General features: G+C 32.0%; 4 protein-coding genes across 4 annotated transcripts in view; 3 read left to right on the top strand and 1 right to left on the bottom strand.

The window, feature by feature from the left end:
* Positions 1-1,469, bottom strand: part of LOC111709479 (cytochrome c) — a 3,692-nt gene extending 2,223 nt beyond the window's left edge. The window contains exon 1 of the mRNA XM_023483146.1: positions 1,368-1,469. The gene's annotated coding sequence lies outside the window, so the exon portion shown is untranslated. The remainder of the gene's footprint in view (positions 1-1,367) is intronic.
* Positions 1,470-31,806: 30,337 nt separating this feature from the next.
* LOC111709471 (flocculation protein FLO11) lies at positions 31,807-54,522 on the top strand. The gene is made up of 13 exons (XM_023483133.1): positions 31,807-31,810; positions 33,291-33,511; positions 35,087-35,149; positions 38,895-38,980; positions 41,238-41,332; positions 45,094-45,199; positions 45,281-45,343; positions 45,782-45,871; positions 48,667-48,849; positions 49,351-49,519; positions 50,832-51,401; positions 51,826-52,100; positions 52,772-54,522. The coding sequence occupies exons 1-13, from the start codon at positions 31,807-31,809 to the stop codon at positions 54,282-54,284; spliced, it is 3,438 nt and encodes a 1,145-aa protein (XP_023338901.1). The 3' UTR covers positions 54,285-54,522.
* On the top strand, positions 54,484-55,530 carry LOC111709472 (saposin-like protein 11). Its single transcript, XM_023483134.1, has 2 exons — positions 54,484-54,504; positions 55,036-55,530. The coding sequence occupies exons 1-2, from the start codon at positions 54,484-54,486 to the stop codon at positions 55,528-55,530; spliced, it is 516 nt and encodes a 171-aa protein (XP_023338902.1).
* Positions 55,531-61,168: 5,638 nt separating this feature from the next.
* Positions 61,169-72,089, top strand: part of LOC111709473 (multidrug resistance-associated protein 1) — a 15,159-nt gene continuing 4,238 nt past the window's right edge. The window contains exons 1-15 of the mRNA XM_023483135.1: positions 61,169-61,291; positions 61,417-61,541; positions 61,740-61,846; positions 62,483-62,574; positions 63,010-63,050; positions 63,156-63,286; positions 64,264-64,350; positions 64,653-64,801; positions 66,231-66,345; positions 66,701-66,744; positions 66,900-66,975; positions 68,008-68,136; positions 68,436-68,473; positions 70,884-70,989; positions 72,009-72,089. The exon at positions 72,009-72,089 is cut by the window's right edge and continues 2,629 nt beyond it. Of these exons, the coding sequence (XP_023338903.1) occupies positions 61,226-61,291; positions 61,417-61,541; positions 61,740-61,846; positions 62,483-62,574; positions 63,010-63,050; positions 63,156-63,286; positions 64,264-64,350; positions 64,653-64,801; positions 66,231-66,345; positions 66,701-66,744; positions 66,900-66,975; positions 68,008-68,136; positions 68,436-68,473; positions 70,884-70,989; positions 72,009-72,089 (1,387 nt within the window). The 5' untranslated portion in view covers positions 61,169-61,225. The remainder of the gene's footprint in view (positions 61,292-61,416; positions 61,542-61,739; positions 61,847-62,482; positions 62,575-63,009; positions 63,051-63,155; positions 63,287-64,263; positions 64,351-64,652; positions 64,802-66,230; positions 66,346-66,700; positions 66,745-66,899; positions 66,976-68,007; positions 68,137-68,435; positions 68,474-70,883; positions 70,990-72,008) is intronic.

Raw genomic sequence — 72,089 nt, forward strand, 5'->3', positions numbered from 1 at the left:
ACTCAAAGTACGAATATTTGATATATCTACTATTTATTTAAAAATAAATGTATTAATATAATATTCTAGATAAAAAGTTAGTGAGTTCTATGTAATATCCTTACGTAAAATGTAACGTTTTATATTATGAAAATGTACGTAGATTTCAAGCGAAATTAAACACAAAGATTAAACTTAAAACATGCTTTAAAAAGTGTCAGAAAAGTAAGGGGAGGGTGTCGCGTTTTAAAAGCTAGCTGGGACGGTTTTGTATGTTAGGTTAGGACGGATCAAAGATATGAAGAGAACTGTCCTAGTTCTTCTCCTCTTCCATGCTTTCTCTAGTTCAGCTTTCTTTCTCTAATAGTCACGCTGCATTCAAACTTTCATCATATAATCTGTTTTATAATAAATAACCTTAATTTTTTGCCCTAAAGTTTTCTAAATTATAATTTTAGAGAAAAAAATGTTTTCTTTTTTATGAAAGAACAAAAAATTTACGCAATTTACACCTATATTTAACTTTTTAAACAAAATAATAAAAAAGTAATCGGGTTAAAAAAAAGAATAGATTGCTGAACTGATTACTACTGTCCGCCATTTTTGAAGAAGTCCTGAAGGTCGCCATATTGCAACAAAATATTTCGGAGGAAAGCTTTGACACTGTCAGGCGGACAGATGTTCGAGGGGAGGGGATTACATTTTATGAATAATTCTATCGTTTTTATAAAAAATGAATAAACAAATAAGGCGTTTTACATCAGAGTCCAAAGTCTTCGTAAATTTCCCCCCCCCCTCCCCCCTGTTTTAGTTAAACAGGCCTAGTCCGAATTTAATGAATTTGAGCTGTGTCTCAAATCCGCCAAAAACTGGTTTTAATTGAGCGCCGGCTGAAATCTTGAAAAATTGAATACAATTTTAAGTGGAACCAACCATATTTGAGCGGCGTCTCAGATTTAAGCCGCGGCTCTAATTCTTTAAATTTAGCCTCTGGTATAAAAAGATGTATTATGTAAAGCCATTACCCTTTTACTATTCTAGTACGACTAAGATATAGATATATATAAAGTCCAAGCTTAAATGCATCAATGTGTTTTAATCACTTTCTCTAACCCCAACTTACATAAATATATTTTAAGGAAACTCTATAACATCAAAACAGGAACGAGGAATTGAAACTTACAAATTTCTGTGTATTGGATAAATAAAAAAAGATGATAAAATATTTAAAACATTTCTGACTCTTTAAATAATAAATGTAGTCGAGGGAAAAAGAAGTAACAACACGTTTTCTGAAATTAAGCCTGTCGCGTACTTTCAAAAATGATACCTTTATATTAAACTGCCAAAATTTACCCATTTAAAATCTAATTTTGAATATATCTTACCTGAAAATTATAAGTGATGTAAGCAACTGAATCTTTTTCTGCTATAATTCAAGCCAATTTTCTGCTATAATTCAAGCCAATTTTGCGAATTTTGTCATGTGACATTCCCGCATTTCGCAATTTCTAAAATTCCAAACTATGCCTTTATGAAAATTTGAATTTTCAATATTCCATTTTCTATCTTTTTAATTGATTTTATAAAAAAGTGCCATTTTATAGAAGAAGACATTTCAAACAATAGCTAACTTAGCAAACGTTTTCTAAGATCCGTTTTTATACTTATATTATTACATAATTATACAATTCAGAATTCTAGTTGCATATCGGTCATTACAAAAAGTTTTACACGTAATATTTAACATGCAATCAATGCACATATGTTTGTTATATACAGGGTGTCCCACGAAACATGACAGTTGATAAATAGTTTTGAATGTCGTCTTCCATACACTGTATTAGATATTAAAGGCTGTTCAGTTTATTTCGTTTAAAAAATCTTTTGCTCTAGTATATTTTACTTTGAAATTAATATTACTATAATATGAATACTAAATAATATTTTTATTATTGTCTTTCGTATTAAAAAACTTATCAAATTATGGAAGAAGACATTCTAAAATATTTATACCAACTGTCATGTTTCGTGGGACACCCTGTATTTTGCATAATAATCAATAATTGTAGTTTTACACATCATATTAAACATTTGTTGTAAATTATTCGTTTGTACATTGACCCAATCTAAATATAAAATACATTTTGTAGCAGAACACTGCAAACTATAGACTGAATGAGATGGTAAAATCTATTCGACATCACTAGTATGACTTTGTGACCTAGTAGCTCCTCTAGTTTGTGAACTTGTACCTCTAGTTTTGGTTTTACACAGAAGTACGATAAAAGCAAATTTATCTGGCTACATACAGGGTGTCCCAATAAACATGGGAATTCAGTGACGAATTCGATATCGTCTTTTTAAATAATTCTTTGATTTAGTATAGCGATACCTACTAAGAAAGCTGTAATCTGTAAGAGTTTCGTCTGCTATGTTCACATTTTGTTTGTTTATGCTTTGACAAGAAAATTGCAGTACAGGGTGTCCCAAACAACATGGGAATTCAGGGAAGAATTCGATATCGTCTTTGTTATGAATTAGCATTGTGTTACCTAATTTTAAAAGCCATAATAGTATAATGTCTGCTAGAGTTTATTTTATGAAAAGGATAAAAGACTGTAAATATGTGTCTATAATGTCTCCGCATGTGAATACGGACAAGCTTACTCTGTTTGTATACTGCAATTTTCTGGTTTTACTAAGTACAACCGAATGCAGTCAAAACATAAACAAACAAAATGTGAACATAGGAGACGAAACTCTTACAGATTACAACTTTCAGTGTAGCTTTCACTATACTAAATCAAAGAATTAGTTAAAAAGACGATATCGAATTCGTCACTGAATTCCCATGTTTTTTGGGACACCCTGTATACAAACAGAGTAAACTTGTCGATCTTCACTGTTCATCTTGAGGAGACATTATACACATCTTTACAGCCATTTATCGCTTTTTTAAAATAAACTTTAGCTCCTCTAGCAAACATGATAATATTATGTTTTTTGAAATTAGGTATTACAATGCTAATTCATAACAAAGACGATATCGAATTCGTCACTGAATTCCCATGTTTTTAGGGACACCCTTTAAAATAAATTCAAAACATTATTATTCTTCTCAACAGCTCTTAAACAAGAGATGTTGTGATTAAAAATATAAAACATTTCAATCTTACACGAAATTTACAATAATGTGCACACATAAAGTTCTTAAACTTTTGCACCAACAAAAAAATACGCAATAGTAAATTATAAGGAACATTTATAAAAGAAAATTTTTTAAATAAACCAAAACTCGTTTATTTATTAACAATTTAAAAAAACAGAGATCGTAGGGGTAGGTCGATTTTTCAATGTTTTCAAAACATTTCAATTATTCCATCGAAAGATGCGTCTTTAACCGCCAAATATGTTTCAAGATATTTCAAAAAAACTTTAAAACTATAATTTGCTTAAGTTTTAAATGAATGAATACAAATATTTTGACGACATTTATTTTTTTCTGACTGACAGAATATAGTGATTAAAAAGACAAAAAAGAAAAATCTGAATGAGTTTGAAAGTTATGAAAAAAATTCAAATAATCTTTTTTAAATGTATCATAGAAAACTTTTGAACTGGTGCATGGTGGACTTGAGCAATTTTACCAATATCAATGCCAAAAAGTTTCATTCTTACTTAAATGATATACGTAGTGGGTGGCGATTATGTCAATACAATAAAGACGACTTGTTATTTGTATTTAATTTTTATTGTTAACAACCTTTTTTCGAATTACAAGTTTACAAGTAATTAAAGAGAAGCTTTTTTAATTGACAGTGTCTCTTGACTTGCATGTTTATGTATATTAATTCTAAATAACAGCTTGACATAAATTAAAATTGAAATTAAAAGGGTTCATCACTGTATTGACATAATCGCCTGCCAGTGTACTTAATGATTTAGCAAAGAAATACCCAAGTTTACAGTTGCAGGGAACCAGAAGTATAAGAAAAAAGACCAAAAAGATAATGATTTTTCAAAATAATTGTTTTTTAGAAAGCTGCTTAGAAGTCAAATTTAATTTTTCAATATCAAAATTTGTTTAGTTTATTTGGAAAACCATGGACCAAAATAAAACAATCAAATAAAAAATGTCCTATCAAATCTTGTTCAGATAAAAGTTTTGGCACTTTTTCTTTTTTATTTAGTACAAAATACTCGCATTTTTTTAATAACTTTTAAAACATTATATTTCAAAACATTATATTTCATATTCTATGTATAAAAAACAGAGGAATTATTGTCGTCTTCTTTTGTATATTTGTAATATAACATGTTGCATAAAAATTCTGTAATTTGTAACTAATTGAATTTATCTTTTTAAAACGTTTCCTTCAGAAAGAATTTCAAATTCTTAGTAAAATAAAAAAGTATAGAAAATAACGTTTAAAAGTAAAACATTATATTTCATCCTATGTATAAAAAACAGGGGAAGTATTGTCGTCTTCTTTTGTATATTTGTAATATATAATGTTTCATAAAGATTCTGTAATTTGTAACTGTTTAAACTGGTTTTTTTAACGTTTCCTTCAGAAAGAATTTCAAATTCTTAGTAAAATAAAAAAGTATAGAAAATAACGTTTAAAAGTAAAACATTATATTTTATCCTATGTATAAAAAACAGGGGAATTATTGTCGTCTTCTTTTGTATATTTGTAATATAACATGTTGCATAAAGATTCTGTAATTTGTAACTGTTTAAACTGGTTTTTTAACGTTTCCGTCAGAAAGAATTTCAAATTCTTAGTAAAATAAAAAAATATAGAAAGGAACGAATTTTGCACAGACTTTGGTTACACGTGCATGTTTTCTTCAGAACTCATACAGGGTTACCAACAAAGCATGAGACTTCAGAGACGACTGTACGCAATATATACTAACTGTTCATGATTTCCTGCAACTGATCGTTGTTCTTTCTTTTCCAAATCTTTTATTAAGCTTATACAAGATTTTATTCAAAACAAAAGAATAAATTTAAACTCTGGATCGTCATATTTCAGGAGTAACAGGTCGTCTTTACAGCCTCCTTCTTTGCGGGTTACACGGTATTGAAAGGTTTTGAGGTAATTACAGTAGTAGGTTGTATTATATAGTTATGTAGTTATGATTATACTTATTTGCAACATCAAAAAAATAAGAAAAAGCAATATTTTCATTTTCAAGTGGCTACCATATTTACTGTGTGTACATTGTACAGCTACTGGGGCACAGTACACAATGTATATTATTTACTATACAGTTTTGGATATACGTTAATAAATAAGAATGATCTCTCTAGTTCCAGGTATACCTAGAGTAAATATTCATCCCTGGTGCTAGGAATTGGTATTCATGAGATATATCTCAGGGGAAATCAGACCCGTGACAGGATACAGGGATACAAGGATATCAACACCTCCCCAGAATACAATTTTATTCCTGAGACAAGTATCTTTTAGAGCAAATTCGGATTGTCCAGGGTTTCCCATATAGGATTAGTCTTCAGAGACGACTGTACGGATTTTGTTTTGGCTGCAATTATGAACTTTTTTTAATATCATTTAATAAGCTATTTAAGGCAAAAGATTTAATTTAAACTTGAGATCATCATTTATTTTTGAAGTGTTTCAGGTCGTCTTTGCAGTCTCATTCTTTGTTGGTAACCCTTTATTGTGTATAATGATTCTTATTTTTTATTTTATTGACCCTTTAAAGGGACTAAGCGTTATTTCAAGTGACCCTCCATGCAAAGATTGCAATGCCCGACTTTTAACAGTAACCTTGAAACCATTATCGTTTTTATAGGTTTATAATAGGTTTAATTATTTATATTTCACATGTGTTTTCCTACAGTAGAAATGCGCAAGTCACTTTTGTAGAGAAACCCCAACTGAAAATAGTTGTTTTATATTGTAAAAATTGATATGAGAGGTTTACTTGGAATTACACTTACAGTCCCATTAAGGAAAGATTCTACATTTAGAATCCATGTAAGAAAGTGACAGGAAAAAAGTTTCGCTTAAAAGAAATGCCAATAAAGTCTCAGGAAATAAGATTACAGGAACTAAAGTCCTGACGAAAATAAAATCCGAAGTCCTAAGTCTCGGGAAAATGAGGTCAAGCCTGAGACGTTTTCAAAAAAGGACTTTTCTTCTGTGCATCTGCATATTAAATAAAGCTCGATGAGTTTTTAATATCAAGCCCCCTTTTTTCCACTATAAAAGAACTTTTTTTCGGGGTCTTTTTTGTATAAATCATACTGGAACCAGACAAAAAGTCCTAAAAAATAAAGTATCAAAATGTTAAGGCTTTATTTCCAGAGACTTTATGTCAAGGACTATTTTGGTGGTTACCTGCACATAATTTTTGCCAAACCAAACAAAATTTTATTTAATACAAAAATAATTAGAAGCATTTCTAGATATCATTTTATATAATTTTGCATAATTTATATTCATTATAAAGCCGGTTAACACTAATCAGCTGATCACTTAACGAAGGGAGGTATAGCAACCACACCAATTTGTAATCTCTACATCTGATATATCTCCAGTTCCCTCATTACCCAACAGTAAGTTGTAGTTTTAAAATTCAGTGATGGTGATGGACCAAACCTCTGTAGAGTAAAAAAGTAGATGTTAGTTCCACATTTATTGAAAATATATTTCGGTCTGGGTTGGCCCTCGTCAGTTCTAACGATATAATAACCATCAAAATCGATAAAAAAAAAATTAAAAGTGTAAAAATCACAAGAATATAAACAAACAAAAAGATTATTCAAAATAAAAATATGGGCTGTCAAATGGACATAAGGGAAAAGAACTCAGATTATGAGATGAAAAAAAACTCTTTTTTAAAAAAATACTGAATTACAGTTAACAATTAAATAAAACTATTTTTTTCTGTTCATTCCTCTGAGTTCAGTCATAAAATCTCTGATGTATTTAGATTCTCGTACTTCAAGTAAACTTCTTCCGTGGTCCCAAACCTTCTCTAGAACACTAACTTTTAGACGATCGTTTTTAAAAACGACCCACTCGTTTCGAACTTTTAGAAAACGAATAACGATCGTTTTAGAAAACGATCGTTTTTTAAAAACGATTTGTGACCGTTTTTTATACGATTGTTTTTTAAAAAACGATCGCTTTTGAAAAAACGTCGTTAACGATCGTTGAATAGTCGTCGTTAACGATCTTTAACGAAACGACAATTTTAATAAAAACGATCGTTTTGAAAGACGATCTTAATTAATAACGATCGTTTTTCAAAACGATCATTCTAAAGACGACCAGTTTTCAAAAACAAACTTTTTCGATTTTTCATCGTCGTTTTCATAACGAAATGATCGTTTTTCAAAAAAATGAAAACGTTAACATCCCTAGCAGTACCCCCCATTACCTTGCAGTACCCCCACTACTTCCCAGTAACCCCCGAATACCCTGCAGCAGCCAAAGTACCCCGCATTACCCTGTAGTACCCCGCGTTACCATGTAGTACCCCAGAGTACTCTGCAGTACCCCACAGTTACCTCCCCCCCCCCAAGTACACTGCAGTACTCCGTCAGAACCCACAGTACATTGCCTTACCTTGTGGTACCTCCAAGTACCCCGCAACTCCCTGAGTACCCTGCAATGCCCCACAGTTATCTGCAGTACCCAGCAGTACTCGCCATATCATACAGGGAAATTTATATCTTTCTAAATATCTCAGGAAAAGTTCTGTCACCTTCTTTTGCAATTAAAAATAGCGCCGTATTTGTTTCTTTTTCTAAAATAATTGAGGAACAAATGTATGCCAGCAAAATAAGCAAAGAGAATATAATTCTTTTCTCTTTGAATATAAGTTGTCTATGATTGTAAAGGAATTTAAATTGAAATATTTTATGCAGGGTTCATGAGGCCGAATTTAAAGAATTTGAGCCGTGTCTCAAATTTGAGTCGCGGCTCAAACATGGTTGGTTCCACTTAAAATTGTTTTCAATATTCAGATTTGAGCCAGCGCTCAATTGGAACCGGTTTTCGGCGATTCTGCGACGCGGTTAAAATCTTTAAATTCATCATCAGATGTTTTCCTTTGGACTATACATATAATAATTTATATATTTCTATATTTCTTAATATTTTTTATCCCATTAAATGTTTGAAACAATGTATATGTTGAATCTTTTATGGATATTGAAAATCTTAAATGTAAAACTTTTTAAATTTGTTCCCAGTTTGTTTTTAAATATTCTTTCCTCTATTTTTTATTACATCGAATATTTATGAAAAAAAAGGAAGTTATTCAGTTACTCAAAATACATATACTAATTAACGTTATTTTCATAAAAAAAAAAATTAAATCCTAACATAAAATAAAAAATGGATGTCCCCAATAGGTTTAATTATTTATANCCCCTTCTTCATAAAAGAGAATTAAGGAACGAGAATACTGAATCTCCACATTTTCTCTTGAATAAACCAAATTTATAAAACATAATAGAAAATAGAATCTTAATGATACGTTTCCCTTAACCCTCACAAAGGTTGAGAAACAAACCTAGGAGGAATGTGTACAATTTATATTTTCTAGAAGACAAACCCTCGCGAAGGTGTCCATTTTCAGAAAACATCAAAACCCGGATATCAATGTATATAGAAAACAAGACATTGTGTAAGAAAGCAATGGTTTAGAATAAAAAATGTACACTGTCAAATTTTGGCCATGAAAAAAAAAAGGCAAAAAACGACCAAAACACACCAACTGAAGGCGTATTTCCAAGTGATGCTTCATTTGACTAGCACGTTTATTTCACAACTATATGTAACAGCTAATTTTCAAATCAAGAAAGAATTAAATCCATGTTTTTTTCTTTGAATATTTATTATTTGAAAGTGAAGTTGTCCTTTATTTATGCTGCTATAGTAAATCAACAACTTTCATATTATTGATCAGATAAAAGTTTAAAGGGTGGGTACCTTAGTGAATCGAGAGTTTAGTTAATTTTTACATTTACATTTGGAGTTTGTTGTTTATGTACATCTACGCATGAAGATTGTTTTATTTGTACATCTACGCCAGGAGTTTGTCTTATGAGAATTTATGTTTGATTCAGACAATGATGTTAGGTGGGTGCTCTTTACCTATTGTTAGAGAAATCTTTTACACTCACTGCCTCTCACCCTTTTACAGGGGAAAGAGGGGTGGGGGAATGAATAGTGAGAAGGGGGGGGGGATTTTTTTAGCTTCGACAAAATATATTTTAGTGTGAAAATTTCAAAATTGCAGATATTACCCATTTTTGGAATGGTTTGTAGAAGAAATGTCAAAAAAAATTGATTTTGAAAATAATATAATGTTTTTTTCTTTTTATGTTTCAGACCTAAAATTAAAGGTATATTTGGCCCTGCCCCTTTAAGCTGAATGTAAAAGTTAAATGGAATTTATTTTAGTTCTGATTGCCGGAGGTTAAGTTAATGAATGATCATTCAAAGACAAGGAATGGATCAGTACTGGGGTTGGGTTAAGGGGGGGATAAGAGATAAAAGAGGAGGGGGGAAAGTGAAACACGAGCTGTGAGTATCTCAAGTTCTGTCTCACAGTTGACCACTGGTATAAGATAAAGCTATTAGGTCTGTGGGGTACCCGGAGCCGGAGTTGCCTCGAATCCGTCCTTAGTTTCTCATCATTCATCCTCCTAGAGATACGGTTCGACTCAATCCTCCGACCTACCCATATATTGTAACCTATCCTGTTCTGTACTTTATTATGTACGTTCTCATTCTTTTCCTGCTAAATTTATTCATTCCTTTCTCTTTCTTTTTTTCTATCCCATCATATCCCATCATATCCCATCATATCCCATCATATCCCATCATATCCCATCATATCCCATCATATCCCATCATATCCCATCATATCCCATCATATCCCATCATATCCCATCTTTTTCTTTAAATTTTTCTTTCCAATTCATCTTTTTTCATTCGTTCTCCTTAATTAAAATCTTTCTCATTTTTTCCACACTTTCTTAGTTCCCCCTCCTCTTCTAGCAAAATAATTTGTCTTTTACTTTCCCCTTACATTTAATCTACTTATTTTTCATTCGCTCACCTATTTCAAACTTTTAATTTCCATATTTTCTCTATCAAAAGTTTTTATTTCCATTTTTTCTTTATTTTCTTCTTAATTTAATTTTATTCCGATTAGGGTATTTTCTAATTATATATGGGGAGGGGGAGGGGGGAGGGGGTTCATTCAACCATGATTCTGCTCTTAGAGTTAGAGGAGTGTAATACATGTCCATATAGTCCATTTTTTAAAGCTTAATGGTTAAAAAGTTTGGTTAGGATTTTAAAAAGTTCTTAAAAAACTGTTAGCTTTACTTTTGACAAATATTACATGCTACTGTTGTTATAACAACCAGTTTTCAAGGGCTTTTAAATAACTTTAGATCTATAACTTAACCCTATTCCCGCTGGGGGGGGGGGTCAATTTGACCCCCCCCCTGTAGTTTTTTTTACATAACTCAAAAAGTATTGGTCTGAGGCTGTTGAAATTTTCTGACTTTTCTTAAATGTAAGATAGGAAGGATTCCAAGTTACTCTGCTAGTTTTGAGATGTAAAATAAGAAGGATTCCAAGTTGCTCTGCTAGTTTTGAGATGTAAGATAGAAAAGGATTCCAAGTTACTCTGCTAGTTTTGAGATGTAAGATAGGAAGGATTCCTAGTTGCTCTGTTAGTTTTGAGATGTAAGATAGGAAGGATTCCAAACAACTCTTATAGTATTAAAGGTTAAAGAAGAACGGATAAATTAAGACATAATTTAATTGTATTCCATAAAATAAACTTGATTTGATGGCTTTTAAGAAAAATAAGATGTTAACATAAAAATCCATGTTTGCACTTATTTTTATCTTTCCAATATTATAGCATTGTAAAACTACGCAGAGGGTTGGGGTGGGGTTAGGAGGGAGGGAGAAAAGGGGGGTATAAGGATCCAAGACCTGTATCCTGTCTGATTGTATCCTGATTGAACGTATGTAAATAAGCAATTAGAATATGTTAGGGGGGATTTAGGGGATAAAGGGTGCTTCTCAATTGGGTATACACTTGACAGGGGCCCGAGGTTAGGGGGAAATCAACTAATATATGTCAGGGGTTAATGATCTAAGGTTGGTAACTGCTAAGATAAAACAAAAATTTCTATTCTCTAAAACAATAATCAATTTCATTTCAATAATTAATGAATTTAACCAGTAGGAATTTTAAGTAAGCGCAAATTTAAATTCTCAACCCTTTTTCCCGAAATCTAGCCTTGTATCCCTTTCAATGATTGTTTCAAAGGTATTAGGTAGTCAAATTGTCTAGTGAGTAGTGACAACTATCTACATTAGAAGTCAATCCGAAGACTTTGTTTGTAATACTTGAATACCGAAATATTTTTGAAATGACAAACATTTTGATAGAAATATGTAGAGAATGTTCGGTTTATCTCTAATAATTATTTGAACCTAACATTCTACTCGCATAATATCGAGCAAAATGTGAGGGTTTAAGCGATAACGTATCTATAGTCAGCTTATAACGTTTTTTCTGCTTCTGTATATAAGACATATCTACCATTCTTTTTTATTTGCTGTTAGTTGTTGATGGACATTGTTAAAATTATTGTTCATCCTGTTATATTTCTAGACCGAATTCTTATCTATTAATATATATATCTATGTACTTTTTTGTTTTGGTGTCTGTTTGTTTGTTTGTTTGTCTGTCTGTCCGTGTTTATCCAATAAACGTCAAAACAGCTGAACCGATTGGGTGGGACCTCACATGACCACAGGGAAAGTTTTGAACATCAAATTGAAAAAATAATTCGTGAAAAATAGTTGGAATATTTTTTTGTAAAATGTGCTAACTCGAAAAGATAAATTCCCCAAAATTGCAAGATGAATTAAAATGGCCGACTATTATTTGAGCAACAGTTAACGCTACAATTATTTACAGGAAAGGGGGTTTGAAGCGCCCTTGACTTTAAAGTGATAATTTCGTAAATATTAGCAAGAGAATTGTATCGATATTTCATAATATTTTAAGCCAACATAAAGATGGCAAAAAAGGAGTTTGAATCCAGAAATAAATAAATATTAAAATCTTAATGTGTCTTGAGAGGTTTGTTTTTACTTTCTATCCGTGAGTTGCGTAGGCTCGTATTCTGCACGACGTCTCATTATTATGTAAAAATGAATGTTGCGTCATTAACAGAGGCAGGACGTCATGTTTAATTTACATATTTAATATCTGTAGACTATTGTATTTATACACCAAGCATAACTTGTTTGAACCCAAGTATGGGCTCACTAAGCCCTATGAGAAAAAGGAGTCTTGCAACAAACTCAAATATTCTAATCCATAGATCTATTCAATCCAATGTTTTAGACCCTAGATTGTACAAACTATGAATTCTGTTATGATCTAAGTTGGAAATATCACTGGTTTACACCATCAGGTTAAAAATATTAGGGATTAGAAAATTTGAATCTGTGGCAAAGACTCGATTTCTTCAAAAGTTTTTCTTTCCCAAATTAGTTTTAATAACAACTATCTAAAGATTCCTAAAGGTCCTAGTTTTCAAGTATGTTTGCATTGTAAAAATTCAAAGAAATATTTGTTTATACGTTTGGGTGTACTATAGCGTTGGAATTTTAGAAAAGAAATATACATAGAGTTACTTTTAGAGGTTGTAAATATAAGATTGGTAGGATACCTATTAACTTTGCTATTGCAACGATTGACGATTACTTGATTTTTTAGGTTTAGAATTTAAGATAAACATTGAGGAGATTACTTTATTAGAATTAAAATTTAATATGGAAAGGATTCCAAGTTGCTCTGCAAGTTCAGAATGTAAGATATAAATAATTCCCAGTTATTCTGCTAGTTTGGAATGTAAGATATATAGAATTCCAAGTTACTCAGATAGGCTGGAATGTAAGATAAGAATGATTCCCAGTTGCTCTGCTAGTTTTAGAATGTAAAATAGGAATGATTCCAAGTTGCTCTGCTAGTTTTGAAATGTAAGATAGGAAGGATTCCAAGTTGCTCTGCTAGTTATGAAATGTAAGATAGGAAGGATTCCAAGTTACTCTGCTAGTTTTGAGATGTAAGATAGGAAGGATTCCAAGTTACTCTGCTAGTTTTGAAATGTGAGGGGAGGGGTCTGCAATGAACTGAATATGTTCGGACGGGGGAGGGGGTTACAACTAATTGTGGGACGATACTATTGGTATTAAAGGTGTTATGTTCTAAATAGGATTTATGGGCTTACCAAGAATATGGTAATTCGATTGGTTTAGGCTTAATAGTATTCAAGATCTACAATAATCTATATGTACGAATAATATATAATTAATATCAATATAAGAAGATAGTTGAAATTGCAGAATTGAATTTGTTTGGAAAAGAATAAAAAGCACAAAAACACAAGAGGAAGAAAAAAGTACTAAGAATTTTCATAAAATTGGAGAAAATAAGAAAGAAAGGATAAATGATGATTCTGTGATAGATATATAATAGATGATAGAATACATGTTATGAAAACATCAGAGAGTATAGAGTTTTACAGAGCTTCCAATAAATCTTAAAAACCAAAAATTATACTCACTTCAAACTGAAGTAAATGTCACTCAAGATTTAAACATTAGATTAAAGAGCTATTGAGAAGAATGTTTTTTATTTCTATTATGTAATCAGATCAATTTGCTTCTATCATATTCATACTTACGCATAAAATCAAAAATAGAAGAGCTACGAGGTAACAAAGTCTTACCAGAATTGACATGAAGTTTAGCTTCATCTGACTAGTTCATAGTGTAATATATTGTTTTTCATAAAATCGTTATTAAATACATGATACCCCATCAAACATAAATGCACCAAAAAAAACAATTTTGAATACTCTGGTTAAGTCTATTCTCTATGAAAACTATAAGATGATATGTCAATATACCAGAGAGCTGCATACATACTCCAATATAATACTAGTACTTGGATACTCTGGTTAAGTTTATTCTCTATGAAAACTATAAGATGATATGTCAATATACCAGAGAGATGCATACATACTCCAATATAATACTAGTACTTGAATACTCTGGTTAAGTTTATTCTCTATGAAAACTATAAGATGATATATCAATATACCAGAGAGCTGCATACATACTCCAATATAATACTAGTACTTGAATACTCTGGTTAAGTCTATTCTCTATGAAAAGTATAAGATGATATGTCAATATACCAGAGAGCTGCATACATACTCCAATATGATACTAGTACTTGGATACTCTGGTTAAGTTTATTCTCTTTGAAAACTATAAGATGATATATCAATATACCAGAGAGCTGCATACATACTCCAATATAATACTAGTATATTTGGATATGGGTCATCAATCTTCATAGAATACAAAATACTTTTACACACAGTGTTACTCGCAAAAGATGAGGCTTCAGAGACGACTATAGAGCATCAATACTGTCTGTTTCCTTATATTCAAGATTTCTCGCAACTGTAAACGTTTGCCTTTTTAAAATGTTTAAAAATGTTAAAGTAATATAAGTTATTCCATAAAATATTGTTTAAGTGTGTAAAAAATATCATAGTAAACCCTATATTTGTAAACCTGAACACGCCTAGAGATATATTACGCTGTACATTGTAACTTAACTACGCCTGTAAATATCCGGATTGATATTGACTATGGTATTTGTGATGAACCTTAAGTTCTAGATTGCGTTGTATCTTGTAAGACAGATACCTGAGAATACAAACTGAGTTGTATCCGGATTGATATCGACTATGATATTTATGATGCACCTTGAGTTCTAGATTGAATTAAATCTAGTAAGACAGATACTTAAGAATACAGATAGAGTCATATCCGGATTGATATTGACCAAGGTATTATAGGAGAACCCGGAGTTTGAGATTAAGTTGTACCTGGATTGGTACTGATCTAACAGTATTTACTGGAGTAGGGCATTTACTACAAGTGTGTAGATATATTTTAGTATTGAAGTACTCATGTTCACTTAGGACTTGATTTCTCTGAGGACCCTTAAAGTTTGCAGTTTGCAGAGGATAACGAGGCTTGTAGTTTATATTATGTCTGCAGTACATCTGCTTTTATCCAATTTACCCATAGTACATACCAGACCTGATCTAATTTAAACCAGATCTTCTCCAGTCGATTCCAGACCTTCTCTAGTTTATATCAGACCTTATCTAGTCCATACCAGAACTGATCTAGTTCATACCAGACCATCTCTAGTAAATATCAGACCTTCTCTAGTTCATACCAGACCTTCTCAAGTTTATACCAGACCTTCTCTAGTTAATACCAGACCTTCTCTAGTCCATATAAGACCTTCTCTAGTCAATGCCAGACCTTATCTAGTCCATACTAGACCTTCTCTGGTTTATACCAACCTGCTCTACATTTTCTTATCTATACCAAGATCATCTCCAGTCTACTCTAGTCCATACCAGAGCTACACCTTATCCATACCAGAACTACACCTTATTCATATATCTATACATCTATATATCTATCTATCTATATATCTATCTATATATCTATCTATATATCTATCTATCTATTCATATATCTATCTATATTTCTATTTATCTATGTATCTATCTCTGTCTGGATGTGTGTGCATGCACATTACTGTATTTGCGAAGGTCGTAGATTGAGCTCACGGGACGAAAAAAAAACTAACAAAATAACACAGAAAATAATTCAATAACAATAATAGAAAAAAAGACGGTAACAAAAAAAAACATAATATTCACATCAAAAGCGATTACAATGTAGCAGTTTAAAAAAGTGTGCATTTTTATCATTCTCAAAATACTTCTCTTCAATCAATTCGCGAATAAATATTTGTGGACTCGGTTCACCCCGTATAAAGTGATAAAAGAATGCCTGTATAAAACCTGCAAATGCGCGAATACAATGGTTGAAAGTGTGCGAAAGAGAGGACATATATCTCTTGAACCTATCTGATCAATGGATCGGTAATGTCCTGGGCTGGTTCCGAAGAACACCTTCTCTTGTAGAGACATTCCATATGAGGATGTGAGGGCCTAAAGAAAGTGGTATAGCGGGGATGAAGTGTGTGTGGGGGGGGTAGGCCGCCCGTAGCATCGTCTTATACCAGTATTCAAGTAGACACGGAGCTAAGCTGTATAGTGAAACCTGAATCCAGAGATAGAGTGATCCTTGATATACATCTTCATCTTATTTATATATACATTCTTTTGTCATTTATAAAAAGAATGTTTACAATATCTGACTCAATTCGAAATTATAAAAAATATCCTGGTTCGGTTTTATAATTTGGTGAATATTGAATAGACTTCATAGTGAAATCATGTTAATAAAAAGTTCTACATCGGCACTTAATGAGTTTGTCATGATCAATATATCAACTTCTAGAGAGCATAAGGGCATACATAGATATTGCTGAAATAGATCTATGTGATATATACCGGCAATAATATAAAAGTATTCAGATAAAATTCTACTTAAAAATCTTTAAAACAAAATTACAAAGAATGGTTTTCAAATATAAGATTTCTGAAAGTATCTAAATCAAAAGTTGGTAGGAAAAAGTTAGTTTTTAAGTATCGTTTTGTATTTATATTTTAAATTCATCTAATTTTTCTTCACTTTCATTTTCTGTGGCGAAAAAACAAAAACAAAATCTTGAAAATTTGGTCTCATGAGATTAAACTTTTTTGTAAATTAGTTAACCATTTTTACATTTATTTTCTGCAATGTTACAGAACAAAAAAATCATGAATCTGCGTTCATTTCCGGAAATTAATGTTCACTTACGGAAATTAATGTTTACTCTTGGAAATCTGTGTTAACTTCCGGACACCTGTGTTCACTTTCGGAAATCTGTTTTCATTTCCGGAAATATGTGTTCACGTCTGGAAATCTATGTTCACATTCTGAAATCTTTGTTCACTTCCGGAAATCTATTTTCTCTTGCAGAAATCTGTGTTCACTTCCCGAAATCTGTTTCCATTTGGAAATCTCTGTTCACTTCCTGAAATCAGTGTTCACTTTCAGAATTCAGTGCTCACTTTCGGAAATCTGTGTTCACTTCCCGAAATCTGTTTACATTCGGAAATCTCTGTTCACTTCCTGAAATTAGTGTTCACTTTCGGAATTCAGTGTTCACTTTTGAAAATCTGTGTTCACTGCCGGATATCTGTGTTCACTTCCGGAAATTAGTGTTCACTTTCGGAATTCTGTATTTACTTCCGGAAATATGTGCACATTCCTTTTTGAATTTATGATACGGTGGTAACTTTACGCCTTATATTTGGAAATTTATAAAATATTTCGTTAGATAAATTAATTAATAAATTTTTTTAAATTATGAATATTGAAAGAATATTAAGAAAATACTGTGCATACCTTAGTCTTTGTTCTTTTTCTGTTTAACAGAAAACTAATTAATTATTCCTTTAATCTCTCGAGGACTCTCAGAGAAATGGATAATTTTATTTCGAATCTTTGAAAATTTTAATTTCAATCTGTTTATGAAAACTTTCTTTTTTTACCTACTACTCATCTTATGAAAAGATAAAAGGCCTCTGTGTTCTTCCGGATTTTCTTTCAAGAAATTCTTAGAATTTTTCCCATGTTTCTTTATTTTATTCTTACAACGTTTCTATTTCTGCACTTTACAGTGCTCGTGATTATTAATAGGAAAATAAGGACGACATTAAATCAAAATCCAGGATGAATTTAAAGCTTAAAAGGAGTCTTCGCGAAAAAGGAAAGGGGGTATAGGCTACGGCGAAAAATAATCGCTTTTGATCGCTACTAATATTAATTCTATCTGTTGCGTCTATAAGGAGAAAATTGTTAAAAACGACTCATACTGAAGAACGTAGCGTCCATACAAATTCAGAAAGTTGCAACATTCAACTCGGATCTTAAAATAATCAATTTTATTCCAAAAGAATATGACATATCAACTATATACGAATGTGTCGAAAAATAATCGATGATTATTGGTTGTAATATCTAAATGATTTGTTTGGAATTAAATTGATTTTTTTACGATCCGAGTTAAATGTTGCAACTTTCTGAATTTGAATGGGCGCTATGCATTCTTCAGTCTGAGTCGTTTTTAACAATTTTCTCCTTAAAGACGCAACAGATATAATTAAGATTAGTAGTGTTTATTTTTCCCGAACACTCCCTTACAAGAAAGTTAGTATTAGAAGCGTGCTACATGATTTTTAGTGGAATGATACGTTTTCTTTGTTCAGAAAAAAGGCAACGCTTTGCGATAATGGCTTTGATCTAATCAATATATTATAAATAGTTTTATCCATTGACTTTACTTAGGACTTTTTTGCCTCCACTGTTTGTCTTTAATTAAGAAAATATCTGAACAACATGTAAAATGAGATTTTAACGCAACAAAGGAAAAAGAATCTATAAACGAAATTGCTGTTTTCGTTAAAAGTGACCTCCATAGGTACCCATCTAATGTTATCGTATTTTTCCAGCTTCAAACATGTTTAATTTTGACAGTATGCTTCATTGTTTCTGCGAGCAGAAATAATTTGCAAGTCACAGAGATAGCACAACACAATGGAATATGATTAAAAAATATATAAATATGGAAAGTTCATTCAGATCAGACAAAACTTTCATGTAGATTCGACAATTAGACATTCCACTCAGAATATGGAAATTCACTTGAAATGACGTTCACAGTCCCTTTATATTTGGTCGTGTTGTCCTATCATGTTCTTTAAGTCCCGTGAAAGTTCCGTCTCTAAATCTAAAATAAAGGGGCGGGTGGCGGCGGGTGGAGGAGAATTTATTTTGAAAACTTGATTTTCTTTTCAAGGTTAATCATGACTTAGATCCGTCCTATCCAGGGCTAGGATTAGAGGATTAGGGCAGATTGTGCAAATATTTTTAAATCTCTAGGATGAAGGGGTTAATTTCAGACATTATTTCAAAATATACAATTTTTACATTTTTAACGGTTTTGTGTATGTCTGGAAACCCTGCAAATTGTGGAAAATTGTAAATAAACTTTCTTAAACTTTTGTAGATATTTAAAAAGTTTCCCGTCAAATCGTTTTATTTTACTCTATGCCTATNACCCTATTAATTATTTTGAATTTTAAATCATCTTTTTCTCTTAATCAGCTGATTAAATCACATGTAAACATCCATATCTAAAATCTCCATGTTTTAGGCCAATTTTGGTCTTTATTGCTCACAAATATATAACCTTTGAATTCATAATTTTTGTTTTTATATTTTAAACTGCGCAACAAACTTTGTCTAGATTATAAATAACCACATACAGAAGACGACCTTTAAACCAAATTCGCAGGAAATCCCGGAAACGCATTTATTCTAATTAGACCGCGGCATTTACATTTATGAAACACTACAGCCAATATGGTGCCCGTTTACAGATGGTTTTTAAACTAAAAAATGCAGGATTCAAGAATAAAAATAAGAAATGCAACATTCAACAAAGATTTTAAAATTTGAGAGCAAGGGAAAACTTATCCAAAATTGTCGATAAATTGGTTAAAGCAAAATTTTTACGATAACTCAAGTTAAATAGGAGCTGAGTAGGGATTAGAAATATTGAAATATGGGATTAATAATAGGAAGGGATGAAATTTAAAAGAATTCACATGATAATTGGTTGAGATTAAGTAGAGTTCAAATGATCAAGGGAATTGGTAAATTAAAATTGGTAAATTAAAGTTGTTAAATTAAAGTTGTTAAATTAAAGTTGTTATATTAAAACTGTTAAATTAAAGTTGTTAAATTAAAGTTGGTAAATGAAAGTTGGTAAATGAAAGTTGGTAAATACCCGGTTCTTTCCAATTATTCATCCTGTCCTTGGCGTTGTATCTTTAAAATTATAAACTGTGTCGTCAAAACTAATTAATAATTTAAACTTGTCTTAACAACCACAAATGCGTCTTCCGTCCGTTGTACGATTGATCTTCCGTGCGCCCGGACTAATCATGTGACGGTAAACAACGGAAACCCTGGGTTAATGGGCGGATGGGCGCATGTGTTGCTAATGCTACCACCAAGGTTTTAGAATTGATAAATTACATTCTATAATCATCCGGCTTTAGACAGGTTATAATAGAATAGGTAAGAATAGGTTGGAATAGGTTAGATTAGGTTTAGAATAGATTTTGAATAGGTTAAAATAGGTTAGAATAGGTTTAGAATAGGTTTAGAATAGATTTTGAATAAGTTAAGAACAGGTTAGAATAGTTTAAAACTTTTTTAGAATAGGTTTGAAATTCTTAAAGGTTTAGAATAGATTCGAATAGTTTTAAATATGTTTAGAACGGGTTTGAATAGGTTTAGAATAAGTTTAGAATAGGTTAGAATGAATTTAAAGTAGGTTTAGAATAGGTTAGAATGAATTTAGAGTAGGTTTAGAATAGGTTAGAATGAATTTAGAGGAGGTTTAGAATAAGTTTAGAATGAATTTAGAGTAGGTTTAGAGTAGGTTTAGAATAGGTTAGCACATGAGGGTAAGGATTATGTTTTGTTAGAAGAGGTTTCAAGGCTAAGGTATGAAAAAGTTTTTAATGAACATAAACAAGTTAAGCCAAGAAACCAGCTGAAAATACCAACATCACGTCAATATAATCCAAAGAAACTGAGTCTTTGCCACAATACGATGTCATCCGTTGATATTTCAAACTTAGATTAACAGATTTCATAGTTTGGAATATCTTAAGGTCTAAGAAATTGGGTTGCAAAGATATAGGAATTAGAAAATCAGTTTGTGGCAAAAATTCAATTCATTTCTTTGATATAAAACATGTATAGTATTATAAGTCTATAAATCCCTTGATATTGACTTTCTAACTCTTCGTTTTTTCAGAAATATATGTATAATTTCAAAAATTTTGCAAATAAAAAAAAACAAGTTTACACTAGCAATTAGAATCAGAAATATAAGGGAACAGGACAGCAGAAATGCCGTAAAGTCGTTTCTAAAGTCGCATCCTTTATGGTTAAGTCTGTAAACAGCATTCAACATTTTTGTTTCAAAACCTTTCATTTTTGCATTAAATTATGTTCTCTGTTCATAACTATTCATACACTGATACCTCCCCCACACACTTGTTCTCTTGCCTAACAACCGCCCCCCCCTTTTACACTTTTTAGCTCTGCCTTACCCCCCCCCCAACCTTTCCTTCTTAACCTAGTGTATACATTATTCCAAAGATCCACAGATCAGGTCTAATAATTCTCTCCTTCAACAATCCACAATTAAAGAGACTGTTAACTTTTTTTATTGACCCTCCTATTCTAAAGATACATTTTCGATTCACAACGGCACCCTTTCAACCTTAGTTTGAGCTAAAATGATGGAGATACCTATATCTACCCGAAAATCTAATCGAGAAGGTTTGTTTAAACCCTGTTCCTGATAGAGTATTCACACTCTAGTCCTCCTTCAAAAGATATGATAAATTCAGCCATTTGAGCCTAAGGATGGAAAGGGAAAGGGGTGGAGGGNGGGGGGAGGTTGCAAGATCATATCTGAAGAAGTTTTAATAAAAACTGGTTTCATTAATCTCGTTGCAATGTGTCAATGAAACTGTGAGAAGATATCAGTGAAGCGGAGCTCAGACATTTATCTCAATATACAAGATCCAGGGGGATTAGAAAAAAAATAAGCTCGCTGAAATTTAAACGATTTTTTTAAAGTCTTTTACGGCAAAAATTTCACGCTGTGGTCTTTTATTCAAGATATTATTTATGTTTTTTTTCAAATATAATAAGTCAATTTATAAAAAAAAATATCAGCTGAATGCATAATGACTCTCACTAACCCTTAAAGAATTTATCTGTTTCTAATCCTTTTATATTGCTATATATTTTTAGAATTTTTAGTTTACAGCAGTTTATTTCTAAAAAACATTTTTTGAAATTTAATTTAGTCTTGTTTAAAAAATAATTTTTTTCTTCATTTCTTCGATTCCTTTATTTGTTTCTATTATCTTTTAGCGACTGACTGACTGTGGAAGAGGAAGACGACATTAAAGCAACCTTGCATGTGGTTTTAATATTGTTATAAAGCAAAATTGTTTTAAAATCATCTTATTATTGAAATGGGTCTGTGTACACTGCACAATTGCTGTATTTCATGTTAATTGGAATATTTAAAATCATAACTGGAGACAAACAGTCGTCCTGTTATTCCATAGTTTTCAGGATATCACTGTATCTCCATTATATCATTAAATTTAAACCTTCCTTGCCGAATTATATTATGATTAATTTAAGATTTGGGTTCTGTTAGATTTGCGTAGATTTGGTCAGAAATTAATTGAATACACTAGATTTGTGTATCATATATCCTTAATAGTAGATAGGGGATTATATGTATACCCCCCCCCCCTGCACCATGGTGAACTATATGGATCTAATCTTCAAATCTTATTAAACCCATCAAGTAAGGATTCATCTTTCTATGGACATATCTGGACTTACACACACGCACCGCGTTAACAGACACACAATATAAACACAAGACACACATTACATTGATCCAAATGTTGGAAGCTCTTAAGCAAAAATCGAAAGGAGATTTTTACCAATTACTTCGTCAAGTTAAAAATATGTGCTTTATATTTCTAAAATGTATTGTGCTAGAAAAAAAGTGATGTGTTTGTGACACTTTGAATATAAAGTTGATCAGGTTTTGAAAATTAATAAAACTTAGTACTTAGGATCACGTGACATAATCACATATTTTTTATAAATTATAAGTTTTAAAAAGGGATGTATTTTTACTTCAATCTAGACATAAAGAAAAGGGGAAATTTATACGATAACGACTTTGTAACCTAGTAGCTCACCTAGTCTTTATTAAGATAAGATTGGAAAATCACAAGTTTGCTGTTAAGTTCTTTATTATTAGCTCTTTAAACAGAAGAGCTGTGATTGAAAGAATTTAAGATTTTAATCGATACAATCGAAAATAATTGAGTTTTTGCCACAAACTCAATTTTTTAATTCCTATATCTTTAGAACCGTCCGTCTCAGACCTTAGATATTTTAAACTATTTATTCTATTAGATCAAACAACCTAAGATGGAAATATAAAAGGTTTAAACCATTAGGTTGCCAAGATATAGGGATTTGATCATTTGAGTTTGTGACAAAGACTTTTTAATGAATTTAAAAATGACAAACCTAAAAAGAAACTTAAAACTGTCAAATTCTATAATTATTACCATTAATTAATTTAAAGATTTAACTGTATAAGGGTAAAATGTTATTAAAGGTGATATACTACGAGAAGTATCGTGTACAAATCCGCGAGTCATTTTCAGAAAATATGTCAATTGTTGAATGTTGATGTTTTAATTCTATAACAATTTAACATTTTTAAAGAGGATTCTTTTAATTTTAAGACACTCTAATTCATAGTCCCTTAAACATCTGCAAATATCGTGTAATATCAGTAACATATTATTTAAATATATTCCGGTTAAAGTTGCATAAAATTCACTGCATTTGGGTGTGATGCATTGAAGGGGTGGGTGGAATCTATAAATATTTCAAATAAACCATTTTTATGTTTAGTCTAAATATTTTAGTATCCTTGTTTCCTGTGCAGAGCGCAGTCTAGGTGTTTAAAATATTATACAGCTGGAAATATCAATTTATTATAGAAATTAAAATTTTATATGTTAAAGTCTAAAACTGGAACAAAACCCAATAAAAAGTTTTCAAATATAGATTTTGAAACAATGTTTAATGCAAGATAAAGTTTTTCGAATAAAAGTTTGAAATTCTATGTCTGAAAGATAATTCTTTTACAAAAGAAAAAGATTTTTTTCTGTGAAAAATGACTTTGCTTATACCCCGAAAAAAATAGTTTTTAGAACGTTTTTCCTCTAAAAATGAAAAAATATGTCAATTGCTTTGAAAATAAATTGTGAATTTAGGTTTAGAGTGTTAACAAATGTTTCCTCTAAAATATTAAGGCCTGTTCTTTTAAAACAGTGGAGATATGTTTAAACGATATTTATTTATCAAAACTGTAAAGTTTCAATTAAAATATCCACCCTGTATTGAATGTTTATTATATATTTTACAATGGTTCAGAATATAACATACTGCTTTCCTATTCCAGTGTATACCTCAGTCTGTGTAAACCGTAGTTACGCTTCATCGATACACCCTGGTAGATATAGACTAATATTCTGTTTTATTTAAAATAACATTCTAAACCTTTTTTTTTACAAAATTTAATTGTGTGAAAGAATTAAAGTTAATATGTTGAAAAATAATGTTCTTCACAGTTAGGTGGAAATTGACAAATTAAGTGGTTAGGGCGCAATTAAACCTTCAGTAGAATCATAATGAAGCTGTTCATTTACCTCAAATTCTAGTTTTCTAATCCCTTTATCTTTGCAACCTAATGGTGTCAACTTTGTCTATTTTAACTCAGATTAATCCAAAGTAAATTTCACGTAAGATTGAAGCTTTTTTCTTATTGCAGATGAGCTCTTGAGAGAAACATCAAACAATAATGTTTTTAATTTCTGATATTGTGCCAGATAATGTTGCCAGATAGTGCTGGCACGAGGTGACAAAATCTTAGCAGTAAAGTTGTATAAATTTTACTTTCTCCTTTAGTCTAGTTTGCACTGCATTATCAGAATTCATTGATTGAAATATCAAAAGTATACGACATCAGGTTGTAATTTGTATAAGATAAGAACAGTTATTGAAGGAAATGTTTCCTTTTAGCCTTTTTTAGCACATTTCTTTTCATTTTCGCAGATTTTAATTTTTAGTAATAGTTAATTTTTTTAATTTTGCCAAATCTACAAACTCTCAATTTGCAAATTGCTCCTCACTTTATCTAAACTACAAGTTTGCATTTAAAGACCTATTTACATTCTCGTTAATTTTCAGAGATGATTAAAATGTAGAGTTTAAATTTACCGGAAGCGAACATCGGCAAAACAAGATGGAGGTTCGGAGGAAAAGTAGCGAGGAAGGCGTCAGTCCAACTTCCAACATGGCGGATTCGGATTCAAACATGGCGGATCCAAAATTTTCGACACAAAAGGTAATTTTTATCCAAATATCGTGTTTTGTGGAGATAAATACACTGCACCGACCCTAAAAAGTGGCTGAAATACCTCGGCAGTTTTTGCATCTCTCTGAACTCTTGAACTTTCTTCAGGTTTCCTCTTTTCACTGCCATGCGTTCAACTTCTTTTTAAAACAAACGTGGAACAGAGATTTAAAAATTTTGCAGTTTTAATTTTACAAGACGATATGCATCGTCGGGGTGATAGGCAGTTCAATTATTCAAATCTGAGGCATATTGCTTTAATGTATACATACCTTGAACCTTCACCCTATAGTACAGATATACAGGGGGACTTTTGAAAAAGGCTTTTTAGATACCTTGAATTTTAAAACTTGAACAGGTCTGATCATTAGTTTTGAAAATCACTCTTGTGAAACAGTTTTAAAGGAAATATAAGCAAAATTTAAAGTAACCCTCTATGCAAAGATAGCAATGCCAGATTTTAAACGGTACCCTTGAAACCTGAACCGGGTCAAAATTGAGGAAGATATCGTCGTTTTTCTGACTCAAAAATTGTTTAATTCTGATAATTTTTCCATTGCTTCTTATGAACAATTAATGCGCAAATTACTTTTACAAATAAACAGACTCACTTGAAATTACGCTTACAGTACAGTACTCATTTATTAGGTCTTTTTGATTTATCAAATTGTACAAAAAATCGGATAATTTAATGTTTTTCCTTCACCAAATATTGGTCAACTTACATTGAGAACTAAATCTAATGTAAACATCCAAGAAAAAAAATAAATGCAAGAGCAAAAATTGGCTTGGTTTATTATAGGTTATTTAGCTCACGTCCCATAAAGAAATATATGCAAAAGCCCATTGAAGCTTCTCCCATGGTCAGATTTAAAGATAGATCTTTCAAAACATCTAAAAATTATCTTACACTCATTATAACCAGATTTGATAATTCGTTTATTAAATGCTCCTGCTGGGTTTTAACTATTTTATACAAAATCGACCTATAATTGTTAAAATTATGGCCTTTTCAGGCTAAAAATAGGAAAAATAATTTTCATCTTTGCCTCTCAATCAAAAACCCATAAAGATATATGCTGATCAAAATAGTGAATTTTTTTATTTCTATTTGTGCATAAAGCTATATAACCTACAAGTCAAGCCAATTTTTGCTTTTGCAGTTCTTTTTCATGGATGTACATTGTACATATTAGATTTTGTTCACAATGTGAATTAACCAATCAGATTACTATTTGATAAATCTAAAAGACCTAATATTTAAGTAGTGAGTACCTTTGTTAATGTCATATTATCTGTTGACATAAAGAGAGACGAAAGCAAAAATAAATATATATTTTCAATATTTAAGGACGAATACAGTGATTCAGGAAACAGTAGTCTCAGCAACAACTCCTCAGTTCAAGATTTCAAACAACAAAATCAGGTTAATCCACACCCTCAACCAAGCTTCCAGTGCGTTCCCCTTTCATTTTTGATAATTGACAATTTAATTCCAGGCTAATTGGTGATTGCTTAAATACTTATTATTTAAAAATCGAATTTGCAAGTTCTAATTGTCTGCTTATTAAAAAGAAATGTATTTTCATTCCGGAGAAAGGTTAAAAAACATCCGAGATAAAACATTTATAAATTGTGTCTTTTCTGAATTTGAATAAATTGTTCTCTTCTCTCTCTTTTCCTAGATTTTTGATCTCTAAAATTCAATTTGAGTAATATTAAAATATAAATACTGCTTTATCCTTTGCTCTGACTAAAGTATATATATTTATATATAAATGGAAAAAACAAATTGAGTCTTTGACACAAATTCTGATTGTGCAATCCAATGTAATAGACCTTTTGATATTTCAAATTAGGATTTCTTTTAGATTAAATAAAGTTTGAAATATCAAAGGTGTATACCATCAGGTTGCAAGGATTTATTAGAAATTTTAATTTGTACCAAAGAATCAATTTTTTAAAAATCCTTTAAGAAAAAAAATATTTAATAAAACGATATTCTTAGTATATTCGTTTTCTATATTTATCTATACTTTTCGTTATTATTATTATAATTATTATCATTATTATTNTCCAGTAATTTGTTCTTTTCTCTCTTTTTTGTTTATTTAAGTTTTAACAATGAAGGATATTCAAGTGTTTGACTTTGTCTAAAGAAGTGTTTATTTACAAAATGTGTGACGTAGAAACTTTAAATACAATTAAAAAATGTTGGCCCCCAAAATAAATAAAAATCAACAAAATTACTTCAATTGCATATTCTCCTAAATTACAACTTTCTCCTTGCTTTAACCGATCTTTTTCAAACATCGGTGAAACTTTGAATTCGATCGTTGAGAGATCAGTAAATCTGACATAATGACTCCTAAACTTATATCCTGTATCTTATACCTATTATTTAGAAGTTCCAAGCTCTCCATAATAAAAAAAAACTTTTAAATATTTTCTTTTAGAGTATGAGCACTTTGTTTGAACCAAGGAAGGAAGTTTAAAACTTGAATTAAAAGTTTAATCTCCAAGTTGCCTTGGCTCTGTACTAATCGTATACCTGGAGTTAATGTTAATATATTCCATCCTTCTCCCTATATATCCGTCTACCCAACTTCTTATGTATATATCCGTCTATAGACTTAAATAAGTAGTTGTCAGAATCTAATTAATGAGGATATAAGNGGTTTGCATAATTTATGAGTCCTTAGAGGAGAAATATGCTTCATGCATTCCTATGCAGGTTTGGAAACATAGATGTATCCAGGACGGTTATATGTATCCAGGACGGATATATGTATCCAGGACGGATATATGTAAATAATCATAATCAGTAAAAGGGACGGATATAATTCTGAACAGGAAGGATATAAACGTATTGTTTCTGTTTCCTATCGATCTATGTACACATCTATTCAGATTAACTGAAGGACTACAGAAGATACGAGTTAGTACTTTTTGATGGGATAAACTGTACAAAAGTTCCCATAAAAAGTTCCACAAACTAAAATTTTCTAATCTCTATATCTTTGCAACTTAACCTTGTAAACCTTTGATATTTTAAGCTTAGATTAGACATTAGACATTTGGTTGCAAAGACATGGAGATTGTAACTATTACTTAATTCTTTTCTCAATAAAATTTCATTTTATTCTTTATTAATAGTTTTCAAATTGTAGAATAAAAAGTCCCAATAATCATAAAATGTGTCAAGTTTACATATTTTTATGTTTATATACGTTTATAAATGCAAGGTGGGGTTTACCAGTTTATAATGATCTCAACCACGAAACCATATTTTACAAGGATGTCGGGTTTTAACATATTTCAAGGAAAATTTCAAACCTGAAATTTTCTCCCCCTTTCAACCCCCCCCCCCCACCCCATATCTCTATTTCCAACACAGATATAAGTTACATGATGTAAGTACGGGTTACGAGATTGGAATGTTTGAGGGAAGAGTACTGAGTAGGGGTTAAAGGAGAAGGTTCAAGTTTCGAAAACTAGATGGAGATCGAATATGGGACGCATAATGTAAGAAAGGCAAAGGAAAATGGAAAAAAAATCGAACGTTTTTTTTAAAAATCCGAAAGGATATGATGAGAAAGGATGGGAACAATAGAAAAGCATACAAAAGGTTGTGGTAGAATGGGAAATGTTGGGAAAGTCTAAAATTAATCAAAAAAGTATAAAAGTGAAAAAGCGATTTGGTTTGTTTAATCAGTCAATATGGCATTGAAATTTTAAGCTTTTTAGGACTAGGGCCAAATAAATAAGTGTGAGCTATTTGTGGGTCCATTAAAACAAAATACAGATTTTGATAAGATAACTAAAGAGCTTTAAAAAAAATCTTGATAGAAAAAAAGTAAAATCAAAGATTTGTATTCGAGTAGCAATAAAAGAAAATGGCGGTGGAAAATTTCCGTTTATCTCTTGAAGATTCTAATATATCTTCACAGTGACAAGGGACTAAAAGGAATCAGCAATAACCAAGGCTACATTTTCNATCTATCTCTCCTTCCTAATCATTGCTCGATTGTTATTTCTCTATTAAAAGAATACATCGTAGAAAGACGCAATTTACTTAATTTATATTTATATAGATCTATAATAGATCTATCTATCTATCTATCTATCTATCTATCTATCTATCTATCTATCTATCTATCTATCTATCTATCTATCTGGCTTCTCACTTTCCCTCTCCTTCTTGTTAAATTCTACGTGAATGTTGTGTGATCTTTTAACCTTTAGTATATTGTATTGTATTGTATGTCCCTATCTTATATCCTATCTATCCTTCATTGTATAGAAACCAGAAAATTAACGATAAGCAAGACCGGACGTAAGTGCACTGCAAACCAAGATGTGCACGATCTCACGCAAAAATTGAACAGTATTTTGTCAATTACTGATTTTAAACCTAAACTAGAAAAAAGCGTGGCATTTAAAAAGGTATATGTCTATAAATGTCTATGGCTACTTATAAGTATAAGAGAGTTTGTGAAGTAAAACCAAAGGCCAGGCAGTTGCAACACTTGTAAAGTCGTGATGACTAACTTGTTGCCTAGATATCACGATTAGTGGAACACAAAAGTGGAAAATGAAATTAAAAGGAAACACTGAGGAATAATGAAAGAGGGTGTATGCATGAAACTGATGCTTCCTGGTTTATTTACTTGCTGAGCCCGCGGTTTAAAGACTTCAGCTCAAGCCGTATTTCCTTAAACCCGACTTTAAGACCTCTTGGTTTGTTTTAGTGGAGAATAAGGCTTAATATTAAGTTTTGTTCTAATAAGAACCCAGAATTTGCCAATTCCTCTCATGAAAATCCGCCAAATAGAATATTAAACCGGTTTTTTGAACCCAATCGCAGTATGGAAAATAAGATGCTGCAGGCTGCAGCTTGAATCCGAAAGCTCAAGTCGTAAATAAGGCTCAACGAAAGCTTACACCCGAGCCGTATCTTCCCGAATTTTTTTAATCGCGGGCTCTGGTGTTTACAGTCTACACATGTTACTTAAATCTGTGTTTGTCTCTTACTGACTGCATTTGTCAATTTTCATTAAAAATAATTTTTTCATCCCCCCCACCCATCTCTTCAAACTATTTTCTACCCCAGAAGTTGGGTTTGTTTATAAGGGAAAAATAAATAAGTTTGTGAGTAAAAAGTATTAATAAGGATGAAAACTTGGCCGTTAATGTCCAATTTTTTATGTTTTCCTCCAGATCAACAAAGATTAATTTATATAATAAAGCTCTTCGTTCATTATATAAATATATGTTAGCTATAGCTGGCCAAACGGCTGGCACAATCTGGCTGAATTTTGTTGAGGGAACCTATAGGTAACACGGGTATAAATAAGGCGAAAATTCGATTTTTTTTTCAAATTTTTTTTTCAAGAGTCGAAATATTTTTTAACGTGGCACTTTCGCTTGTCATTCACAATTTTTGAAATGTTAATTTAGTGAACGAAAATCAAGGTTTAAGTTTGTATTTCAGTTCGCATTAGAAGCAACAAGGGAAAATGTATTTGGAATTACTGGTCCAGTAACTCCTAGTTTTAATTTTACACCTCTGAGTGGCCGTACTGAACACTTTTCGGGTTTAAGCACATGCGCAAGGTTATAATGCAAGGAAAGTTATTTCAGAGGTGTACGCATCTTTTGTACTGCAGTGTACTGTCTCTGGGCGGTAATGTAAACACAAGACGGATGTCGAAGCCTGACATGGGATCCATCTTTCACATAAAAATCAATGAAATATTCTGGTCATAGGAAACCATTATGCGAATTATCAAAATTATCAAAATGTAATGTTTTTATCCTCCTCGAATACTAAACGAGCACTAATGTATCTATTCTTGTTTACAAATTCCGCCCAGAGAGAATTGGTTTCAATATTTGCATAAAGTAAACGCATCTGCAATTAACTTTCCTTGCATTATAACCTTGCACATGAGTATTTTTTTTAAAGAGTTAAGTTTGAAGATGCAAGATTTTAACCACAAATGAACTTTACGTTAGTTTAATGTGGTTTGCTACCGCTAGATATCGGAAACATTTTAGGTTGTGGTCCGGTATGCCCTATATATATACAAGGAAGCAAATATATTTAAATATATTGTGCACTGGGGTTTTCAAATATATTTATTCTGTGCATCCGACCTAAAAATATAGACTTCATGGTTTCAATTAACAGACGACCTTACCCATGAACTTAGTGTGGTTTGTGCAGTAAATGGGTTAGGTGATCTGTGAGGGTAGCAGGGGGGGGTGTTTACAATGGGTTTTAGAGTATTAGGAAGGGGGAGGGGGGATATGCATGCAGAGATTAGAAAAAGAAGGATATTTCATTCATTCATAGATCAGAAAAAAGGTTTTACCCTCTAAATGTCCGGGGGGTTCTAAATACTTTACTCCAAAAATACTCTTAAACTCCGACTAACTCTATCTTTAATCTCTGAATCTAGCCTCTGCAGATTAATTACTAGTCTTAACTATTCGGATTCGCAGTCTGTATACAGCTGATATATTTGAGTCTAATAATACAGGTAGCAATAGGATCTGACCGATAATCAAATCAATACACATTTACTAAATAGAGAAAAGGTGACAAATATGACAACGATGGGTGAAACGTAGTATTGGTTGAAACGTGAATTGGGTGAAACGTTATTGGTTGAAACGTTTTGGGTGAAACGTGATTGGACGAACTGTTACCACACCATATATTACAGTGTATTTATTACAAATCTATGTAAAGACGGGGGNCGTCCATCATTCCCTAGAAAAAGGCCTTAGAGTAAGAGTATCGGATTGCAATGTATGAATATAGCCCAATTTTTCGAGGCCAGCTTATAAAACATTACTTTAATAGTTTGGGTGCAAGGGATGTTTTTTAAAAAATAACGTTTTATATTGTCACTTTTCAAGGAATAAACAAAATAACATACGAGATTGAAAAGAATGTATTTAACTTTTACTGAAATTTTGTAATTTATTAGACTTGTATTTTTAAGATTATGTTTCCATTGTGGGTTTGTAAATTAAATTTTTAAATTCTACAGGGCTAGTGAGAAAAAATGAAATATAATTGAAAGAAATATTAATTAAAACTTTTAACTTCAGAAAGTGTTTTAACCCCTTCATGGAAAGATGGCAATGTCCAATTCACAACGGTACTCTTCAAACCTTTATCTTATCAATAATGTGGAAGATTTTTTCGTTTCTCTTGGTTTAAAAGTGTTAAAATAATTAACTTTTAAAATTATAAAACTTGATATCTAATTCATTCTTGATCAGACAAGGTTTTAATTGTACTCTTGTCAATCAGGCTTTAGAAATTATGCTTTTAATCTCTTTAAGCTCTGGAGAAAAAAATTGTATTGTATGTAATAAAAGTTTGTATTAGTATCGTTCGATTTAAAGTTTGTATCTTTTGTATATAAATATATTGTAAGAAAAACCGACGCGTCGAATATTTGAGAAACTCAGTGCATTGCTTTATTGATTTTTATTCATATACTATAATATAACAGAATTTAAAGGTTGTATAATATCAACAGTGTACGACTTACGGTTGCAAAAAAATAGTATGTATCACTATCAAGTACTAATCAGTTCATTTATAAATTTCTAAATCATCAATTTAGACTGACAACATTAAGGAAATCCCGGAACACTGGAAACTTGTTATTTTACTATGATATGTGACTGTCATCATCAGAATTAAACATTTGTTTTTAGTTCTAATAGCATAGAAGAATTTAGCAATAAAACTTGTTTTTCTAGAAGTAATAAGAGATGAAAGGGAAGAAGGATAATATTTAATTTATTAAAGAAATATACATGAAAGGAAAATTATGGGATAAAAGGACTCTTTATTTAAAATTTGACATGCTTAATTCACAACAGTGCCATCTATATCTTTATATGATGAATGATGTGGAAAATACCCTCGTTTTCTAGCTAAAAAAGGGTAAATTCAGATAATTTCCGTTATTGTTTCTTTTACAAGAAACCTTTTTCATGCAAACACAATTGAAGAAAATAAATTGCTGCAAAAATTATGAAGCCTTTAATCCTTTTCCAATCAAAGGTTTGAAATGGAGTTGATTGTCTCTTTAAATCAGTTTTTGTTTTAGATGATCCAGTGGCCTGCAAATCCTGGTGGAATGTATTAACCCGGAAATATGTAATTTTGTCCTGGTTGTCCGGGGGCCTTTGTATACTACTGGGTGTCCTCTTTCTAGTCATTCATTTCCTGGTGGTTTCTAGGACATCATCTCTGCAATACTTCCAAACCATACCAGCATACATACCAGCTATTGTGGTAGGTTTATACCAGCTTACATACCAGCTATAGTGGTAGGTGTATACCAGCTTATATACAAGCTATAGTGGTAGGTTTATACCAGCTTATATACCAGCTATAGTGCTAGGTTTATACCAGCATATATACCAGCTATAGTGGTAGGTTTATACCAGCATTCATACCACCTATAGAGGTAAGTGTGTACTAGCATACATATCATCTATAGTGGTAGGTTCATACCAGCATACATATCAGCTATACTGGTAGGTTTATACCAGCATACATACCAGCTATTGTGGTAGGTTTATACCAACTTATATAACAGCTATAGTGGTAGGTTTATACCAGCATACATACCAGCTATAGTGGTAGGTTTATACCAGCATACATACCAGCTATAGTGGTAGGTTTATACCAGCATACATACCAGCTGTTGTGGTAGGTTTATTCCAGCTTATATAACAGCTGTAGTGGTAGGTTTATACCAGCATACATTCCAGCTATAGTCGTAGGTTTATACCAGCATACATACCAGCTTTAGTGTTAGGTTTATACCAGCATACATAACAGCTATATTGGTAGGTTTATACCAGCTTATATAACAGCTGTAGTGGTAGGTATTTACCAGCATACATACCAGCTATAGTGGTAGGTTTATACCAGCATACATACCAGCTATAGTGGTAGATTTATACCAGCATACATACCAGCTATGGTGGTAGATTTATACCATCATACATACCAGCTACAGTTTTAGGTGTATACCAGCATATATACCAGCTATAGTGGTAGGTTTATACCGGCATACATACCAGCTATAGTTTTAGGTGTATACCAGCATACATACCAGCTATTGTGGTAGGTTTATACCAGCATACATACCAGCTATAGTTTTAGGTGTATACCAGCATATGTACCAGCTATAGTGGTAGGTTCATACCAGCATATGTACCAGCTATAGTGGTAAGTTCATACCAGCATACATACTAGCTATACTGGTTGGTGTATACCAGCTTATATATCAGCTATAGTGGTAGGTTTATACCAGCTTATATACCAGCTATAGTGGTAGGTTTATTCCAGCTAATATAACACCTATAGTGGTAGATTTATACTAGCTTAAATACCAGCTATAGTGGTAGATTTATACCAGCATACATATCAGCTATAGTATTAGGTTCATACCAGCTATATTGGTAGGTTTATACCAGCTTATATACCAGATATAGTGGCTGGTTTATACCAGCTTACCTACCAGCTATAGTGGTAGTTGTATACTAGATTAATTATATATCCAATATATAGTATCCATGTTTAGATGATATGTAATGGTATCCATGTATCTGTATCCAATATATAGTATCCATGTTTAGATGATATGTAATGGTATCCATGTATCTGTATCCAATATATAGTATCCATGCTTAGATGATATGTTATGGTATCCATGTATCTGTATCCAGTATAAAGTATCCATGTTTAGATGATATGTAATGGTATCCTTGTATCTGTATCCAGTATATAGTATCCATGTTTAGATGATATGTAATGGTATCCTTGTATCTGTATCCAGTATAAAGTATCCATGTTTAGATGATATGTAATGGTATCCTTGTATCTTTATTCAGCAAGGGAAGTCTAAGATATCCAAGCCTGGTAAGTTTGTTTTGTTTTTAACAAAATGTTAACTTTATATTTTAAAGATGCTTTAACGGCCCACATATATATAGCCTGCTTATAAAGATGCTTTAACGGCCCACATATATATAGCCTGCTTATAAAGATGCTTTAACGGCCCACATATATATAGCCTGCTTATAAAGATGCTTTAACGGCCCACATATATATAGCCTGCTTATAAAGATGCTTTAACGGCCCACATATATATAGCCTGCTTATAAAGATGCTTTAACGGCCCACATATATATAGCCTGCTTATAAAGATGCTTTAACGGCCCACATATATATAGCCTGCTTATAAAGTCTCGTCTATTTGTAAGATAAGGTCGACCCTGAAGTGTCGCACTCGCAACGTCTTGGGTTTTGAGTCTTCCGCTCTAACTAACTTCTGCTTTTCTATAGCCCTTTACATGTACATTTTAGCACAATAAAGCGCGCACTTGTTGTTAGCTTTGGTTTTAAAGAAGATATTGGCAAAATTCTTAAAGATTTTTGCGTATTTAATCTGTAAATGTTTATTAAAGAGCAGATCTGTTTCTAGATCTCAATTAATGGGAAACTATTTTCATTATTTTCTAGATTAAAGAGTATATATATATATATCTACCGGTGTTTAATGTATAAATTAAGCAAGCTCTGTATTTGTGATCTGCTAAATGTTCTGCAGTTTACCCAGCTAAACTAAACAACTCGGAATACAGCTCATATTTCAAAGGACAAATTTGGCGCGAATTTCCTGCAAAGATCTAGACATTTAATCTCATAAGAAATGCGCAAAAACTTGTTTGCAAATCCTCCCACGCCCTGCAAACTATGTAAACAAAAATTGGCAAACGTGTACGCTTTCAAAATACGTATTTTCAAAGTCAATTTACAAAATATGCATTTTTAAAGTGAATTCACAAAATACGTATTTTTAAAATCAATTTTACAAAATTACTACGCAACCTTTCTTTGTGTTTTGTCAAGATAATTTCATTATTTAAATGTAGTATTTATGGAACATTTAGCTAAAAATCCAACTTATAATTTTTAAAAAATGAATAGTTTAATTTACGGAGTAATCGAACCCAGGGTTTGACAAATTAGTTAGTAACGAGTTTAAAGGCTATATTTAAACCATTAAAGCTTTAAAAACCTGTCACATTTAGTTTTGATCAGCATTAAAGTCTTATCCTTTTTGGGTTAAAACTCTGTACATTTTGAATTTAATGTTTTTAAATTTAACAAAAAAAATCCTACATACACACATTATTAACTACTCTGGGGCCTGTGCATTGTGCAAGGTTCGAAATAACTAGAAGAATAATGGTTCTCAGGTGTGTCCAAGTTCTGCAATATTTTTTCTGGAAATGTTTATTTTTTCAATTAGCTGCATTCGCAGTGTATATTTTAGCAGTTCCTTATACACGTAGACAGTATGGTGGGTGGGCGGATGGCTGAGGGGTAATATTTAAGGAATTTAAAATTTAAACAAAATATAAAATCTGAAAATCTGAAAACATTATCTAAATATATATATTAAAGTTTGTAATCTCTGTTTGTCTGATGATATGTTTGTATGTCTGATCACTATTCTCCGGAGAGCTCATGGTTCTAAGCTTGGTTTTGAGATTTTAAGTTGAGTGGGTCCACTTGTATAGGGAAAAGACGACATGTCGTAAATCGTGATTTACGACCAAGCGCGGGTAAACGGCGGGAGTAAAGAATAAAAAATGTGCATTAACATCAATGATAGCTTCTACTTTGTTGGCCCAAAAAAGGTTAAAACTTCAGAAACAGCTGTACAAGATTTTTCCACCAACTCATTCATACATTTAAGGCTCCCGGCCCTGCAGCTGTAAAAATGATCGAATTATATAATATGCTATAACAAGACTAATTTGAGACAAAAAACCAAATCACAATTTCTGGTCCATATATAAAGAGTTTCAGGTCGTCATTAAAATATCATCCTTTATGTGTACCCCTGTATACTGTTTTATTTTTCTTAATTAGGTTTCTAAAGATAATCTTAATGAGCTAATTCATCTAGGTTTTTTTCTCCCACGCGCGTTTAATGTTTATACATGTAATATACATAACAAGCTTGGGAACCCAGCTGTCCCTGAAGTTTTTATTCAAAACATTCTACCATGTTCTCCAATCAACATTTGAGGCAAACTGGTCCAGTGGTTCATGATTATGACATCTAAACAAAAAAAATATTATTATTGCTTTGCATGTATATATATATATAGATTACATATTGATTTAAATATGTTTTAACATTTTTTTCCCCTTATTTTGTTAATTCGCCCAAATAAACAGGAAAAATGTCAAAAACGGTACTATTTTTGTTATTGTTTTATAATGTACAAAAAATAATTGCTCGGTGGTAAAGTAAAAATTCCAGTTAATGTAAAGCTCTAAAAAAAACATCAAGTAGAAACATACAGATTGAATTAAGCAGAACATCTTTTTAAACGATTTAAGAAGAAAAAAGATAATTGTTTTTGTTTCCCCTACTCTACATATTTAAACACATTTTGCATAATTTAATTATTTTTTCTGATTTTAATCTAACTTTACCTTGGTATTGTGTGGAAATTTTTTCAAACATAAACAAAACTTAGAGAAAAAGTTTTACTAAATCAAATATAAAAACTTCACTCCCCTCTCTTCCCCCCCTCTCTTCCCCCCCCCCTCTTCCCATCTTGAGAAGTTCTAACCTTCTTGAAAATTCATCAAGTTTCAGAAACTACATATATGCAGAATGTGGAAACATAACATATCTCTACACATATTCCATGTACAAGGAAGACGCCCAAGAATTTCTATAATAGAAACTAAGCTGCCTTACTTATAACCCCCCCCCCTCCCCTCTGCTCCCACCTCCCTAAAAGCGCTAAGGGTGGCACTGTATAATACCAATGACGTCGTGAATAACTACTTTTAAAAATTCCATTTCCACCTAATCTGTTTGGATTAAGGATTTAAAGAGGGAAATTGTGTTTGTTTACATTTTTCTGTGACTTATAAGGAACTAGTTTTATTGTAAACAAGCAGGGAATTAAACAAACAACAATGGAGTTCATTGTTGAATGGAATTGAAAACTATACAGTAATCTAATTAGATGGTTAGGAACATATTTCTCAAAAGAATTTATTTGCAGATTTCTTCAAATTCTTCAAATGTCGTCTTTTCAATAATAATTTCAGAAAATCTGCAGAAAATCTTTGTGAATAATGAGAAAATAAAAACTAATAATTGAACAAGATTACTTATTTTCGATGAAAAGATTAATTTTTATTTTCTCAACCTGTTCCTAAACAACTAATTAGTTTACCGAAGAATTTTGTTTACATTTTTGTCGTCGTTATTTAATAATTTAAAGAAACCGATTCTGTAAATGTATCTATCTACCCAAAAGTACGATTTTGAACGTCGACTTTGCGGTCAAACTCAGGATTTACAGATATTTATAAAGTGTTATATGTCTCAAATGAATCCTAAAGAATTTGTCCACAACACTGCATACTCAGTTCAACTACCTTACATAGCCGGTCACTCCCTTTAAATCTTTGCCAGAGCAAAAATTATCGAGATATCCTTGCTATTCCATCTAAAGATTATTTCTCTGCCAGTTCCCTAGGTTTCATCATACATTTTATGTTTTTAAGTATTACTTAGTTTCAATAGCATATTGAGCGCATGTAAAAAACTCAAATATATATTTAGATAAAATTGACTGGTTGCTTTTGCTTAATAAGTTCTGCACTTTGTGTTGTTGTGACGATAACAACAACTGTCATCCACATGAACAGGTTGGTGACATTTTTTAATTTATTTTTATTTCGTTTCTGTCCACCCTGTTACTTTCATAGTCCCCCTTTGTCTGGGAATGTGCGTCGTTTTAAAAACGAATGAAACCCTTTCTGAGATATAAACTTTAGATCGATTTTAAACAAATCCCAACCTAACTCTCTTTCACTAAAATTGCATCATTTTCTTCTCAATTTATTTCGCCAAAAACTTTGGCATCATCAGGAGTCGTTCTTACTTTTTTGAAGATAAAGGTCTGCCTAAGCAAGATGAGACGACTCTACGTAATTTATTTTGCCTTTTCTCTGACTTTTTAGTTTCCATCTTCTTTCTTTCTTTAGCAAATCATCTAACATTTCAGTTAAAGACTAGTTTAAAGACAGAAGTAAAAAATGAACTCACTTTTTAGGTCGTTATTAAAATGTCATCCTGTATAGGTAACCATATGCAAAAATTCATCCAGGAACAATGAAACGCCCCATCCCCCCTCTCCATAGAAACTGAATACCATGTTTATTTTATATAGCTATATAAAAATACAAGACAATCCATAATGTAATCAAACAGCAACATATATCTCTGCCAAATCTATCCTCACAAACAAACAACAAGTAGGTAGTTACAGTACAGGGAGTCCAACAAAAATTATCTTTGTCATGAGATTTTCAATTGTCTTAAATTTCTTTAAGTAAATTTTTTGGAAATAAAAAGGTTAACTAGTTTATAAAAAGCTTAACAGTTCTTTTAGTGTATCTAATTATGTAATTATCATGTTTATCGGAATACCCCGTGCAATAAACAATACCTACTAATATTCAGGAAGCAAAATACAGAAATAAACCCAAGACAAGGATTTTAAGCTCCATAGAATTCTAATCCCGTGTCAGATATTGATTAAATCTACATAATTTTAATCCATCATATATCTTCCTTGTATACACAGTTTACCTTTAAATGATTAACTTGCATTAACTCTCATCTTCTTTCTACTCCTTCCAACAATTGTACGTTCTTCTCTTCTCGATCCTTTACCCTTTAAAGGGACTGTAAGCGTATTTTCAAGTGACCCTCCCTTTAAAGATGGCAATGCCTGATTTACAACGGTATCCTTAATAGCTTTGTCTGCAGATGACGTATGAATTAGAAAAACGGCAATATCTTCCACATTATTGATCAGATAATGGTTTAATTCAATGATACCGTTCTGAATTATACTATGCCTTCTTATCACGGAGGGTCACTTGAAATTACACCTACAGTCCCTATAACTCTTGCTTACAAGAATGATATTATACTGGAGTGAGATGAATACTAGACAAGGGTGAAAAGTTCAAATGCATACCAGAGGAAATACACTTTTTGTTTAAACGTAATTACTAGAACAAGGTGACTAGATACTAGAACCTAGATACTATAGATACTACAGAATATAGAGGCTAGATACTATATACTAGATACTATAGAAACTAGATACTAGATACAAAAGAGAGACTATAAAGACTAGGAACTAGAGACTAGAGACTATAGAGACTCGAGACTAGAGACTATTGAGACTAGAGACTAGGGATTAGAGACTACAGAGAATACAGACTAGAGACTAGGGATTAGAGACTATTGAGAATATAGACTAGAGACTAGGGATTAGTGACTACAGAAGACTACAGAGAATACAGACTAGAGACTAGGATTTAGAGACTATTGAGAATATAGACTAGAGACTAGGGATTAGAGACTATAGAGAATATAGACTAGAGACTAGGGATTAGAGACTATAGAGAATACAGACTAGAGACTAGGGATTAGAGACTACAGAGAATACAGACTAGAGACTAGGAATTAGAGACTATTGAGAATACAGACTAGAGACTAGGGATTAGAGACTATAGAGAATACAGACTAGAGACTAGGGATTAGAGACTACAGAAGACTACAGAGAATACAGACTAGAGACTAGGGATTAGAGACTATTGAGAATAGAAAATAGATACTATAGACTAGAGCAAGTTAAGATATTTGTAATATTAGCTGGTTAAAGCCCGGCACTCTTTACATTCTTTGCCAGATCGTGGTAGAAAAATAAGAATTAAGATTACAAAATACAACCTTAAAGTATAAATAAACACTACAGCTAGATTTTAGTATTTGTTAAAACCACAATACATGCATGTTGTATTGGTGTACAGTGTGCATCTGGTGTAAGGTGTACAGTTAAACTGTACAATGTACATGAATGAAAATTAACATAGGATTCCTGTTTAGATTACAGACACTGCGTGAATGTGTTTATCAATCATCTACTAAGACATGTACATGCTTCGCTGGAATCCTAGATCCTAGATCTATAGAACATGAAGGTAATTTAACAATATATTCATTTCGTAGATTTTCTCCCAGATTTTAACAGATTATTACTTTGACTTCTATAGAAGTTTTATAAAATGAAACGGTTTAAATCAAAAAATAGATATGACAAAAATTTAAGAACCTGTTTCTTGAGGTACAATTTTGATGATGATTTTATTGATGTTTTTACTAAAATACTTAAAAATTCTATAATATATTAAAAGATGTCCACAATTTCTTGGGTTGCCTAACAAAGGTTTTTAATTGTGTTTAAATGCGATAATTAATAAATCTTTGTAACTTCAAGTGAACCTCCATTTATAGATTGTAGTGCCCTCAAGTCTTTAATTCTCACAATTTCCTCCCCTGTTTATGTAGCTAGAAATCTGCAAGTCACTTTTATAGAGAAACCCCAATTGAAAACAACCAGCTATTCAACTTATAACCCTAAACAATCTGGTGGGGGGGCGTTTGGTGCTCCCCCCCGCGCCTAGTTTTTTGCCTAAGCACTCTTCTTTTGACAATATAATCGTGAACATTTTTTGACTTTTAATAAATAGAAATCTAAAGGATTTTTGTAAAAAAAAGGTAGGGTACGGGGCGGTAAAAAGTTCGGTCTGTGTAAAAAAAAATAAAATAGTCCTTAACTTTTTTATGACTTAAGCTACAGATCTAAAAACTATATTTTTTAAAAGCCCTTGAAAATTATATGTAGAAACATGTGTCACTTTTTGATATTTGTTTTAAAGAAAATTTTTTTTTTTACATTTTTTAAACCTTTTATGGTATTTTTTAACCCTCCTTAGCACCAAAACTATAAAAGTTATCGATCTAATATTTTTTCAATGAGCTGGCCGTGAAAAATTGGGCTATGAACATGCATTTCAACCTTATACCTATTCTCTAAGGCCTTTTTCTAGAGGGAGGGGCGTGGGACGCCCCCCCCCAGCCTTTTTAGGGTTAATTTTAATCTAATAAAACTTGTAAGGGTACACAGTCCCTTTAATTAGATTTTTCTTATTCCTATTTATATTCGTATCTCAGATCTCTTGATTATCTCTTCAAAGCTGATTATATAAAGGATAAGGGGAAAAGGGAAAATAGGAAAGAACTATTCTCCAAATCAGAGAAGATTTTGTTTAGAGAATCTATGTTGGAAGCCTGATCATTTTTATTGTTACGCTGCAGTTCAGTCAGTACAACATTTGCGTTCTAAAAATATCAAGTGCGTCAAAAAAATGAAATTTTTTTAGTATACTTTTTCAAACATAAGGTTTCGAACATTTTTCCTCCTGCATACGTCTCTATTAGTTTACATTCGCCACTTTGCATTATTAATATATCCATGATTTTGATATGAAATTTTAAGAATTAAACAATTACAAGCTAGAAAAATATGCAGACATCTTCCTCATTATTGATTAGATAGAGTTTTACAGGGTATAGTTGTGAATCTGGCCTGGTCTCCTTTAAATGGCGGTGGGCTTTTCTTAACCCTATAAAGGCTGGGGGGTCTGAATCTATGTATAGCCTGGGGGAGCGTTTGGCGCCCCCCCCCCCAGAAAAATATAGTTTTTAGATCTGTAGCTTTAGTCAGAAAAAAGTTATGGGCTATTTTAGATTTTTTTCCCACGGATCGGACTTTTTTCCGCCCTATGCCATACCCTGTAAATAAAAAAAAATAATTTACAAAAAATTCTTTAGATTACTATTCATTAAAAATCGCAAAATTTCACGGTGATAGTGTCAAAAATGAGAGTGCTAGAACAAAAGAATGCCCCCCCCCCCCNAATGAAAAAAGACCAATTCTATACATTCCTAGTTCCCTTTCATATTTAATGTGCTTTAATATTCTGCATAGTTTGCATCTGCTTCTGCTGATTCATCTACAGGGTGTGCCAAGAAAAACTTTTTGAAAAATGGTCCAATCTTTTTTATTTGGGATTTTAATCAAACATAATAGGTTAAAACCCAAAAGCTATAAGTAAGAAATGCTGAATAAAGAAAGATGTCATTTTATTTCAGACACCCTGTTGAGAACTAGTGACCAGGGTTGTAACAATGAAATACCAGATTGTTAAAATATAAAATTAATCGGATAAAATTTTGCTTCAAAGAGTTAAATGGGACTGTTGCTGTAGTTTCATGTGATCCTACATTTAAAATAGCATTGCCTGATTCACAACGATCCCCTTGCTTAAACAGCATAAATGCGCAAACCAATTTAGTAAAGATTGCATAATTGACAATATTAAGTTTTGAAAAAGAAAAACATGGATATTTATTTATACTTGATCAGACAAAGCTATTGAGGGTACTGCTGTGAATCGAGCAAGCTACTCTATAAATGGAGGTTTCATTTGAAGCAAAGTTTACGTTTTCATCGAATTTTTAAAGAAAAAAAAGAAGAAAAAAAAACAGAAACCTTTGGCTAGGTCTTAAAAAATATACAATAATTTAATCCATTAACCAATTAAACAAATTTCCGGTAAAATTGAAACAACCCAATAGTTTCAAATTATTAGATTAAAGTTGGGTTTGGAAATTCAGGTTTCAAGTTCTGATCCAGAATTTATTTGATGGATGATCCAGAAATGAGGGGGAATGGGGGAGGAGAGGGAAGGGGGGGATCATCTCGGGAATATCAAATTAAATTCCTTATTCAGCGCCTGCCCTGTCCTTGTGTGTATAATGATACCAGGCTTAAATAATGTCTAAACAATTTGTCTTCAAAAGTCAACTTTAATTGTGATTAAGACTTCTATTTTCGTTTTTCTAAATTCTAAACTAATGCAGTCTCTACATCAACCTGACATCTACCCGGCCATCCCCCACCCCCTCCCTATTGGTTTCTATTAGCTAAGAAGATTTGAATGTTCTAATCACTCCTAAAAGTGTTAAATTGTCAATTTTTAATTTTAATTAACTGAATTATTTAAAATAGTTTTCAATAGAAGAGAAGGATTTTCATTTTATTCCAATTGCACTTGGATATATTTGATTTTTTAAAAATGGCAAAATCTAATTTGTGTGAATGAAAAAGTTTTTACATTTATCATTTTTATTGTTTTATCAACTCATAGTCATTGGTCACCCTAATCTAAGCTTTTGGTCGGTACTGCAACAATCTGCAGTACATTGACCGAATACAAAATGGGGTTTAGTGGAGAGTGTAGTGGATATATAAACATAAATACTAACTACTAGCTTAGATACCAGCTATTCCTAAAAACTAAATTTTCTCCATAAAAGTTAAATACTAACTATTAGTTTGGATACCAGCTATTCCTAAAAACTAAATTTTCTCCATAAAAGTTAAATACTAACTACTAGCTTAGATACCAGCTATTCCTAAAAACTAAATTTTCTCCATAAANTTTCTTGACTTTACTCAAATCTCAAGGAGGGCCGGATATATGGATATATATAAATATATATATATATAGAGATATATATATAATACGAGGGAGAAAGTGGAATTCTTTATTAAATTTTGTCCTTTTAGAAACTAAATCCAGTACTTTTCACTCAAATAACCAAAACTATGTTTTACAAATTGGGACTATCGAAATCCATTCGACTGAAAAGAAATGAGGGAGATATTTTTTTTCAAACTAAAGATGGATGTAGAATTTCTCTATGAAAGTGACCAATAGATTTATGCAGTAGAGCCGAGGAAGAAAATTAACAAAATTTATATATTTTAAAAATTTTAAATGCTTGTTTTTTCAGTCTAGTACATAATAGATAGAATTCTTATTATTATTTAAAGTTTCCTTTGTAATAAAGTGTGATGGGTTTAGGGGAATGTTTGGTTTATCTGTTATTGGTATTCTTGTCAGCATATTCTCTTGTATGCTGGTTTATCAAATACTCAGGTAATTATCAACTTTTTAATTTCTTCATTCTGTAGATTTGGAATTTTTCATTTCGTAGATTTCATTTTAAGCATTTTTTAGTCATGAGAAAAAGAAGCAATATCTTCAGCAGTTAGATTCTCAATGTAGAACTATGTACTGCAGGTAATAAACAGTGTACTAGTGTACTGCAAGTAATAAACAGTGTATTGAAAGTAGTTAACATTGCCTACAGTTAGTAAACAGTGTCTTCCAAGTAGTTAACAGTGTACTGCAAGTAGAAAATTCTACTGCAAGTAGTTAACAATGTACTGCAAGTAGTAAACAGTGTACTGTGTCTATAGGTAGTAAACAGTGTACAGCAAGTAATAAATAGTGTCCTGCAAGTAGCAAACAGTGTACTGCAAGAAGTAAACATTGTACTGCAAGTAGTAAGCAGTGTACTGCAAGTAGTAAACAGTGCACTACAGCTAGATAGTAAACAATGTACTTTAGGTATTAAACTGTGTACTGCAAGTAGTAAACAATGTACTGCCGTAGTAGAAAATAAACGGTGTACAACATTATTTGTCAAGTTACAATTAATGCATTATAATTATTTAGGCCTGGTATTTCCAGATCTGTACAAAGTTACTGCAGTACAGAGAGTAATTGTCAGTGCAGTAGACAACAGTTAGACTATCTAAACTACAGGTAAACATATTACAACAGTTAGACTATCTAAACTACAGGTTAAAATATTACAACAGTTAGACTATCTAAACTATTGGGGTAAACATATTGCAACAGTTAGACTATCTAAACTACAGGTAAACATATTCCAACAGTTAGGCTATCTAAACTACAGGTAAACATACTACATTAGTTAGACTATCTAAACTACAGGTAAACATATTACAACAGTTAGACTATCTAAACTACAGGTAAACATACTACAACAGTTAGACTATCTAAACTACAGGTAAACATATTACAACAGTTAGACTATCTAAACTACAGGTAAACATATTTATCAATCAACGATTGAGACAGACAGGGATAATATTTAATAGTTAACCTTGTTTTAAAGGGACCGTTCACTTATTTGGGTAATTTCAGGGTAAACTAAACAGCCTATTCGAATTCTGAACGAAAAATCGGCTTTTCTCCGGCCACAGTTGTCTTCGAAAACTAATACCAATACCAATCAACAGCAAATAGGCTGTTTAGTTTACCCTGAAATTACCCAAATAAGTGAACGGTCCCTTTAAGATTTATAGATATAAAGAAGTACCTGGTCAAATCCTGAGCAGATTTTCAAATTGACTTATTTTAGTTGAAAGCATAAAAATTAAATCTGTTTTGATTTTTATTTGTTTTAAAATTAGAATGATCAACAAACGAAATCGTTGAAATTTTAGATAAAAGTTTGATATCTGAGAAACTTATTTAAAAAATAATAAATGGCAAAAATCGGCGGAATTTTTAAAGAAACGACTTCTTGGTTTTTGTAATTGTTAAAGAAATTTGAACAGAATCCAACAAAAAAACACTTAAAAATTCCTAAACTTGAAAACAGGGGAATAAATAATTTTTCAATGAAATTTTGTTTTTGTAAAATCATGTTTGCAGATTTTATGTGTTTTTCTTTTATGGAGGGTAATTTTTAGGTCAATTACAACATAGAGTAGTTTCATATATTATTTATTAAATTAAGATACAAAATAGTAAACAAGCAAAAAAGGATTTTAGTTTTAAATTTGGTTAAGACATGTTTGTCATTATTATCATGAAGGAAGCAGTGAGTATGAATGCATAAAGCTGCATTAAAATGAGGATTGCAATTTGCAACGTGTTTGCAAAATTCTATTTTACGATGGGATGTAATTATGGCAAAGAAATTGATTTAATACGGACCAGAGTCCTAAACTTAAGGTCATAATGAAACCCAGTTTCGAAAACCCGGTTTCATGACCCGGTTTCATGAATGGGATTCAGACAATTTTGTAGATAATAAATCTTTTGTTTAGAAATACTATTACCATTACTATTACATAGTATTACATAGTATTACTTTATCTTTTTTGTCTGATTCCTTAAATTAAAATCTACGCAAATGTATACACCCCAAAAAGGAAACTCGGAAGTTTTGTTCAACATATACTCTCTTTAATGCCTGGACTGGGACTGTTTAGTATTCGGTCCCGGAAATCTAGATAAAAGGGTCTCAACACGAACTCATGTTTCAAGGAACAACTTTCATTTTCTTAAAGGGACTGTCAGCATAATTTCAATTGACCTTCCATGCAAAACTGGCAAAATTCCAGATTTCCAACGATACCCTTTTATGCTTAAGTATGCTTTCTGATTTCTTTGCATTTCTACTGCAGGAAACCAACAAAGGAACGATCAAAATATACACCTTTTAAACCAAGAAAAACGACTACATCTTCCACATTCTTTATCAGATAATGGTTATTTGGGTACTGTTGTGAATCATGAATTACCACCTTTGCATGGAGGGTCACTTGAAATTACGCGTACAGTCCCTTTCATTCCTGTATTTATATGAAAAAGCACTAATCTATAACAACACTTGATCTCGATATCCACGAGTTCAACTTTTAAGTTTGAGGAAAATGTAATTAATCCTTTAATTTTATATTTATCTCTTCCGCGTTGAATATCACAAAGAGGAATTAATGGAGTTGAGCCACAAACTTGAGTTTGCACACCCCTATATCTTTGCAACGTGATGGTGTTATCCTTTGATATTTTAACTTATTTGTTTTAACAGAATTCATAGTTTAAAATTTGTAAGGTCTACAACATTGGGTTGCAAGGGTTAGAAAATCAGAGTTCCTGTGATTCTGCTGAGTTCTAATCTGCAAATTTGAGGCAAATCGGTTCAGGGGTTCATTAGTTTAGCTCGGGCATTCAAACAAACAAATAAAAATGAAAATACTTCTTTAATATGATCTGGTATCAAATAAGATTTTCGGAAATATTTCAAATATTTCTTTGATTTGAAACAAACATGATGTTTTCTTGTTTTGAAGAGACTGAAGTCTCAAGTTACAACTTTCAAGTCTTGAAAATCAAATAGGTTTGAGATGAATCAGAATAAACAACTGCATCTGTCATTTCTATTTTTATTTTCAATCATTATTTTTTAAAAAGAAATTGAAGTTAACTGTCTTCCAGGAATGAAATTGGAGTGGATATGTCCAGGGATCATACTGTATTAGTGTGATGTACTGCGTAAAATTTGTAAACATTTACATGAATTGTACACTTTGAACTCTCTTTCAAACTGAAAGGGACTGACAAAATTCATACTGAGGGATTGTTTAAATTCCACTCTAATATATTCTATTTTCTTTGACTAGTTCTGTTTCAAATTTTTGATAAGGGTTTCTGAATCAAATTAGGAACACAATTATTGTGATTTAAATTATTGATTTTATATCTTTCCTGAAATATGATTTTAAGACATTTGTTATTTTTAGGCTCTGGGGTCGACGATGTGATAACCTCTATTCTCCGACCCCTTTAAACACAATGAGCACCAGGACAGGGACACCAAGTTCCCTGCTAGGTTGGGGGTCATCCTGGTCCAGGGGGGACCCAGGACCAGCAGGGGATCAGGGGCACTGGAGAACTTCACAAGCCGATGATGTTTATGGATTCAGGTATGGAAGGTTCAAGTCAGGGTCACAAATTGCACAGACAGGAAAAACATGTCCGAGTTTGATCATTTCCACGTTATAAGGTTAAAACTAGAAAATTGTATATTAGAAAGACGAGTGTTAGACTTAAGTTAAAACAGTCCAATGAACATTAGACAAAACAATTGTGCAGTGTACACAGTACAACATTTACTTAATATAATTTAATTTTTAAGCTATGGGTAAAACTACCATGCTTAATAACAGTATAAAATTAAAAGGCCATTTTCATATTTCACAGTGTCCTGGGTCTTACCGTAATTAATTCTTAACAATAATAATATCTTAATCAGTTTTATATGGCCTTATGCTGTACCTTCGGGGATGTTTAATTTATCTAAGCTTATTATAAACAAAAGCGCTCCCCCCCCCCTTCTCCCCCAACCGGAAATCTAAATATAAATATGGCTTGTCTGTCTGTTTGTTTGTTTGTATCCAATAAACGATATATACCTCTCTATCTAGGCCTGGAGTTGGATTAAGCTCATCTCGTCAGATCAGTTCCTGTTATACAGTTACCGATCTACTAAGAAAAGGAATGCTAGGATCTAGTCACGTGACAGGATTACAAAATGATAGTTTACCTAACCTACTCTGGGGACCTCCTCCACCCTACTCATCATCTGTACCTCAGGTAGATAAAACGTGATACATAGTTGGTATATGAATATATATATGTTTATGTATAAATATATGTGTGTTTATCATGACATGTAGTTTAAATCAACCATATAAATCAACTTTCATTAATCCTCAAATAGATATATCAACCATCATATATACCACAGGTAGATATACCATGATATGTGGTTAATATATCAACCATCATCTATACCTCAGGTAGATATACCATGATATGTGGTTGATATTAAGCATATAAAGCAACTTTCATCAATCCTCAAATAGATATATCAACCATCATATATACCTCAGGCAGATAATACTATGATATGTGGTTAATATATCAACCATCATCAATACCATCAAACCATCCATTTACCGTCAACCATCAAACGGAATAAAAAAGCTGGCAAAACACAAAATAACAACAAATCTAAACCTCAGAAATATATATGTATACAATACATAAATGAATATTTACCAGTACACTATATCATACAGTGAATGGTGTGTTAGTCTATATACAGTGTTCAGATAGAATACAAATCCTCTCTGGAGCCTGACAAATCGTGCTTTTGCTAATGTGGGCATGACGTATGTTTTTCCATCCTTTTTCACGAGTTAAAAAGTGCAACTATTTGCTACATTCTTCATACTTTCTACATTTTTGTTAAATTTGATTTTCCCCTTTTTTTTAATCGAATCTTTCTCTCGTCCCACTTTTTAAACTTTTTCTTCCTTCTTTTCTGTTTTTTAGTATTTAAAATATCTGACTTTGTCCGTTCTTTTTTACTACTTTTAAACAATTAGAAGTTAGAAAAGTCAAAATTATAATACTTGCCATTTTTTGTGTACTGTTCACCGTTCCGTTCTAACAACTTAACTTTTGCTGTTTACAATTGTCCATTTACCGTTTATCGTTTACCATTTACTTTTACTATTTACCATTTACCGTTTATCTTTTACCGTTTATAGTTTTCCATTTACCGTTTATCGTTTACCATTTACTTTTACTATTTACCATTTACCGTTTATCTTTTACCGTTTATAGTTTTCCATTTACCGTTTATCGTTTACCATTTACTTTATTTTTACCATTTACCGTTTATCTTTCACCCTTTACTGTTTTCCATTTACCGTTTATCGTTCACCATTTACTTTTACTTTTCCCCATTTACTGTTTATCGTTTGCCGTTTTTTGGTTTACAGTGATAACAAGAGAACTCTTAAATAGAAAGACGACTGTTAGACTCGGTGTACAGTTTTCATGTTTATATTTACTGACAATTCTAATTTCCAAGAATTCTGAAAATTTATATTTTTAGGGTCAGGACTCAGCTCTTTCACAGTCTCTGAGTAATCATCTTAACCCTCAGATATCTTTCTCCAGCTCTCATCCAACCTTCATCCCCTCACCTCCATCCTCCTCATCCATCTCCTCTCCTTCATCCTCCTCATTCATCACAGCTCCAACCGCTCATCCTTCGCAATTTACTTCAAATGTTAATCCTACATTTCAACCTCAATCCATTACATCTCAATCTTCCAATCCTCAATCCTGTTCTCCTGCTCCAACCCCTTCCTCCTCCTCCTTCTCTCCTGCTCCGATCCCTTCCTCCTCCTCCTTCTCTCCTGCTCCGACCCCCTCCTCCTCATCCTTCTCTCCTGCTCCCACCCCTTGTCCCTCCATATACTCCCAGATCCTTCCTGCCCCTATCATCTCTCCTACTGAGAGTATACCAAGAAAATCTAAATCTGGCCTGGTTCAGGACTCCAGGCTCAATAAATATCCTCAGCCTGCTCCTTCCTCCTTTACCAGAGTTACCAGAGAACCTAGAGAACCAGAGGAACCTGAACGATTTAAAGAACCTGGAGAATTAAGAGAACCTAGTCAGGAACAGATGATTTATAATTGATGAAACACAAACAGGTTCTTGTCTGCGCCAACATTGTCAAGCCATGTCCAGCTCATCATTCTTGTAACAATACAATATGCGCGTGCAAATACTTGCTGTCAGCCACCCCCCCCCCCCCAAACTTATTCTTTCCTCTCTCGTGTCATATATGCCATGCCATTTAAGGCTCTGCTTACGGAAGAGTTTTATTTAGAATTAATCCCATGGATTTTTTCTCATTAATCAACTTTCAATTATCAAGCTTAGGCTTTACTATTTTCAACAACACTTCAATAATTACAAATAATCAACTGAAGGCATGACCGCCCCCCCCCCTTTTACAGCATGCATCTTTCTGAAAAAAACGTCCTTTTTTAACATGCATTTCCGGCATGTTTCATCTTTATAATCTGATATGTGACAGGAGAAAATTCAAAATTACCAGTCCGAGGGGGAGGAGCAATCCACCCACACCTACCAGACTATACAGGGGGAAGGACGGCAAAACCACACCTACCAGACTATACAGGGGGAGGGACGGCCAAACCACACCTACCAGACTGTGCCGGGGGAGGGGGGGCATATCTATCAAGCCCTGCAGCTCCGGAAACGAGGGGAAAATAAACACGAGGAGGATTTGAACGAAATCAGGAAGGCGTTAGAATCTCTGGATCAAGGAATACCTAGAATACAATCCAGGTAGGCACAAACGGATATTAACAGGAACACTTTTTAAAAAATAAGTTTTCACTTTTCAGCAGGTTGTGGAGCGGCAGGTTCTGCCGCAGCACAATCTTTCTGGAGCCGAGCGTAAAAAAGGATTTTAAAGATTGACTTTGCGCTCTTACTTTGAAATTATACACTGTACAGGTCTCAAATGATTTCTAAAAAAGTCTCTGCAATCTCATGGCTCAACTATTTATCTATCCAGACACTCCTTTTAAGATAGTGAAGAAGATCCTTTTAAAACAGTTAGGTTTTAAAGGTCATTTTAGAGGTTTAGTCAAATTTGGTGAGTCGGTTTACAAAACTAGATAAATGTTTAACGTTGAACTCCATTTTGTTGAATCTAAACGGTTTAGAATAACACGTTTAATTGAATTAATTAAATCTGTTTGAACTAGAGCAGCAGCTGAGGTTTATCAGATGTTTAAATCTGGGTTTGGTTCTCTCCTCCCTCCCACGCTAAAACTAAGAATACAAATTCTATCACGTTGACAGGATTTGTAGAAAAGAGCATGACAATTACTGGGTGGAGTACACAAGTCTCTATAATCTAAATCCTTATCTGTATTCGGAGATTAAGAGAGAGAGTTCTGAGGTTGGATGANTAAGTCTTTAAAACACGCAATAACAAAATCGTTTTTTAGATCGATCCCGTATATCTGTGATGCAGCGGGGATGAAGTTGGGACCAGATACGGGTTTGAGATCTTGGTTGGGTTCGGAGCAGGTTCAAGTTGTTGCAGATCTTCATACTGCTACACCTCAACCAAATCTGTACAGAAACCATTCTTCTCCGGGTTCAGAAGAGGAAAGGATGGCTCAACAGGATGAAAAATCACAAACTTTAAATCTGCAGACCATGCTCAGATCACAGTCCTCAGGCTCGATAGGAACCTTTCCGGATTCGTCCTACTCAGGGTCTAAGCTAACACAGAGGAATATGTCAACCTCTTACCTATCTGGAGCTGGAATACCTCAGTTTATCAGTTCTCCAAACCATCCAGATCCAAACTATCCCTTTTCTCGTTTACATCCTCTTTCCAGACTCCCGGATCCTAACAATCCTCTCTCAAGGCTCCCGGATCCTAACAATCCTCTCTCAAAGCTCCCAGATCCTAGCAAAACTCTCTCAAGACTTCCGGATCCTAACAATCCTCTCTCCAGGCTCCCGGATCCTGGGTATCCTTTTTCCCGGCTCCCGGATCCAAACCGTCCCGTCTCCAGTATCCAGGACACTCTCCCCGTCTCACATGTCTCTGAGTCTTCTAGTTGTGTCTCTCCTCCAGGAAATTACTCCGGAAACATGGATTTCTCTAAACCTTTCTCTTCTCAGTTCTCTAAACACGACTCCACCTCCCCTGCTAAGCAGGGAGCTCCCACCACCCTTATCTCTCCTTCCAGGAGAATGCAGGGTTTCCTTCCCAACAAAATCTTGTCCGGGTTTGTAGCGGCGGGTTCAACCAACATTGCTCCTATCTCTGCTAAACCTGCAGGGTTTCAGTCTCAACCCAACCTGATAGGGTTGCCAAAACTCTCATCTGTATCAACCTACGCAGTGCACGAGGGCAATAATAAGAAAAAAGAAAAGATCTTTACTTCAGGTTCTAAACCTTGTAAACCTGTATCTAGTATATCTAGTCAAATCAATGCTCTGGTGTCTCCAACCCGCCTGGTGTCAAATCGGTTTTCTGGCAGTACAGATTCAACCCAAGCAGGGGAAACCCCGCCATTAAACCATGGTTCAGTTAAACCTAAATCTCCTCCAATTGTTCAACCTAAACCAGTCCTATCTCCGGGTTCTAGTAGAGAATACTTCTCTTCTAAACCTGAATCTTCCTCCTTTAATATATCTCCGATAAACAAATCCTTTCCCCCAGACTCCAACTCATCCAACAGTACTGTTTCAGGATTTAAACCTGTTCTAACCAAACCTCAACTAGGCCGACATACAGAGCATCGACAACATGAGGTCGAAGGTCGGCAGGTTCAGGTTGAGAGTCGAGATTGTGTTTATCTCCGTCCTGGACAAAATATACCGGATGGGTTTAATTACAAGTTTAAACCAATAGGAGAGGACGGAGAGGATGAGAAGAGTAAGAACGAACTGTATACGTCCAGTGACGATATTGTTCTTACTCTTAGGTCCGTTCAAGTCTGATTGATGAGTTCAGGACTGTCCGAATCGAGTGATTTTTGTTCAAAACTAAATATCTCATTATGTTATGTTAAAAATTGAACTAACTTTTTGTTAGTTCTGTGAATTAAAATTAAATTTTAAAATATTTTTTTCTTTTTATTATTTTGTTACTAGCCAATGAACTATGCATTTAAAATTGTCTTACTGTATATGTTATAAAATGCATTTTCATGATGTTATTGTGACTAACATATCATTCTTATAATTTATTATTTCAATATTTATAATATTAGTTTGTTTATTATATTTATTTTCTTCTGTTATAAATAAATATTTAAAATATGTTTATGCAATGTCATATTTTAAACAGTACAATGATTGTGAGGTGTAGTGTTTATTCGTACCGGTCAGTCTAGTGTACCTGCAGTAAGTGGTTGACCCAGCTCGTTTGATGAAACAAAATTAGGCGGACGGGACTATGGTGATATCAATTTTATTTTATGTTTTAAAGTCTGAATTCCTTTGTCTTTATATATTTGTCCATGTCTTGTTAGTTTATTGAGATTTGATTAACATCTAAAAAACATGCATATTAATTCAGGAACTGCACGCATTATAAAAAAATGATCGGAAAAAAACAAACAAAAAACCTTTCGGAATTTTTTATTACAAAGTATACTTGATTGCACATATCTTCATAACTAAATTATGATAATAATAATGCGAACTGCCAATTTCAAGAGAAATAAAATTTTTAAAATCTAAAATTCAGGGAACACTTACTGAATATCTTCCTATTCTACTACCTGAGTATCTTCCTATTCTACTTCCTGAGTATCTTCCTATTCTACTGCCTGCGTATCTCCCTATTCTACTCCCTGAATATCTTCCTATTCTAATTCCTGAGTATCTTCCTATTCTACTCCCTGAGTATCTTCCTATTCTACTTCCTGAGTATCTTCCTATTCTAATTCCTGAGTATCTTCCTATTCTACTGCCTGAGTATCTTCCTATTCTACTCCCTGAGTATCTTCCTATTCTACTTCCTGAGTATCTTCCTATTCTAATTCCTGAGTATCTTCCTATTCTACTCCCTGAGTATCTTCCTATTCTAATCCCTGAGTATCTTCCTATTCTTCTTCCTGAGTATCTTCCTATTCTACTGCCTGAGTATCTTCCTATTCTACTGCCTAAGTATCTTCCTATTCTACTTCCTGAGTATCTTCCTATTCTACTCCCTGAGTATCTTTCTATTCTACTCCTTTAGTATCTTCCTATTCTACTCCCTGAGTATTTTCCTATTCTACTCCTTGAGTAAGAATATTGCTATTTTACTCCCTGACTGAGCATTCTGTAAAATCTAGATAATCGTTATTTTATGTAAATATTTAAAATCTAATTTTACATTATTTGAAAAGTTTGAAAACTCCGGTTAAATTTATCTTTTTCCCTTGTCACAATTGTTTTAGTCCTTGTAGTTTAAATTTGAATAAAAGAAATAGAAGTCGGGTAAGGTTTAATGATAATTTTTAATCAAATATAAAGTTTGAAAAAAAACCTAAAAAAAAGCTGCTTTATGATATCATCTCTTCTGTACAATGTTAAGACTATGTGCAATGTGAAAGAGTTCATATATTATTTTATTTATGTTGATATGAGTTAAAACATATGTATTCAATTCTTAATTTAATCATGCTTAGGAAAGCTCAGACTGCTCATTGCATTATTGCATATATATCTTCAGTCACAATTACTAGGGTCCGTCCTAGTATACGATTTTTGGACCCCCGCCCCTCCCTTCCCCTTCCTATCAATTTTGTACAAGATCACTTATTTTTCAGCAAAGGTCAATTATATCCATGTCTTACATATAAGATCCATGTACATAATTGATAGGAGGGGGAAGGGTGGGGGGGTCCAGAAACCGTATACTAGGAAATTACCAATTACCGTAAAATACTCTGAAGTTTAGACTTAAATAAATAAATGGTAAACCGCTTAGCTATTAATCGGTATTTGTCTTACTGTTTAAAGATATCCAAGGCCGGAGAAAAAGCCGATTTATTGTTCAAAATTCCAGCGCAAAGGTCATCCTTTGTACAGATACTAATTGATGCTTTTTGTCATTAAAATATGATAATTTAAGATTTTCTTGGGCTGTTTAAATAGTGTCTATACAAAGGTACCAGACCGTCCTTTGCGCTGAAATTCTCAACGATAAATCGCCGAATCTGCTAGCTCTATGGCCATGCAGATTCTTAAAAAAATAAGACTGATAAACAGCTAATATGGATATTAGTTTACCCCGAAATTACTGAAATAAGCGAACGGTTAGAATTTAAATACCTTCCTTTTGCGTGGAATGTTGGTATCTTTTTGCAATATTCAATTCATTACAGGGATTATTTTAAAAGAATGCGCTCATCCTGCAGTTTTAGATTCTTTTATGAAAGAATCGTTTAAAAACATATTTTTGCCATCAAAATTGAGTCATCGTTACGAAAAGTAGTAAAATGAATAAACAGGGTTCCCCACAAAGGATGAGACTTCAGAGACGACTTTTCAGAATTAACATTAAAGGGACCGTTCACTCTATAGACACTATTTGATGTTTTTTTTTCAGTATTGTAAAATTAAACTGTAGTATCTAATCGTTAATTCTAAATGTCATAATCTTTTTAATTTTTTGTTTTTTTAACTTTCTATTTCTAAAATACAATATTTTATCGCATTAAAATTGTGTATTGCCTGTGTAAAAAGCTGAAATAAATGCGGCATGAAAAATAAAAAGTTGCGCACACACGGAAGGGGAGGGGGGGGGGGAGGGGAACAAAAATGTATAATAAGAAAACACCTGATTGCTTTTCAGCATTATAAAGCTAATAATTCATTATTTTGAATTTCCCAGACTGCGACTGCAGCTGACGTAATATAATTTTCTTGCGAAATAACACAATTAGCTGATTTATTTAATTATTATTTCTATTACCTGTTCAATTTATTCGTTTTATTCAATGATATTTTAAGAAAATAAACTATTACTCAAAAATGCATAATTGCAAATGTAATAAATACGATACATTTTATTCAAATCGAACTTGGAGTGAATTCACGAACTAAAATACTTGTAATGAATATTTGATTGTCATAGTGAACGTCGTCTTTGTATACACATTTTACATTTTACGAAAAACGTAAATTTCTTGTTAAATATCAAATATCAAAAGTTTTCATATTTTAGTACATAATAACGAATACATAATGACATTAAAATATGATAAATTTAAATTTTATTGGGCTACTGTTACTGAAAATAACATCAAATAGTGTTTGCAGTATAGAGAGAGACCATCCGCTCAAATTCTGAACGAAAAATCGGCTTTTCCTCCGGCCACAGTTGTCTTTAAAAAGTACGACTATTACCAATCAAAAGCGAATAGGCTGTTTAGTTTACCCTGAAATTACCCTAATAAGTGAACGGTCCCTTTAACGTTTATTAAAAAGCTTTATTTTTTTGACTTGGTTCTCTCAGCAGAAAACAAATGAAAACTATAAAATAAGAAATTATCAATTTAATTCCGTGCTTGATGAATTAATCCCTGAATCTCTAAGTCCGTCCAGAACTTATGCAAAAGTACAGTATTGCACAATGTTGTGAAAATCTAACAAGTTTTAAACCACTGTCCCCTGACCGCAGAACAGTACAGAGATAGAGGAATATGTGCCAAGAGCAATGATAAGTTTATATCTAGAGCTCACAACAATTTTACAGAATTAATTCCAGTGACATTTTCACAAGCTTATATACTATATGCATACTTGTATCCACTTATACTTAAATATATTCAATATACATACTTGTATCCACTTATACTCATATATATATATAATATACATACGTTTATCTACTTATACTTATATATATATAATATACATACTTGTATCCACTTATACTTATATATATACAATATACATACTTGTATCCACTTATACAGATTTACAATGGTACCCTTGACACCTTTATCTGATTTACAATGCCTTGACATCTTTATCTGATTTACAATGGTACCCTTGACACCTTTATCTGATTTACAATGGTACCCTTGACACCTTTATCTGATTTACAATGGTACCTTTATCTGATAACAAATTTGGAAAATAACATCGTTTTCCTGATTCGAAGAGTGTTTCCTGTTTATTTCTGTGAATTTCTACATTGGTTCTTTAAGGAAAGAAATTGGCAAGTTACTGTTGAAGAGAACCCGCAATCCAAAACAAGTTATTATATAAACAAAAACATGAAGTTCTAATTCATACTTGATCAGACAAAACTTTTAAGTGTACAGTTGTCAATCGGGCATTGCATACTTTGCATGAGGGTAAAATGAAATTACGCGTACAGTCCCTTTAATGCTAAAAGAGTATGATTATATACAATGTTGAAAGGTTTAACACGTCCTGTTAAGTATCATTTAAAAATCACAATTATTGGAACAATGTTCTATACAGTCTAACTTCTAATGATCAGTGCTAAAGAGTTTTGACTGATGTAATAATCACATCAAACTATAAACATATACATACAGGGTGTCCCAAAAAAACATGAGAATTCAGTGACGAATTGGATATCGTCTTTGTTAGGAATTAGCATTGTAATACTTAATTTCAAAAGTCATAATATTATTATGTCTAGTAGAGTTTATTTTATGAAAAGGGAAAAAGGGTGTAAAGATGTATTAATAATGTCTCCTTAAGATGAACAGTGAAGACGGACAAGTTTACTCTGTTTGTATACTACAATTTTTTTGTTTTATTAAGTACAACCGTATACAGTCAAAACATAAACAAACAACTTGTGAACATAGCAGACGAAACTCTTACAGATTACAGATTTCTCAGTAGGTATCACTATACTAAATTAAATAATTATTTAAAAAGACTATATAGAATTCGTCACTGAATTCCCATGTTTATTGGGACACCCTGTACATATATTTTAAAATTCTAATATTGGTTTAGTAAGACAAATTTGATGAAATAATCAGGGTAAAGAATCACAAAATCCTTAAAAAGAAGGAAGATGGCAATAATTCCTTTATTTTCTGGCTGCCGTTGTAGATATAGTACCGTTAAGTTCTAATATAAACAGACATCGGAAGATTTTATTTATAAAATGTCGTATTCCTTACTTCCTAATAATGGAATGCTGCAGATTTTTAGATTATATGGAGCTTATTAAGACTATTCCCGCATATTTATGGCTATATTTATTTATTTTTGTAATTACTAAGATTTACGTAAAATAGTATAAAACCCATGATGACGTCTAAAAGGCATTTTTTTTGCAAGGGATGCCACTTATAAAAAGAACTCAAATTTTCTAATCCTTTTATCTTTGCCACCTGATTGGTGTAAACCATTGATATTTTAAACTTAGATTATTTTATCCAACAGATATTCATTATTTGATATATCTAAGGTCCACAGCATTGGGTTGCAAAGATATAAGGATAAAAAATCAGAGTTTGTAGCAAAGACTCAATTCCTATATCAATTATAGCCCCTGTAACATTAATCTCAATAGTTGGTGATGTTTTATCAATATCAACTCACAAGTTATGATCATGAAATTAGATTCCACTTCACTTCTTTTTAAAGGGAGTGACCGGCTATTATTTTTTATTAGTTATTAAATAACGACAACAAAAAATATAGTAAAAATTATACAGTAATCTAATTAGATGGTTATGAGCATATTTCTCAAAAGAAATTTGTCAATAAATCAATGCAAAAATCGATTATTTCGTTTTTATTATTATATTGAGTTTCTTATTTTCTTTGAATTTATTCGCAGATTTCATCAAATTTTTCAAATGTCGTCTTTTCAATAATAATTAAAAAAAATCTGCGAAAATATTTGTGAATAATGAGGAACCAGAATAATGAGAAAATAGAAACTAATAATTGAACAAGATTACTTATTTTCGATGATAAGATTAATTTTTATTTTCTCAACATGTTCCAATATATGGCGTCTACTCTGTAGTTTATTGTAGAATGTTTTCACATTTTATATCGTAGTTATTTAATAATTTAAAAAAATAATAATTCTAAAAACGTATCCACCCCCAAAGTAGGAGTTTTGAACGTCGAATTTGTGCTCAAACTCAGGATTTACAGATCTTTAAAAAGTTTAATTTGTCTCAAATGAACCCGAAAGAAGTTTTCCACAACTCTGCATACTCAGTTCAACAACCTTACATAGCCGGTCACTCCCTTTAAATCTGTACTTTATATTTATCTTGTTAAATATACGCGGAATCATGTGACTTGAAAATTCTTAAACATGTTTTTGCCAAATATTGAATAGAAATAAAGAAAAGACGGAAATTCTTAAATTTAGTTTGTAAAGCACATAATTCGTATACTACATACATTATTAAGTTATGGACGACAAAAATATTTATTCGTTTTTTAGAGCATTTTTATAAATGGTTAACAATAGAGCGTAAGTTTAAGTTTAAGTTATCCTTGAAACCTTAATCTTATCGACAATGTGAAAGATATTGTAGTTTTTTAAGTTTTCAAAGTATTAATATCTAATAATTCATATACGTTTTTTTGTAAGTCACTTTTGAATTTTCCTTGGTCAAAACAGGACTTCCTCAAAGTATCTTTGATTTTAAGAATTCAGTTATTTCTTAATTATTTCTCTCAAAGTAAGTATAAGTATAAGATGTACTGCATTAAGTACGTGGATTAACATTCTGTAAAAAGGAAGGTACGGTTTGGTCTGAAGAACAGTTGTAAACCACAAATTCTTGTTATATTTTCCTAGGCTTTAAAGGTTTAAGTATCAAAGTAAGATAATATACATGTTTTATTTTCGTAAAAATTTAAGTTGAATATTAAAGACGACATTTAAATTTGTAGAGTTAAAATATCCTTGAGAACCCAACAAAATGAGAGAGTTTTGTGATACTCCGCTTTGGGATTCAAACCTCACATGGTACACGGAAAATCCTAAGGGAAACAATGAAAACAATTTAGAAAATGCAAAAAAAATAATATTTCCTTTTAGAATTTTAAAGTTTCAAATTATGTTAATAAAACACTATCCATTCTTCTTGCTGTTTATTGTTTTGCTGTTCAGTTTACCAGCTGTTTCGAGGAAACAGTTCTAGTTTATATTCCTGTTTTTATCCTTCTCCTGTTCATTCCTGCTGAAATTCAGGGATTCAGAAACAGTTCAGCTCGTAACATTCCCTGGGGACCTAGGTACATAATTTCATATTTATTATTATTATTATTAATGTTATTATTATTATTACTCATATTACTATTATCATTATTATTATAATTATTATTATTATTATTATTTTTATCAACATCTAATATCATCAATATTATTATTACCATTATTACTTTTATGATATTAATCATTAAATTAATGAGTAATATTATTATTATGTTTAGAATAGTATCAAGATTGATATTGACTGGTCTCCTTTTGCTCCTTGTATTCTCTGAGTTCCTACTATCCGTTATAAACGGAGATAAAATTACAGATTTAGCGGGGAAAGGTCAGTTTCTTTTTTTTACGCATAGAATTTGGCCAACTAAGAGGGAATCATCCCTATCCTCTGAGGGAAAATATTTAGACGCAATTTCACGTGACCCTCCATTTATAGACTGGTATGCTCGATTTACAACAGTACTTTTAAAAGATATTACTATTTCTCTAGCTTAAAGTTGATTATTTTTAACTATTGTTTCTCAATATATGTAACTTGTGATTTTATGCTTGTTAGACAACGAATGATATTAACAGAATAACAAATATTTTTATCTTAAAAAATTACAATACCTATCCCATTGTCCCTAAGATAGAGGTTTAAAAGGCACTGAACATGGATACTCTTTTTTAATTCAAACAATATATTAATGCACTTGTCTTCTAGTTATTACCGCTTTTTGATGTTACTGTAATATTTTACTCTTTATAGTCTTTTTACAAATTTTAAATTGTCGTTACAGTTAGTCCTGTAGGACTGAAACTAGTTTTACTCTTGTATATCTATTATTGCAATGAGTCCTGTAATCAGCTTGCTAGGACTGATAACTAGCTTTATTCTTATATATTTATTATTGCAGTGAGTCCTGTAATCAGCTTGCTAGGACTGATAACTAGCTTTATTCTTATATATTTATTATTTCAGTGAGTCCTGTAATCAGCTTGCTAGGACTGATAACTAGTTTTATTCTTATTTTCCTTAGCAGAAAGTTTGGTAAAATAACGTCTATATTGCAGGTATTAAAATAATTAGACATTTAATTTTTGGAATAAATATCACAATAATACAAAGTTGAATAAATCTTCATTTTTATTAAAGAATTAATCATTTATTTTACTTTTATGAAATGAATCATTTCTTGAATAAAAGTATTTTGGAATAATTATAAAATTGGATTGTTTTTTTTACTCATGGTGCAGAGCAGCACTTTCTCAACGTCAAAAATCTACAAATTTTACTCGAATAACTTTTACGGTTATCAGACTGTTGTTACTTTTACGGTTATCAGACTGTTGTTACTTTTACGGTTATCAGACTTTTAATTAAAACTCAATTTTTCTCTTTTACAGAAATAAACTGAGGAAGAGAGAATATATTGTTATTTTATTTTATTAGATTTTTTAAAGATCGTTTTTTAATTATCTTATTTATTTTTTATTTTTTTTTTGTAGTTTTTCTACTGGCTCTTCTACTGTATATGCCAAGCACTAAGGTGAGTATCAAGGGAAAATAAATATTTTACATCCTTTCTGAATAAAAAGTCATTTCAAAATACAGTAGCAGTCCCTTTAATAAAGAATATTATTAATTATTTTAGAATTACAAGTTCTGCTCTGGACGGATCCCGTGCTCCAGGTCTCCTACCCCTCCTAGAGCTAACTACAGGGATACTCATCTTCATCCTCAACCTTGTTGCAGATCCAGCTCCAGCTTATACACAGCTTGGAAGTAAGTTCATGTTCAATACCAGACAAATATTATAAAATAGATATGTAGGCAGGTGGAAACCTTCTCCTAAATTGCTTCTGGCAGACAACTCATATTTATTGCTACATTTTTTGAGTTTTAGAGGCCGGACATTACGCAAAAAATATGAATTCTCTCAATCCACGAGCTCTACAGTAACAATAGTTGCGGCAGCTCACGGTTTCATTGTGAATTTTGGAAGATTTTGAAAGATTTTGAAAAAGAAAGAAAACGGCAAGAAAGTCTGCACTCGCCAAAATTAAAACGGTAAGGTGGGATTGAGCAGAACCAATCTTCCAGAATCCATCATGAACACGTAATAATACTCACATAAATACTGTTCAAATTCAGCGTAGCTCCTCTTCGCTTGGCAAATTGAAAAAAAACTGAATGGAATCAGCTGTTCCTGGCCAGGGAGTTGAGAATGTGAGCAGGAAGTGCGACAAGGAAGAGCAGCAGACATTAGACAAGCTTGTATAGTAGAGAGAATTGATATATTTTTCCCTCTACAAATGACTGGAAGAAAATACGTTTATAGCCTATTGTTTACTTTCTAATTGCCTTGCTGTCATCTGTGGGTCTTTGCAACCCAATTTTTAGACCTTATGATATTTCAAACTACGAATTATGTTAGATCAAATAATCTAAGTTTGAAATATAAAAGCTTACATTATCAGGTTGCAAAGATAAAGTTGTGGTTTGTGACTATGACTCAATTCGTTTCCATGAAGAAATCAATCCTGCAATAAAAAATTGTTTTGTGAAGAGTCAAAATAATACTCTATGCCGTAAAAAACACAGATTTTATACAAAATTAACCAATATTGTCAGTAAAGAAGTTTGATTTAAGAATAAAATATCAAAGGGTTAAAAAAGACATCAGTAGCAAAGATGTAATAATTTAAAAAAAGACTTTAAGATTTGTTGTTTATTTTGAAACTAACATTTTTTCTCTTTAGGTGAAACTGAAAACCCAAGTCCCTCAAATTCTGCTTCTTTACCAGGAATTATGGAACTGCTTAAATCTAGGGAAATATTTTTAGATCGTTTAACAATGTAAAAAAAAGTTTAGTGGGTTGAACATTTTAGAGAAAGTGAGGTTTCTAGACAAAGCTATGATAAAACTAACATTAAGATAAAAGTTTATCCGCATAAAAAGAGATGTTTAATTTTCATGGTTCCCTAAAGGGATTGTAACCCATATAACTATACTGAAGTCAGAAGTACCAATGGCATTGTAAATATCTTATTATTTCAACACCAAGAAATGTCTCTGAGAAAAGAAAAGAAATTTAAGTATTTTCAAATTTATGAACAGTCCCTTTAACTCATTATTCGTACTTTCCAGCTGTGCCCGCTTTATCAATCCTTTTCTTAATAATCCCTAATTGTAGTTGGTTCGATCCCTTCGTTGTCTCCGGGTGGAGTAAACCCCTGGTTCAAGAGGATCTATGGAGCCTGGATCCCGAGTATACCTACTCAGGGATTATGCACAAGGAATGCCAAGTGTTTATGTTTATTGTTTATATTTACATTGATCAATCCCAGATTAACAAGAGAAATAGTTTTCCTTCATTTTTCTTATTTATTTAGTTTGGTGACACTTTACTCAGAGAAAATATCAGTGATTCAGATCGGTTTGTCTTTTCTTTCTGCAGTAGACGTAATTTCAAGTGACCCTCTATTTATAGAGTGGTATGTCCGATTCACTAGGTACCTTTTAAACCTTTCCTGATCAATGATGATTGAGATACTCTTATTTTTCTATTTGCAAGCTGATCATTTATATTTGTGGTTTGGGGACAAATGCTGCAGATACAATGGAGGAAATTGTGAGAATTTTTCACCAATTTAGATTGACTAGCAACGATGTCGATGTCTTCCTCTTTATTGTCAGATTAGGTTTTAAAGGGTATTGTTGTAAAATTGAACATTTCACTCTTTGACTGGAGGTTCATTTGATAATAATACATTTCACTGCTTTAAATGAAGGTTCATTTGATAATCGTACATTTCACTCTTTAACTGGAGGTTTATTTGATAATCATACATTTCACTGTTTTAAATGGAAGTTCATTTGATAATCATACATTTCACTCTTTAACTGGAGGTTCATTGATAATCGTACATTTCACTCTTTAAATGGAGGTTCATTTGATAATCATACATTTCACTCTTTAACTGGAGGATTATTTGTTAATCATACATTCACCCTTTAAATGGAGGTTCATTAGATGATTATATATTTCACTCTTTAAATGGAGGATTATTTGATAATCATACATTTCACTCTTTAAATGGAGGTTCATTTGATAATCATACATTTCACCCTTTAAATGGAGGTTCATTAGATGATCATATATTTCACTCTTTAAATGGAGGTTCATTTGATAATCATACATTTAACTGCTTTAAATGGAGATTCATTTGATAATTATACATTTCACTGCTTTAAATGGAGGTTCATTTGATAATTATACATTTCACTGCTTTAAATGGAGGTTCATTTGATAATCATACATTTCACTCTTTAAATGGAGGTTCATTTGATAATTTTACATTTCACTTTTAAATATTGCGTGAATTCAATCAAAAACCTTTTGGTCGAATTCGATCAAAATAATGCTCAATCTACATTCATAACAAGAAAAATGTAGAATAGGAATACGAAATCATTGCATTTCTGAAGTGCATTTGATGTTGTTTAAAGCAAATTATAGCTTTACTTGAAAGTTATTAAATTACTTATTAAGTAAAATTGGTCTGTTTACGTTGCACTCATGTTTAGTGCGCTATTAAAAGTCATAACTTGAGTTTAAAAGTCGACTTCTTATTTCAGAGTTTTCTGGTTATCACTGTATATTGTTAAGATTTCCTTAAATATTTTGTACAAAAAATAACCTTAAAATGTTTGCATGGTTTGTAGTGGGAGGATGCTACATCACATCAAACAGAGAAAGAAATTTCTGTTCTTCGTCCACTTTTTAAATGTTTTGGAGTTCCTCTACTCATCGGAGCCTTGTATCAGCTGGTTTATATAGGTCTAGAGTTGGGCATCGTTTTCTTCAACGAACAAAGCATTTCAAAACGAACAAAATGCTTTGTGAACGTACGATTTTTTTCAAACAAACTTTTGAAAACCATCGATTTTTACTGAACGAGCGATTTTATCCGAAGGAGCTTGAAAAGACAATAGTTTTTTTAATGAACGAAAAAAATTTTATACCAACCTTTTTAAAAACCTATAGTCTTTTATTGAACGGACGATTTTGTTGAACGGAAGATCTCACTGAACGAAACATTTAAATGAACGATAGTTCAGTTAGAACGATCCTACGAAAATGAGCTATGTATTTGAAAATAAAGAATGAATGCGCCCATCTCTATAATATATAGGTCTCGTCTTCGTTAATCCACAGATTCTAAACCTCGTCATTCAGGGACCGAATTTAATGAATTGGGAGAAGTCGTTGAACTACATAGTGACGTTTCATCTTGAATCGGTAATTAAGGATTTGTTCATGTCAGTAAGAAGTTGAATTGGCGGTTGGTAGATCAGCGACTTCTCTTTTATTTATTAAATCTCGTGATACAGTTTGTAGAAGAGGGACAGGAGATGTGGAAAGGATATCTTTATGTTGTTGTTCTAGGAATCACTTCATTTCTCTCAGGTGGGTTATACCATAAGTTTAAGGGGATTATGGACAAGGTTTCGGATGATCCTTAAAGGGACTGTAAAGGAAAAATGAAAGGGGGTACAGGCTGAAACCTAAGCATGTTAGGAGTTGATCGAGACCCATGTGAGTTCTATCTGATGTTCTTGTCTCGAGAAATTGATAGAAAACTGTGTCGAAGGAATTGAGTTTTTGCCACAAACTCTGTTTTTATAATCCCTATATCTTCACAACCCAATGTAGCAGACCTTATTTCAAACTATGAATTATGTTGGATCACAACACCTGACTTTGTAATATCGAAGGTTTTAACCATCCGCTTGCGAAGATATAGGAATTGGAAAATTTAACTTTGTCACAAAGAATCAATTTCTTTTTACGAAAATATTTATATAAAAAAAATGTTGTATAAAAATAGTAGGTTTAAACGGATCATATTCAGCAAACAAACAACCAATCTAAAATAAACAATATCCCAGAGGAGCCTAAAAAACTTAGGTTTACTCCTATAATTATTTCAATTAAAATTTTTTTTTGATAGATATAATTGATAATATAATTTATACGTCTGTATCGAGTGACTATAACCCCCACCAATGGCAGTGCAGTATCATTATCACGTAACTTCGTCTGTATAACGGGACCAACATGTCTTTTACATTATATTATATACAGTATATCTTTTACATTACATTATCAACCTTTATCCTGGTTGAAACAAAACTTTATCATAAATGGGACAGAATTTTATGATTTGGGGAGACCGCTGAACCCCCTACAGCCGGTTCAAATCCTCATGAATCTTTAACTTTAAATTGGTGATTCAAGATTTGAACCGGTGGTAGGTAGTTTAGCGACCTAGCTCAAATTCATTGAATTCGATCCTTGGTGAGTTTTTTACAAGTAATATGAAGTATATCTGACTTTTCAAGATTCTTGTGACTCCAGGTAAGAATTTTACTCCTCAATCTCAANCCAACTTTTATTAGACAAACCAGGATAGTTTGAAAGTATTTTAATGTTGTTTAGGTATATTTGACAGCAGTTACTGGAACTCTATGAGACTGCAGAGTATGCGGGTACAGACTGCTCTATCCGCAGCGGTTTATAAGAAAGCTCTAGTTCTCTCTGCTACCGGGAGAAAGGATTATACTTCAGGGACCGAATTTAATAAATTTTAACTATAGGTAGCTGAACTACAAACCTCCGGTTCAAATCTTGAATCACAGATTCATTAGGATTTGAACCGGTTCAAATCTTGAATCAAAGATTCATTAGGATTTGAACCGGTTTAAATCTTGAATCACAGATTTATTAGGATTTGAACCGGTTCAATTCTTGAATCCCAGATTCATTAGGATTTGAACCGGTTCAAATCTTGTATCACAGATTCATTAGGATTTGAACCGGAGGTATGCAGTTCAGCGACCTCTCTAATTTATTAAATTCGGTTCCAGGAGAGATTGTTAATCTGATAGCGGTAGATTGTAGCAAGGTAAGGTTTTATGTATGTTTAATCTGATTCAGGTACCCTTTAAACATTTATCAGAGCAAACAATTTTAAACCTAGAAAAACGACAATATTTTCCACATTATTGATCAATTAAAGGTATTTAAGGGTCTAATTGTGAATCAGGCATTTTTATATTTGCACAGAGGATCATTCGAAATTACGCTTACAGTCCCTTTAAATGAATTTATTTACACAAATGTCTAAAGAAATGTTTAGAAATATGTAAAGAACATGTCGAAATGAAATGTATTAATAATCATCATACGTAAATTTAAACTTCAATATTTTAAACCTTTCATCACAAATCCTTTCAATAATATTCGAATTTCCAGAATTCGTATTAAACTTGTGAAAATTTGATCAAAAATCTCATTATTCATTGAGTGTGTTTTTATTTGTTAATATTTACCGAGTACAGGGTTTAATAATCATGCAAGAGAGTTGTTTATAAACCAGCGTTTATTCAAACATTCAATCAGTCAACATGAAGCTATTTACTTTACTCCTTATTCAAGTCTGTTTTCTGTATATTGGTGAAAGCACAGGATATGATACTATATTTGGTAACAACCATTTCACCAACACTTCAGCCAAAGTCCAACACGGTCGGTTCAAAAGATCCTTTGCCAGTTTCTCCGATGTAACACTGGACATTGATACCTCGTTTTCTTTGACGATTCCTCTTCCTGACTTTGGAACCAGTCTTTCAGTCTTTCTCCCTTTCTTCTTTAGCTTCCCAACAGAAAAAGCATCAAGTAGGTCCTTGCAAGTTAGAAACAAGAATTATGGAAACAATGAGTGGAAAAACAACAACTTTGGATACAATGAGAGGCAAAGTAGAAGCTACTCAGCTTTTCCAACAATGGCGTCGAAAAGAAATAGCGTTTTCAGCACCATTGAAACTTATATAAATGGATTAGGAGGAGTAAACGGGGCATCTTGCATTGAACGGGCCATCTGCGAAGTTGCGGCAACCCCTGAACATGAAGATGGTATTTTTGGTGATGTTATGAACTACATTCTCAGAGTGGACAAAGAAGCATTTGATGAACATCCTAATTATGCACTTGCTCAACAGATAGGAGAGGATACTGGAGAGTGTTTGGAGTTTTACAATCTTTGTCCAGTTTCCATCTTCAATATCAGAGATACATTCCAATCTGGATAGTTACTATGATTCTACAGTTTCCATCTTCAATATCAGAGATACATTCCAATCTGGATAGTTACTAGATTCTACGTATTGAAAGACCTAGACAAATTATACACTTTTGATTTTCTGTGACACAGGACACAAGCGCTGAATTTATTACAAAGGACAATTGTTAACTTAAATATACTTTGAGGGAATGTAAGCGTAAGTGAGTGACTGACCTTCCATGCAAAGAGACAATGTCCGATTCACAACGGTTCCCTTGAAACCTTTATCTGATCAATAATATGAAAGATATTTAGTTTTTTTAGGTTTAAAAGTGTAAAATTCTTATAACTCCTATATTTTTTTCCTGGAGCAGAACGACTCAAGTCACTTTTGTATAAAACCCACAATTGAAAATAATCAGTTTTCAAAATTATAAACATAATATAGAATTCATAATTGATTCGAAGATGCTTTTAAAGATACTATTGTGAATCGGACATTGCCATCTTTGCATTTGCATGGAGGGTCTCTAAAAATTATGCTTACAGTCCCTTTTATTAAGATTTGTTTGTTATTTGATCATGTCAAGAGCACGTTTTATAAATATTTATTGATTATCATTTATATTATTATGTAAACATTTTATATTGTCCTTTTTGTTTAGATTTTTAGAAATAAAGAATATATGAAATTCTGTTTGATTGGAATAATCATTTATAAGCTTAAAGGGAGAGACCGGTTAGACATTGCAGCTGAGCTGAAAGTGCAGTTTTGTACAGAAAAACTATATGATCAATTTGATACCATTAAGCCATTTTTACAGTGTACAATTAAAATAAACAAAACCTCCAAGAAGTCACCCTAGCTGAAAGAATTTGCATAAAAACTGAGAGATTTTAAAATGGATTTTGTTAACTTATTTTCGACGATATAATTTCATTATCATTATAGTTCGCAATCTGTTTGTATATATGCAACTGAAACAACTGGTGGATATTACAAACGACTTGTACGCTCTTATTTAAAAATTGTACACCGTAAAAATGTCTCATTGTTATCAAATGAATTCTGAAGTTTTTCTCTAAAACATTACACTTTCAACTCAACTACCATGCCTCTCTCTTTAAACTTTACTAAACTCTAGGTAAAAAATAGTCAAGACTACCAATTAAAAATAAATTTAAAACGTTTGTTATCTATTGACAATAAATTAAAGACAAACAATGATGATAAACTTTTTTAAATATTTAGGTTCAAGAATCAGTAATGTTTATAACCTTTATGTTCACAACTCCCCTGCAGATTGTTCTAGCCGTATATTTTCTATGGAGCTATCTTAATTACTCAATCCTTATAGGTATATAGGTATATAGGTATATAGGTGTATAGGTATATAGGTATATAGGTATATAGGTATATAGGTATATAGGTATATAGGTATATAGGTATATAGGTATATAGGTATATAGGTATATAGGTATATAAGTATATAGGTATATAGACTTTGCCACAAACTCTGATTTTCTAATCCCTATATTTTTGCAACCTAATGTCGTAGACCTTATATATTTCAAACTATGCATCATGTGAGATCAAATAATCCAAATTTTAAATATCTGAGGTTTACATAATTAGGTTGCTAAGATAAAGAGAGTGCTTTACAATACAATGCTTTACAATACAATGTAAGGGGGTTCAACTTGAATTAATGATTTTAAGAGTTGGTTAAGATTAGGTGGGTGGGGTTGGAAATTAGTTTAACCTGTTGCATTATAATAATAGTAACATCAGTCCAGTGGCCGAATTTAAAGAATTTAAGCTGCGGTTTAAATTTAAGCCGCGGTTTAAATATGGTTGGTTCCACTTAAAATTGTATCAAATGTTTCAAGATTTAAGTCGGCGCTTAATTTAAACCGGGTTTTGGCGGATTTAAACCGCGGCTCAAATTCTTTTAATTCAATTTCAGGATTTATAATTATTACAACCGTTCTCACTTTTTAGTTGCTAAACTAACCTTTACTGCCATTTTGAAATTGAAATAATAATAATCCAAGAAAGTTAGTTGTTGACACAAACTCAAATTTTCAAATACCTTTATCTTTGCCATCAATAGCGCTGCCTACACCTTTGATATATAAAAGTGTTAATTCTATTAAATCAAAGAACTTAAGATTTACACCAGTAGGTAGTGAATATATAGGGTTTATTTGAGTTAGACGCAATAAATCAGTTTCTTTGAAAATATTCCCACTCTGAGGACTTTTTAATTCTCTTACAACATTGGGGTCTGCAATAAGTTCAAAATAAAAGACATAACAATTATTTATTTAAATTGAACTCTTTGTTGTCTTTCTTTAAAGCATCTTTCTTTTTTAGGAATAGCTGCTGTGGTTTTGCTTATGCCTTTGAATACATTCGCTTGGAGCGTAATGGAGAAGTATCAGAAAATACAAATGA

The sequence above is a fragment of the Eurytemora carolleeae genome, unplaced genomic scaffold, assembly GCF_000591075.1.
Source record: "Eurytemora carolleeae unplaced genomic scaffold, Eaff_2.0 scaffold670, whole genome shotgun sequence".
NCBI lineage: Eukaryota > Metazoa > Arthropoda > Copepoda > Calanoida > Temoridae > Eurytemora > Eurytemora carolleeae.

Excerpts from the sequence above, each read along its gene's own strand:
- LOC111709471 (XM_023483133.1), top strand. Across the intron at positions 35,150-38,894 it reads GTCTAAGATATCCAAGCCTG|ATAAAATTGACTGGTTGCTT; the intron begins GTAAGTTTGTTT and ends ATATATATTTAG. Across the intron at positions 38,981-41,237 it reads ACTGTCATCCACATGAACAG|ATTACAGACACTGCGTGAAT; the intron begins GTTGGTGACATT and ends ATTCCTGTTTAG.
- LOC111709472 (XM_023483134.1), top strand. The coding sequence starts at position 54,484 with ATGCATTTTCATGATGTTATT. Across the intron at positions 54,505-55,035 it reads TGCATTTTCATGATGTTATT|GGAACACTTACTGAATATCT; the intron begins GTGACTAACATA and ends TCTAAAATTCAG.